General features: G+C 46.2%; 1 protein-coding gene across 1 annotated transcript; it reads right to left on the bottom strand.

Moving 5' to 3' along the window:
• Nucleotides 1-30,548: 30,548 nt before the first annotated feature.
• LOC138369351 (micronuclear linker histone polyprotein-like) lies at nt 30,549-38,939 on the bottom strand. The gene is made up of 2 exons (XM_069332590.1): nt 38,833-38,939; nt 30,549-31,044 (listed from the first exon to the last, which is right to left on the bottom strand). The coding sequence occupies exons 1-2, from the start codon at nt 38,937-38,939 to the stop codon at nt 30,549-30,551; spliced, it is 603 nt and encodes a 200-aa protein (XP_069188691.1).
• Nucleotides 38,940-70,000: the final 31,061 nt, after the last annotated feature.

Raw genomic sequence — 70,000 nt, 5'->3', positions numbered from 1 at the left:
CCGGGCCGCGGGGACACTAAAGCCCCGAAATCATCTCAAGATATTCTCAAGATAACCTCAAGAGGTAAGTCAGGTGAATATGAAGAGGAACATGCCTAGCCAATATGACTACATAACACTTGGAAGGAATATGAGGATACGAATAGGACTTGGGCTGTGAATAAGGATAGAGGGGAAAGGACGTTCTCTGAACACTTGGAGCATCACAAAATTCTCATACTGTTCAAATCACTTGTGTTTTCTAGTCTTCAGCACTGCTCTCTTCCCCCATTACAAATCAGGAGAGTTTTTTGAAACAGAAGGTAAACAGAGAACACATACGGGCACGATAAAGCACCTAAATTATTCAGCCCCCTCCTCCTGTTTTGGTAGTACATATAGTAACGATGAGGATATATATATATATATATATATATATATATATATATATATATATATATATATATATATATATATATATATATATATATATATATATCAATCTTTGGACAACACCCACCAGTCGGACTCGAACCCAGAAAGCACAACTACCTTCCAGTAGCTGCCATAACTAGTATGCTTTAACCCACTACACCATCAGACCCTACAAAAGAAGTAGAGACTTCGAGATATATATATATACATCCCAAATATCTCCACTTCCCGAGGGCACCAGATGAGTGTGGGGTTAGTCTGCATTTTTCGTCAAGCCACTGTCAATGTGAGAGAACTCGTGTCCAGCTTATAAGCCTATACTTGCATAAATATTTGGGATGTATATATATATATCTCGAAGTCTCTATTTCTTTTGTAGGGTCTGATGGTGTAGTGGGTTAAAGCATACTAGTTATGGCAGCTACTGGAAGGTAGTTGTGCTTTCTGGGTTCGAGTCCCACTGGTGGGTGTTGTCCAAAGATTGTTAATCTTCACTTGTGGTTTATGCAAGTATAGGCTTATATATATATATATATATATATATATATATATATATATATATATATATATATATATATATATATATATATATTTATATATATATATATATATATATATATATATATATATATATATATATATATATATATATATATATATATATATATACCGACGTACAACGAAATTAGAACGTAGAAATCTGAACAACTGAGTTGGACAAACCGAAAAACTATTTTTTACATGTGTTGCTTTGACAAATTAACCTATCCTAGGTTAATACACTGTATCTGAGGCCAAATATAGTACATATGTGTGCTATACTAGGCCTAGGAATATTTAAGTATGTGTTATAGCTTTATTTATTGTAAAATAATTCCTTACTAGTCAGCATATTACTATCTAAAATCTAAGAACGTTCGAATTCTGACTATTGACGATCATCACAATAGGCACATCTAAACAGAAGGATGGGTTGAATTATTGGGACGGTCTCAGAGCAATCAGAATGTACTCTTCAGAAAGGAGACGAGAGGGACAGATCACATAATGTATATACGGGAAAGATACTGGAAGACCAGGTTTCTAACATTCGCGGTCAATAACGACACAAAGGCTTGGTAGAGAGTGTACAAAAGACCAATCAGAGAACACTACACGAACACCAGAGGTCCCGGTTCTTTAATATCAAAGATATTTAAGAAATACTTCTAGATCAAAACTGGACATGTTCATAAAACAGCTAAATAAGTTACAGCAGGAAGTGTTGCACTACCGAGGTTGTGTGGATGTTGGCCTGTGGGCCGCTCTAAGCACCAGCCTGTGGGCCGCTCCAAGCACCAGCCTGTGGGCCGCTCCAAGCACCAGCCTGTGGGCCGCTCCAAGCACCAGCCTGTGGGCCGCTCCAAGCACCAGCCTGTGGGCCGCTCCAAGCACCAGCCTGTGGGCCGCTCCAAGCACAAGTCAAGCCTGACACCCCCCCCCCCGTCTCTCTCTCCTCCATGCCTGGCTTGGGTCGTAGAAGAACCCTCAGAACCCACACCAGGTATACTCCAGGTACAGCAAAAGGAACAGATCCCTTGCAGAGGCGGTTGTCAAGCACACAGTCAAGCTGCCGGAGTCTTTTCTGTTAGAGAGAGCAAGTATGCAGGAAATAAGTGGGAAGGGGGAGAGGAAGGTAGGGGGGAGGAGGGAATTTATCTCTGCTCCGTGCTTCAAGTAAACTGCTCAGAGTGAATACTTCTGACTGCTTATTATTCCACTCGAGCGCTGGGCGCCTCACTAAACTGACAGGCAACTGACATCACCACGGCAAGCCCTATGGGTAAGTATTTTAGATGACGAAAATGAGCGCACCTCTTTGTCAGGGTTTTCTCAAGCATAACAGAATACACCCGGGACAGCTTTGTCTCTCCAGAGCATAAAAAAATACACCCAGAACATGACAACCTCTTGAAGACATAAAGAAATACACCCAGAACATCACTCCCTAAAGCATGAAGAAATACACCCAGAACATCACTCCCTAAAGCATGAAGAAATACACCCAGAACATCACTCCCTCCCTAAATACACCCAGAACATCACTCCCTCCCTAAAGCATAAAGAAATACACCCAGAACATCACTCCCTCCCTAAAGCATGAAGAAATACACCCAGAACATCACTCCCTCCCTAAAGCATGAAGAAATACACCCAGAACATCACTCCCTCCCTAAATACACCCAGAACATCACTCCCTCCCTAAAGCATGAAGAAATACACCCAGAACATCACACCCTCTCTAAAGCATGAAGAAATACACCCAGAACATCACACCCTCTCTAAAGCATGAAGAAATACACCCAGAACATCACTCCCACCTTAAAGCATAAAAAAATATAACCAGAACATCACTCCCTCCCTAAAGCATGAAAAAATACACCCAGAACATCACTCCTTCCCTAAAGTATTAAGAAATACACCCAGAACATCACTCCCTCTCTAAAGCATAAAGAAATACACCCAGAACATCACTCCCTCCCTAAAGCATAAGGAAATACACCCAGAACATCACTCCCTCCCTAAAGCATAAGGAAATACACCCAGAACATCACTCCCTCCCTAAAGTATTAAGAAATACACCCAGAACATCACTCCCTCCCTAAAGCATGAAGAAATACACCCAGAACATCACTCCCTCCCTAAAGTATTAAGAAATACACCCAGAACATCACTCCCTCCTTAAAGCATAAGGAAATACACTCAGAACATCACTCCCTCCCTAAAGTATTAAGAAATACACCCAGAACATCACTCCCTCCCTAAAGCATGAAGAAATACACCCAGAACATCACTCCCTCCCTAAAGCATGAAGAAATACACCCAGAACATCACTCCCTCTCCAAAAGCCGCACTCGATCGTGCAGGCATTTACATAATTGGATAATTCGAAATTATATATAAGATCAAATAATATATTTTAATGAGTGTTATCGGTGCTACTGGCCTGTAGCTATTAAAACTAGCAAGGAAATATAGCTATTAAAACTAGTATGAAAGTATATAGCTTCGTATGCGATAGGCACGTTTCCCCAGGAGGCCAATAGATGTAAATCACAGGTATACACTAAACTTGTGTATACTATACAGACATGCTATTAAACCTGTGTATACCATACAGTTATTCTACTAAATTTATATACGTACCACATAGGTACACTAAACTTGGGTACATATTTTAATGAATATTTGAGTATACAAATTTTCGCAGATGAGTATGTTATATTCTACTGTGAAAATACTCAACTGTATAACATACATGTATTTAACATATATTAAGTTGAGTATGTTATACTCAACTACGCTAATCTTTTGTATATACCATACAGGGAATATTTGCACTGAACTTGGGTATACCACGTAGAGAAAATGTATGCTAATCAAGGGAAGGGGGGGGGGATAAACCAGGGAAAAGCGCCAATCCATGACGACTATATAGCACTGGAAAGGGGTCAGGATAAGGGTTTGAGATGGGACGGGAGGGAAGGGAATGGTGTCCAACCACTTGGACGGTCGGGGATTGAACGCCGACCTGCTTGAAGCGAGACCGTCGCTCTACCGTCCATCCCAAGTGGTTGGACGGCTAATCTAGGGAATATCATACTGAGATAGTTTGCAGTAAACTTGGGAATACCACGCATGGCATATACATCAAACAATATAATACTATCAGAGGAGTCCAATTACAGGTTTCTTAATCATCAACAAGTACAAAAGCAGTGGGAACAATATATTTATTTTAATATATTATATTTTTTATTCATTATTCCTAAGCTAAAGATAAAATCGCGAATAATCTATTACACATTTTATTAGGTATTAATCTTCTGACTAAAATAATCCCTTCAAACAATATTGTAAACGAATTTTAAGTGTAAAATAAATTAATTTATTAATAAGGCTTATTTTTATTACAAAATAAATGCAGTTGTGTATAATTGCAAAGTTTAGTTGCAAGGATTTGCGATATAAAAAATTATTTTCTACTTACCTTATAAATGAGTTGAAAAGGATATCATTGAGCAGTCTCCTCCCGCTGGATGATTCGCTTGGAGGACATTAGCATCATTGTGTCACGATGGTCCAAAACAATTTCAATTTTGAATTGTAATCTTTTACGTGTGTGTGTGCGTGCGTGAGTCGGAGAGCGTTTGCGTGTGTGAGTGCAGCAGCTTGTTCATGGTCTATGCAAGTTTCCCCTCACACGTGGTCCAGGTCCGCCAGCCCCACATCCGGAGGGAAGGGAAGGCATCCGCTCAACCCAAGCAGCAGCAGCAGCAGCAGCAGCAGCAGCAGCAGCAGCAGCAGCAGCAGCAGCAGCAGCGACTAAGGCAAGGTAATCCTGTATTGATACTGCTCCCTCGAACCCATTGTTGATGTGACGACTCATATTGAATTTTGTAACTAGCTCATCAAGATTGTAACTTGCTTAGCTAAATGAATTGTGGGGTTCAGTCCCTGAGCCCATTATGTGCCTCTGTAACCCTTTCCACTACCGCCCACAAGATGGGTATGGGGTGCATAATAAATGAACTAAACTAACTAACTAACTCTCTCGATCATAATACCACGGCTTGACGCCCGGCCCCATACACACACACATGAAAATCAGGAAAGTACATATATATGATATTTCACTCATTCCATCTCTCTGTAAACATTACCACAAGGCAGTAAGAGTGATGACAGAGATGCCAGAGTGAAGAGCCGTTGCGAGTGGAGTATCACAAGGGCCGGTTCTAGGGCCCATTCTGTTTCTAATATATATCAATTAACTGACAGAGGAAATTGGCTCCTTCGTAGCAATGCCTGCAGATAATGCAAAACTAACGAGTCAGGATAGGAATAGACTGTATAAAATGCATTGCGACAGGAATTGGATACAATCCAGAAGTGGTCCGAGAAATGGCTGCTAGAATTTAACGCATCCAAATGCAAAGTTATGACGATTGGAAACACGAATGCGAAAACCAGTACAGAGGTATAGGATGCAGGGAAGATCTTCTTGAGGTTTTTTGAGATGATTTCGGGGCTTTTAGTGTCCCCGCGGCCCGGTCCTCGACCAGGCCTCCACCCCCAGGAAGCAGCCCGTGACAGCTGACTAACACCTAGGTACCTATTTTACTGCTAGGTAACAGGGGCATAGGGTGAAAGAAACTCTGCCCATTGTTTCTCGCCGGCGCCTGGGATCGAACCCAGTACCACAGGATCACAAGTCCAGCGTGCTGTGCGCTCGGCCGACCGGCTCCCTTATAGATAGATGATAGATGCAAAAATGCAAAAAGATGCAAAAAAGATAGATGCAAAAATACCAACATTTTCAACACTCGAGAGAGATTTCCCTTCACTACTCAATATTAATACAACTTTCCAAGTGATCGAAAGTAGCATTGAAATACTCGCAGCAACTCAACTTATGAAATTTGGAGAGTTACTTCTTAAACCTCCTTCTCAGGTGAAGAACAACGTAAGACATATAGAGAAAAAATCGTGCTAGAATCCTTATCAATGACAGGAAGACGCGAAACTAACATTTTCTGTTGCATAAAATAATACACACAAAAAAAGGCATTAAATGATATAATTTCTGGTATATCCCTCGAGGGGCTCGTTCTTCACGTCCTGCTATTTCACGAAACAATTATTGACATTTTTATACCTGTCTTTACGAGGAAAATTTAATTACATTAAAAATGATATGTTACTGACATAATACGAATGAAACGAATGATAACGAACAAGTATCATATATAATTACTATTTGCATACTTTTTTTGTCTGAAAGCGAGTTTTTGGGGGAGTAAGTAGGGGGGGGGGGAGTGGGGGGGGGGGGGGGACGGGGTGGGGGCAGAGTCCTTCATCCTGTCAGTGAATATACCAATTCTAACGAAAATGACAACTAATGAAAATAATGTTAATGTTAAAATTTAATATCATACAAGTAATAACAATAATAATGAGTGATGTAATAATAGCAGAAATTGGCCCCAGAGATAATTAATAATTATATATATATTATATATATATATATATATATATATATATATATATATATATATATATATATATATATACATATATATATATATATATATATATATATATATATATATATATATATATATATATATATATATATATGCTCCCAGCACCCCATGCTCGTCTAGGTATACAGCAAGACTAATAGAATTAAAGACGAAAGACTTATTTTAGTTTCCTAAATGTTACTACTGCTCGGCTTAGACTCGGTTACAAGTATGTTTAGGAATTCTCCTTACCTGCTGATGTAGACCTGACCAAATGTAAACTGCGTCAACAAAAATTATTCGCACCACTCCTCCGTCACTATGTGATGGAGTGCGAAATTATACGTGAATTCAGAGATAATTCTATAACCAATGTTCCAACGATGTGTAAATATTTCATTCAAAATCATCTGCTATCAGGGATTTTAGCCAAATATCCCCCAGTTTGCTAACTGTAAATATGGGTGATTGTAACCTATCCACCGCAGTCCTTTTATAAGTTAAGGAACATGTTTTGTGGGGTTGCCATCTTGAAAACTCAAGCTGGTATGTAGTTAAACCTCTCACCGGTAGATAAAATTATCGGCAATTATATTTATCAATATATTATTATTGCATTGTGTGTGTGTGTGTACTCACCTAGTTGTACTCGCCTAGTTGTGCTTGCGGGGGTTGAGCTCTGGCTCTTTGGTCCTGCCTCTCAACCGTCAATCAACTGGTGTACAGGTTCCTGAGCCTACTGAGCTATATCATATCTACACTTGAAACTGTGTATGGAGTCAGCCTCCACCACATTACTGAGTAATGCATTCCGTCTGTCATTCTATCTGTGTGTGCGTGTGTGTGTGTGCGTGTGTGTGTGTGTGTGTGTGTGTGTGTGTGTGTGTGTGTGTGTGTGTGTGTGTGTGTGTGTGTGTGTGTGTGTGTGTGTGTGTGTGTGTGTGTGTGTGAGAGTGTTTGTATGTACTCGCCTATTTGTGCTTGCGGGGTTGGAACTCTGGCTCTTTGGTCCCGCCTCTCATCTGTCAATCAACTGGAGGAACAAGTCTTGTGTGTGTGGGGGGGGGGGGGATAGCTTAGTTCTTGGGCCCGCCTCTTTATTTGCGGAGGCGGTGTCTTTTGCATCACGACTCATCCTCATCTTGTTTGTTTGTCATAAGTAATTATGAAGCGTTGACTGCACGGAACTCCTCCTCCCCCTCCTTCTCTTCCCCCAGTTCGCATCCCGCCTTCATACCCCATATACCCGTACGTGTACCTGCTTTATACTTGACAGCATGTATGGACGTTCGCGCGTATGTAGTTTTATACATATGTATGGATCATCCCCCAAGCTGAAGCATCCATTACTTCGCCCCTACACACACACTCGCCCCCAACCCACCCAAACCTCAGGATAAATATATAGTCCAAATAATGATATCAAAGTCATTTACATAAAACTCTCCCCTCCCCCCCCCCCCCCCGCCCCCTTCCCCACTTCAACCCACAACGCCATAGCTGTCCCATTTCCACCCCCTCCCTCCCTTCCAGCCCTTCCACCCCTACCCCCACCCCTACCCAAAGCAATCCCGTTTCTCAAGACTTACTACAAGCTATCTAGTTCAAACTTAGTACTACAAGCTATCTAGTTCAAACTTAGTACTACAAGCTATCTAGTTCAAACTTAGTACTACAAGCCATCTAGTTCAAACTTTGTACTACAAGCCATCTAGTTCAAACTTAGTACTACAAGCTATCTAGTTCAAACTGTGTACTACAAGCCATCTAATTCAAACTTAGTACTACAAGCCATCTAGTTTAAGCTTAGTACTACAAGCCATCTAGTTCAAACTGTGTACTACAAGCCATCTACTTCAAACTTAGTACTACAAGCCATCTAGTTCAAACTTAGTACTACAAGCCATCTAGTTTAAGCTTAGTACTACAACCCCCTCCAATCCTCTCCTATCTACTCCAAGCTTAGTTCAACATCTAATCCAATCCCAAGATCATAACCAGTCCCCTCTCTCCAATTACAGATTGGAAATGCCATCTATCAAAGCTCACTGTACCTCAAGGACAGTATTGCACCCCCCTTTTCCCCTTGTCTATTTCAGGCTTAATATTGCAACTTCCCAAGCTAGTGCATACTTGCAACCAAACGATATCAACACCTACAGCACCTCCCTCCCCCCACCCTCGTCCTAAACTCCCCTACCCCCCCCCCTCGTCCTAAACTCCCCCTACCCCCCCCCCCTCGTCCTAAACTCCCCTACCCCCACCATACAAAGAGACCGAACACAAATATTACCTGTGACATTTCATATCTCCAATGGCATAAAAAGGTGTAATTACTCTAGCCAATATTGGCATTATTCTTTATTGTACTCCCACCCGCCATTGACTAAAGAGGGGATACTCCTTTTATCATTAAAAAAAAAGGTAACTGAAAATATTGGAAAATGCGATTCGGTTCAGATAAGATTCTTATCATTGTTTCTGCCCAGAGTTAGGGGGGTAGGGGGTGGGGGTAGGAGGGGGTTGTGGCGGAGGGGTGTTGGGGTGAGGAGGGAGGGAATGGGGGAGGGGAGGTGGTTATAACTGGGAGCGTTTTTTTTTTTTCATGATGGTGGAGCAGCTGGTTGGGCTACACTGTGGGTGTGTGGTGGGGGCTACACTGTGGGTATGTGATGGGGCTACACTGTGGGTATGTGGTGGGGGCTACACTGTGGGTGTGTGGTGGGGGCTACACTGTGGGTGTGTGGTGGGGGCTACACTGTGGGTGTGTGGTGGGGGCTACACTGTGGGTGTGTGGTGGGGGCTACACTGTGTGTGGTGGTGGCTACACTGTGGGTGTGTGGTGGGGGCTACACGGTGTGTGGTGGGGCTACACTGTGTGTGGCGGGGGCTACACTGTGGGTGTGTGGTGGGAGCGCTACACTGTGAGTGTGTGGTGGGGGCTACACTGTGGGTGTGTGGTGTTGGGGGCTACACTGTGGGTGTGTGGTGGGGGCTACACTGTGGGTGTGTGGTGGAAGCGCCACACTGTGGGTGTGTGGTGTGGGCTACACTGTGGGTGTGTGGTGGTGGGCTACACTGTGGGTGTGTGGTGGGGGCTACACTGTGGGCATGTGGTGGGGGCTACACTGTGGGTGTGTGGTGGGGGCTACACTGTGGGTGTGTGGTGTGGGGCTACACTGTGGGTGTGTGGTGGGGGCTACACTGTGGATGTGTGGTGGGGGCTACACTGTGGGTGTGTGGTGGGGGCTACACTATGGGAGGCTTCATTAATGATCATATTTTTATATAATAATAAATGTGTGAACCACCTCAGCTCTGAGTCGAGAAAAAAGGACTGGATGCTACAACTCAACCTCCACCCAAAGCTACTTCAACCCTCTCTGGTTGATGAAATTCACGATTGACTGATTGATTGACTTAGGAACATTAAGCCACCCAAGAGGTGGCACGGGCATGAATAGCCCGTATATGAAATTCACGATGTTGTCGTTGTTTCTGATTCAGCAACTCGGGACAAAAAGTTCCAAAGAGCACGGTCTATGGTGAGCCCGTAGTGGACTTACCTGGCACAGGAGCTGTGCTGTAACTTGCAAATTCACGACTTCATACAGAGACATATATAACTCCTTCAAGGTGAGGCGACAGTGTCTTGCCTACCGAAGCACAGCGATGGAGAACACAGACGTTCGCGAAGATTTCTGATATTCTTTTGTATATATATATATATATATATATATATATATATATATATATATATATATATATATATATATACACACACACACACACACACACACACACACACACACACACACACACACACACACACACACACACACACACACACACACACACACAACCAGTTGATTCGTCGAACTGTAGGCTGAAGAACCTGGTTCTTCAGCCTACAGTTCTTCGCTGCTCATTTCTGCAACTTTCCCTTCGATGAAATCGTTGGACGGAAGAATTTCCTCCATTTTTTTAACTGCCTCTGTTGCACCATCCGAACGAACACGAGGCTTCACTATCTTGTCCGGATCAGAAGGCGAAGACTTCTTCCTTTATGTATTGATATGCCACCCCCATAGGAAGCGGTGAGCTGCTGTCGTACTTTGAACCCAAGTCAGGACAATGTACATTTCTGATCATATCGGGCTCTTTTGGCCCTTGAAGGCTTTAAGAGTCCGTTCTTGGTCTGCTGGCGTTCTTGAACTCAAGCAGGCATCGAATTCGAGTTGCAGTTAATGACAGGTGATATATTGGGCCAGATCAAGTCTTCCTCTATAATTCAAGAATGCAGTGAAGCCACTCGTGATATTCGTCGTTCTCTTGGCGTGTCTTTGGCATGTTTACAGTGTGCACAACCTTGCAAACTTGTCAACAGGACAGAAAGTCTGCTAAAAGCAGAATGCACCGCGCAGACTTTAAACAATTGACCATCAACATGCAACTGATTTGATCTTAGGACTCGGGTAATCTTTCCTCAGAAGCGACAATAAGATATTGGTGTTAACAAAGATAAGCATACAAGCAATTGGACTGACAAACAGATATAAACACAATTTACCACCTTCGAAGGTAGAGGATTCAGGAAACAGACGGTTGAGCTGGTCCACTACTGCTGCTGCCTGCAGTGGTGCAGCTGGTCCACTACTGCTGCTGCCTGCAGTGGTGCAGCTGGTCCACCACTACTACCTACAATGGTGCAGCTGCTCCACTACTACTACCTACAGTGTTGCAGCTGGTCCACCACTACTAACCTACAGTGGTGCAGCTGGTCCACCACTACTACCAACAGTGGTGCAGCTGGTCCACTACTACTAACCTACAGTGGTGCAGCTGGTCCACCACTACTAACCTACAGTGGTGCAGCTGCTCCACTGCTACTACCTACAGTGGTGCAGCTGCTCCACCACTACTAACCTACAGTGGTGCAGCTGCTCCACTACTACAGCTCGGACTATTGTACAGGTATAAAAGAGGTCCACAAAGTATGGTGTGACAGACTTGGTACCAAACATGACTGAAGTCAGAAATGTTCACAACCTTTTCGCTCTCCATTTTGGTGTTAAGTGTTGTTTCGCTTTTTTATATGTATAAAAAAAGTAATTGTTTGATTTTTCTACAATTTTGTCTTATTTGTAGAGCATTTACCTAAGAAATTGATTTCAAGACCCCTATAGGGATCTTAGCCCCCCCTTGGGGGTTCTGGCACACTGTGGGGGGTTTCTAGCACCCCTTTGGGAGGTTCTAGTACCCTTTTGGGGGTTCTAGCACCCCTTTGGGGGGTTCTAGCACCCTTTTGGGGGTTCTAGCACCCCTTTGTGGGGTTCTAGCACCCTTTTGGGAGGTTCTAGCATACCTTTGGGGGGTCCTGGCACCCTGTGGGGGTTCTAGTACTTCTTTGAGGGGTTCTAGCACCCTTTTGGGGGGTTCTAGCATCCTTTTGGAGGGCTCTAGCACCCTTTTGGGGGGTTCTAGCACCCTTTTCGGGGGGTTCTAGCATCCTTTTGGAGGGCTTTAGCACCCTTTTGGGGGTTCTAGCATCCCTTGCTGTGCGGGGTGTTCTAGGTTAAGGTCCCACGTTGAGAAACACTGCACTGTTAGTGGTGTTTCCAGTGCAGTGGAACAATGTACACTATGTGCAACACCCGCTCTCTCCCCACCCACCTACATAATTCCCCCACAGCTCTCACGCACCGGCTATAATAAAACCCACTATCGCATGGCTCACCTGAATTAGCTTTTAGATATTCTCGTATGTGCTCCGTATTCCTTTGTTTGTGCGTGTGCCGATTAGTTTAGCTTTGACATCTGGAATGCAAATGACGCCGTGAACCTTCCTGGTTAATTGATGTACCGGGTGCCGCTGCTGCACCCTCGCTGGTAGGGTGGTACTGGGCAAGGATTCTCCGAGCAGTACCGGGTGGTGCTGGTGCTGCACCCTCGCTGGTAGGGTGGTACTGGGCAAGGATTCTCCGAGCAGTACCGGGTGGTGGTGCTGCTGCACCCTCGCTGGTAGGGTGGTACTGGGCAAGGATTCTCCGAGCAGTTATATGACGCTGTTTACGAAGCATGTGCGTCTTTTCTCAATTATGGCGACTTTGTTTACGTGTGTTATTGGTGTGAGCTTCGAAGGATTCCGAGGTTGTTTGGTATCAATAATAACCTTGGTTGTTACTGTTATTAACAGTAATAATGCAATTCGTACTCTGTGCCGGGTGGCCAACAGGTGGGATGTACTTGAAGAAGAAGTTGTGGAAGCCACCTCTATCTACCATTTTAAGGCCTGATTCGATTTCGAAAGATCAAACTACCATATTCAGCCTTACTATTGCACCCAACTCCAACACCTCCCTCACCCCGCCCCCCCCCCATCCTCCCTCACCCCTTCCACCCCTCCCTCTCCCCACCACCACACTCACCCCCCCCCCTAACCACATCCATCAACCCCACCACCTAATTAACACCTCACCCCACCGCCTTTCTCATCCATCCCTCACCTCTACTCTTTCTCCCTCACCCCTCACCCCATCTCTCCTCACCAACCAGCCTAGTTCATACCTCACCTCCTCACCCCTCACCCCTCACCCCTCACCCCTGGAGGACCTCGACATGACATGAGGAAAAACGTATTATAAACAAATCCAGAAACAAATAAAGATCTTGAAAGTGAAGACAAAAAAAAAATGAATAAGAATAAGAAGGAAATGAATAAGACGAAAATGAATAAGACTGAGAAGAAAATGAATGAGAATAAGACGAAAATTAATAAGAATGAGAATAAAATGAATAAGTATAAAAACGAAATTAAGATGATGGAAAGAAATTAGATCTATACCATAAAGAAGAAGGAATATAAGAAGAAATTACAACGATAAAACGAGGAAGAAGAGAGAGAAAGAGAAGATAGTCGTAAAAGTTAGAATTGCTTCAAGACGGTCCGGCGGGAGGCAGGACTTCCGAACACCGTAATCTTAAGGAAAGGAAGACGCAGCCGGACCCCCTCGCCGCGTCAGCATGTAAGGGACCTCGTACGCTTGTAATGGGTAGGAAAGGGGAAGTGGAAGGAGGGGGGTGAGAGAAGGCATAGCAGAGGGGAAAAGGTGTTTCTCCTCCACTTCCTTTTCTTACCTCTTACTCGAGTAAAGAGATGGGGAAGAATGGGGGTGGGGGGGGGGGGGGTAAAGTGGAATAGGGGTATGTAGAGAGAGAGCGAGAAAGAGTTTCAGTCGCTTTTACTCTCTATTTCAATATTTGTCTGTCTGTCTGTCTCTCTCTCTCTCTCTCTCTCTCTCTCTCTCTCTCTAGCACCAAAGCCAACTTCGAAACGCGTACATGACCGGTTTGGGGACTGTCGGACTGAACGCTTTCAATATCGTTTGACTCCCTTTTGTGGGCGACAGGAAGTCACTGAAGGTTACCGAGGTCCCGCTAACTTACGACTGGCCATCCCCCAGTACGCAACCCACGCCAGTTGACTCCCAGTCACCTCACTTACTGTTAGGTGCACAAATGTATTGGGTGTAAGGAAACATGCTTAGATGCCTTACCCTACACGGGAATCAAACCCAGGACCGATTGGTTGGGAGCCAAAAGCCAGACATCAACATATGTTCCAAAGGTGCTTGACAAATGCACGGAAAATAAGGCTGTATTAATGATAATATCATTGCGACACTTCCCAGCTAGTCACCAGAGCAGTACCAGCAGTAACGTAATTCTCGACGGATATAGCGACAATGTTCGATAATTCAGTAGTGCAAACCTTTCTGTTCATGCAACCTTTCCTCAGGCCAGGTTCGTTAAAACTGCGGCCGCCCCTCCAAGACGCACTCATCAATGTCAACGTATTGTGCAATAAAAATAGTTTTGTTCTCATTTATATATTACTATTACAGTATTATTATATACTAAAGCTCTGTATAGTTAGGCGTTGGTTAGGTTAGTTGATTTGGTCTGTTGGCGATTATTGGTATTTGTAGCACGTGGGTGAAGCATTTACAGCGATGTGGTTCGAACAAAAGTCGTCAGTGAAGCACTTGTTCCGGAAGTGTTCGGACTTCATCAGTTGTGAGTCGTGTGTAAACCGTTTTTCATTCATAAAGAAGGGTTTTGAAGGATGGATTAACGAGTATTTAGCCATTGTTGATGAGGACGGTCAGGTTCATGAAAGAACAACGATTTACATTAAGATCAGAAGTCACAACTGATGTTCGAACATTTCTCGAACAGTGCTTCACTAACCACTTCTGCTGGAATCGCAACGCTGTAAATGCTTCACCCACGTATTTCAAATACCAGCCCATCCTCTAAAGAAAGACCCAAAGTCCATTCCATTACCCCGACAAACCCCAGTTGTTTATGAATGAAAAACGGTTTACACACGACTCACAACTGCTGAAGTTCGAACATATCCGGAACAAGTGCTTCACTGACGAATTTTGTTCGAACCACAACGCTATAAATGCTTCACCCACGTACTACAAATACAAATAATCGCCAACAGAACCTAAACACCTAACCTAACCTATGCCTATATATGCACAATATTATAATATATTATAATATTAATATATATTTGAGAAAATTCCCGTTATGAATGAACATCATGTACAAATTTATGAATGCGTCTGTGGGGTCGATCGGTGGATGGAATGGACTGTGATTAAAGTCGAGGACGGGTTGCTTGAGTGTTCACAAATAGACCACGGAATCTCACTCTTTCTCTGTGTATTTACTACTTGTCTGCAGATTCAGCTATTAGCTCTTGGAACCCGCCTTTCTAACCGATCCGTTTTTTCCTATTATGTCTACTACATATATTTCTAACACACACACACACACACACACACACACACACACACACACACACACACACACACACACACACACACACACACACATCCCCAGGAAGCAGCTCGTAGCAGCTGTCCAACTACCAGGTACCTATTTACTGCTAGGTGAACAGCTGAATCAGGTGAAAGAAAACGTGCCCATTTGTTCCTGCCTGGATTGGAAATCGAGCCCTGGCCCATAGGAGTATACGACCTTCGAGCGCTGCCCACTGAGCCGCGAGGCCCTGTGTACAAGTTTAAGTTCAAGTAAGTTCATTGAGACAGGAAAATAAATACATCTCAAAGAGATAGAGTAGCTTAGGCTATTTCTACCCCCCCCCTCCCCCCTCTCCTTAGAGGCCCTGTGCTCGTCTAGTTGTACTCACCTAGTTGTGTTTGCGGGGGGTGAGCTCTGGCTCTTTGGTCCCGCCTCTCAACAGTCAATCAACTGGTGTACAGATTCCTGAGCCTATTGGGCTCTATCAAATATACATTTGAAACTGTGTATGGAGTCAGCCTCCACCACATCACTGCCTAGTGCATTCCACCTGTGGATATGTGTGTGTGTGTGTGTGCGTGCGTACGCACTTAAGAGATTCAACCATCGTTTTTTTCTCGTCATTAACCGTGCAACCTCCCCCTCCCCCCCTCCATCAACACCTTGGATGGACCTCTAATTGCCACGTGGCCTCCTGTGACGTACCTCTACATCAATAAGACGCAACAATGCACACTCCGCCATTCTCTCCCCAGGCCGTCCCAATACTGACTACACCAACTCACGCAGGAAATTCACTTCTTACTACATCCCCCTTCCCACCACCTCTGTCATTCCCCACTCCCCCCCCGTGCGCCCCCTCTCCCTTCATCCCCCTCCCCCCTTCCCCTTCCCCTAGACAGGTGTATCACCTGTCCTCTGTCACCCGGACAATAAAACAATAAAAGGCAATTGATTATGGGAGCATTAATTTATAGACGTGTAATCATTTCGATAATACCAATTATACGGAAACACCAATCAAGTGACAAGGGGGACATTCTTTAACAAGACGGATGAGGGAGGGAGGGGGGTGGTGTTGAGGTTCCCACCGCCGCCTCTAGAGGGCACTATAGAGCCTCTCACCCGATGTAAACAAACTCTTATTGGCCTGTAAGTGACGACCTCTATAGTGTCAACTGGCCCGGGTGATTACCCTCCCATGATCAAAATTGACAGAGTTGTATGGGTTAAAAAAAAAATTACAGACATATTCCATACACACACGCGCACGCACGCACGCACACACACACACACACACACACACACACACACACACACACACACACACACACACACACACACACACACACACACACACACACACACACACACACACACACACACTCTTTCTCTCTCTCTCTCTCTCTCTCTCTCTCTCTCTCTCTCTCTCTCTCTCTCTCTCTCTCTCTCTCTCTCTCCCTCCCCCCAAAGGGTCATAATACCTCGTCAATCCAGCGTGTCCTGACGTCTAAGGGTAGTCTCTCACTAAGTGAACGTGTGAAAGACCCCGTCCACTTCCACTTAACACATGACCACTTCCTCCCTACACACGCCCTCACCCGCTAATGACCATAGTCATGTCAACGAAGACATATCTTCCGTCATCTCTAAACAGGTAATCGTGTCAGCTGTTGGTTATTTACTTGATAAATTGGATCTGCCATACAATTAAACTCTGCTGCTTTGGATCAGTGTAAAGTTTGACCTTTATAATCAAAAAAGAAAAGCCCAAAAAAAAGGCGGGGAAATTGATAATAAAATGCAATTAAGGAGACAGAGGACATTTGAGGCGGGGGAGGAGGGGGGGGGGAGAGGGGAGCCGGATGTGACGGCTGGGGTCCTGTTGTGATGCTTGGGGGTCCAGTTGTGACGGCTGGGGTCCTGTTGTGATGCTTGGGGGTCCAGTTGTGACGGCTGGGGTCCTGTTGTGATGTCTGGGGTCCATTTGTGACGGCTGGGGGTCCTGTTGTGACGTCTGGGGCCCTGTTGTGATGGCTGGGGTCCTGTTGAGACACCTGGGGGTCCTGTTGTGACGCCTGGGGTCCTGTTGTGACGGCTGGGGGTCCTGTTGTGACGCCTGGGATCCTGTTGCGACGCCTGGGGTCTTGTTGTGACGCCTGGGGTCCTGTTGTGACGGCAGGGGTCCAGTTGTGACGCCTGGGGGTCCTGTTTTGATGGCTGGGGTCCTATTGTGACGGCTGGGGGTCCTGTTGTGATGCTTGGGGTCCTGTTGTGACGGCTGGGGTCCTGTTGTGACGCCTGGGGTCCTGTTGTGACGCCTGGGGTCCTGTTGTGACGCCTGGGGTCCCGGAGCCCCACGCTGACAACTTTCACTAATTGGCTTGTTCAGTGTTTTATAGCTGAACGGCCGAGACAATTGCACCCTGAGAAGCGTCAGCTATGTCGGTCACCCTCACCTGCTCCACACGCCGTCTATTTGACGGCGGACGGACGGAAGGACGTCTTAGTTACGCCCTGTCTTGTGACAGGAAGAATGTTAAATTCTGTCTAATGACGGGACCGAAGAATGTTAACTCTTTCTAATGGCCGGACAGAGGAATGTTAACTCTTGTCTAATGACCGGACAGAGGAATGTTAACTCTTGACTAATGACCGGACAGAAGAATGTTAACTAATAGCTATGGTTTACTCTGTACAGTACTACAGAGTAGTACTGCACTCTGTAGTACAGTAGTCTGCGTTCTCGACTCATAGTGGAAAATTCCGGGGTCGATCCCCGGGGCGGTGCAGAAATGGTCAAGTCACGTCTCCTTTCAACTGATGCTTCTGATCACCTACCAGTAAAATAGGTACCCGGGTGCTGTGGTGAGTCAGGAGTTGATCTCGGAGGAGGAGGAGGACCTTGATAGGCCTATGTTAAGGCTTCCTGTACCTAACTATAGGAATTATACGCAGAGGGCCAAAGAGAATATATTGACCTCTTTTAATATGATTGAGGTTATTACAACATCCTGTAATATGCAGGCGATGAGTCACAATAACGTGGCTAAAGTAAGTTGACCATACCACACACTAGAAGGTGAAGGGACGACGACGTTTCGGTCCGTCCTGGACCATTCTCACGTCGATTCGACTTGAGAATGGTCCAGGACGGACCGAAACGTCGTCGTCCCTTCACCTTCTAGTGTGTGGTCTGGTCAACATCCTGTAATATCCCCCCTATTTAAATTGGTTTATGTATTAACCTAGACCTACTTCCAGTGTATAGTGGATGCTTGCAACATGAATGTATTACAAATATATAAATGTGGCAAGGGTGGAGTGAGCTACTAGTATAATGCGTGCAGGTTATACTAGTATAATGCGTGCAGGTTATATGTGTAACAGTTAATGTTAAAAATCTCCTCCGAGGCCTCGCTATAAGACCTTTCCCTGCCCTTTGTAACATCTTTTTTGCGCTACCGCTCACACCATGGGTATGGGGTGCACCATAAACTACCGGAGACAACGATAAAATTCAAAAAGCCAAACACATGAACAGTGATCAATCACGCTGTTCGTACTGCTTTGGATTGGTGTTGAACATACTTGAACAAATCCACAAGGGCCGTGACGAGGATTCGAACCTGCGTCCGAGAGCAACTCAGACGCTGCCTTAATTGACTGAGCTACGACATGGTCAAAAGGAGCTGAAACCGAAGTTCTACTGAACTTACTGGATCCTGCAGCCTCTCCGAGGCACAAACCAGGGTTTTACACAACTCCCCCCTGCACTCGAGCTATGTTCTCGTCACGGCCCTTGTGGATCTGTTCATTTGAGGCATCACGCAATTGTGATTTGTGTGTGTATTTGAGTATACTTGCCCATCAGGAAGTATACTTAAGTTCTAAACACTATCCAGGCCTAAAATATGATCACAGTGTATACTCCATAAAACGGGGCCCATCTCTCCGTGTATAACTCCCTCTAATACAACTTTTTCCTGACGCAGGTGTATAACATCTGTAAATATCTGTAAAGTTGTATGGTATTCTTCATTTTTTGTCCATTAATTTTCGTCATTGGTTGACGTCAAAATAATGACTGACCAACTAAAATAGATTTTGGTATTTGTGTATATTTATTATGTAAAAAATCTTGATCGAGTTAATTATCGCCTCCAATGCTTTCTCCTGGTAGGGTTCTGTTGCACGTGTTCACCACGTGTTCACCACGTGTTCACGACGCGTTCACGACGCGTTCACGACGTGTTCACGACGTGTTCACGACGCGTTCACGACGTGTTCACCACGTGTTCACGACGCATTCACGACGCATTCACGACGTGTTCACGACGTGTTCACGACGCGTTCACGACGAGACTTCGACGGGTTCCGTTGGTTAATAACTCTCTGGTCATGCCCTCATAACACCCTCAGAGGGAAACATTGCCCCTTAAGCAATACTAGGGGGGACCCCCCCTGAAGCACCCCCCTAACTGTTGCTGCCGAGAAGGGAGGGGGGGTTTAAGGTCTTGTTTACCGAATGCTGTTTGACTATCGCCGTACAATCAGACTGTAATGGGAACGGTTTCGCGTGTCACTAATAGTTTTCGTAAAAGTTCCTTCCGTTCCCCGGTTCCTGGCGGAGTCTTGAACACACGCAAGCTTGACTCTGCGAGTCGACATTCCGTTTTTACCATGGGGGTAATCGATTAACCTTTCCACCGCCTGTGTCAGCCAGTGTGTGGGCCGCCTGGAGGGGTATGTGGTGTCGACTATGTACCCCCCCCTCAGTGATGGCACTCAGATGGATATCAGCAAATGCCGAAATGCAAACCCACACACACACACACACACACACACACACACACACACACACACACACACACACACACACAGGCTTCTAAACAAGGGAACACGACAAGACAAAACAAACACCCACCCACACAACACATATTAACAGGACCTGTTGCGCCCCGTTCCTCATGTTGGCTCCATAACCACACTCATTTACCCCTCATAAAACATTCCCTTAAGATTTTATGTTGGTAGCATTAAAGCTGAATAATCTCTCTGTCTCTCTCTCTGTCTGTCTCTCTCTGTCTCTCTCTCTGTCTCTCTCTCTCTCTCTCTCCCTCTCTGTCTCTCTCTCTCTCTCTCTCTCTCTCTCTCTCTCTCTCTCTCTCTCTCTCTCTCTCTCTCTCTCTCTCTCTCTCTCTCTCTCTCTCTCTCTCTCTCTCTCTCTCTCTCTCTCACCTATTTTAATCCTAACTCGCAGCTCTGTGTCCAGGAAGAAAGAGATGTCTCCTACTTGATTATATCTTTTTTAATGTACCTTGGAGACCAGTTTTCTTTTCTTTCTTGTTCTCATTCGTCCATTGTTCCACCTCATTATCCTTCCATCATCATGTGTGTTTCTCTTTTTTTTATAGTTAGATGATTTACACCGATGCAAACGTTGGTTAATACGGATAATGACCGGAAAATGATCTTAAATGTGGGCGTAAACGGGCTAGATCCGGTAGACCGGTTTCTGGTTCTGAGGAGGTGAGGCGAACAGGGAGGGAGGGAGAGAGAGAGAGGGAGAGAGGGAGAGAGAGAGAGAGAGAGAGGGAGAGAGAGAGGGAAAGAGAGAGAGAGAGGGAGGGAGGGAGATAGGAAGGCGTTGGAAGGGAGGGAGAACGAGTGAAGGAGAAGGAGTAGGATGGGGAAATAAATGAGAATGACGAAGAATGAATGTGTGTATATAAGGTGGATGAGAGAGATATATGGTTGAATGTGAGAAAAAAAGTAATTATAACGGGAAAAACGCCAAGCCATTACGACTATCTAGCATTTGGAAGGTGTTGGGGGGGGGGGGCCAGGATAAGGATTTAGGATGGGACGAGGGGAGGGGGGTGGGAAGGAATGAATGCCCAGCTACTTGGATGGTCGGGGATTGAACGCCGACCTGCAAGAAGGGAGACCGCCTCTCTCTACCGTCCAGCCCAAGTGGTTTAGACGTTGAAGTTGAGAATGGCCGCTGTTGACACTACCCGCCGTTCCTGTGGTGCTGTCGTTCCCCTGTCAGTCCTGCCATTGTTCATCCGTCAGACTGTCAGTGCCATTGTTCATCCGTCAGGCTATCAGTGCCATTGTTCATCCATCAGACTATCAGTGCCATTGTTCATCCGTCAGACTGTCAGTGCCATTGTTCATCCGTCAGGCTATCAGTGCCATTGTTCATCCATCAGGCTATCAGTGCCATTGTTCATCCATCAGACTATCAGTGCCATTGTTCATCCGTCAGACTGTCAGTGCCATTGTTCATCCGTCAGGCTATCAGTGCCATTGTTCATCCATCAGGCTATCAGTGCCATTGTTCATCCGTCAGACTGTCAGTGCCATTCTTCATCCGTCAGGCTATCAGTGCCATTGTTCATCCGTCAGTCTATCAGTGCCATTGTTCATCCGTCAGTCTATCAGTGCCATTGTTCATCCATCAGTCTAGCAGTGCCATTGTTCATCCGTCAATGACTATCAGTGCCATTGTTCCTCCATCAATGACTATCAGTGCCATTGTTCCTCCATCAATGACTATCAGTGCCATTGTTCCTCCATCAATGACTATCAGTGCCATTGTTCATCCGTCAGTCTATCAGTGCCATTGTTCATCCATCAGTCTAGCAGTGCCATTGTTCATCCGTCAATGACTATCAGTGCCATTGTTCCTCCATCAATGACTATCAGTGCCATTGTTCATCCGTCAATGACTATCAGTGCCATTGTTCCTCCATCAATGACTATCAGTGCCATTGTTCATCCGTCAATGACTATCAGTGCCATTGTTCATCCGTCAATGACTATCAGTGCCATTGTTCATCCGTCAATGACTATCAGTGCCATTGTTCATCCGTCAATGACTATCAGTGCCATTGTTCATCCGTCAATGACTATCAGTGCCATTGTTCATCCGTCAATGACTATCAGTTCTTTCAATAGACGTCCGTCGACTGGTAGAACAGCATCCAAGTACTGAAGCTCGACCCCAACAGCCACAAATATAGGAGTACACACTCTTGGACTGAATGTAAAACTATATGGTTGCTAGATTTTAACTCTCCAGTAAGTGCAAAGTTATGACACTGGGTGCTGGGAACATAAGGAAAAAGCGCTAAGCCTTAATGACTAGAATAGAGCACTTGGAAGGGATATGAGGATAGGATTTAGACTAAGACGAAGGGAAGCAACAGTGCCCAACCACTTGAACCGTCGCTGCTCGAACGCGGACCATCAAAAAGCAGGGCAGTGAATCGACCAGTACAGGCGGTTGATCACGAGATAGAAATGAAGGGAAAACTTTTTTTTCTCTCTCCTAAAGTCCAATCATTTGGGCTGGACGGTAGAGCGACGGTCTCGCTTCATGCAGGTCGGCGTTCAATCCCCGACCGTCCAAGTGGTTGGGCACCATTCCTTTTCCCCCCGTCCCATCCCAAATCCTTATCCTGACCCCAGTGCCATATAGTCGTAACGGCATGGCGCTTTCCCCCTGATAATTCCTTCCTTCTCTCCTAAAGCACTTATATTCAAGCTTAACCAAAATGAGAACTGAATACTTAGAAACAATAAGTCTTTATAAGGACCTCGAACGCCATACATGTCTTATTCTTGAAGATCTCTCTCTCTCTCTCTCTCTCTCTCTCTCTCTCTCTCTCTCTCTCTCTCTCTCTCTCTCTCTCTCTCTCTCTCTCTCTCTCTCTCTCGTTCATCCAGCACAGAACAGACGTAGGCAGTTCACAGCATACCGACCAGTTAGGAGCTGAGAGGCATGAGCTGCTCATAAGAGTCAGTAGTCGTCCGTTCCTGTACTCACCTGAGTTAACCTGGTCTGGTCGGCCTGGTCGACGACCGGGCCGCGGGGATGCTAAGCCCCGGAAGCACCTCAAGGTACAATAATAAAGAAGTAAGGAACACAATCTCAAGTCAGTAAAAGAGGCCAGAACAATTTTCTGTAACATTATTCCGTTATTTAACACCAGAGATGTCAGCTATCAGAATGACTGGATAAGTACATTTACAAAGAATAATTCAACCTCTCTCTCTCTCTCTCTCTCTCTCTCTCTCTCTCTCTCTCTCTCTCTCTCTCTCTCTCTCTCTCTCTCTCTCTCTCTCTCTCTCTCTCTCTCTCTCTCTCTCTCTCACACACACCTGGCATGTGGTCTCGTTAAGGACGCTGAGTAGTCTGCTCCAGATAATAAAGAATCAATCATACAAGCGGTGCGGCGTAGCACGGCTTCCTTAACTGGTTGTAAACACGGTAGCCAGCCACTGCTAGGGTGACGAAGGGCTGGTGTGGGAGAAGGGGCTGCTGGGGGTGACACCAGGGTGAAGGGGTGACACCAGGGTGAAGGGGGTGACACCAGGGTGAAGGGGGTGACACCAGGGTGAAGGGGGTGACACCAGGGTGAAGGGGGTGACACCAGGGTGAAGGGAAGCTGATATATATGTGATAACATTACCAGTAAACAGCTCAAGAAACTAAATGGTAGGCGGATTTTTGATGCAGAAAGATCTCTTTATGTTGTAATAAAGAATAATTCAGTGCCATTGAATTTTTTTTTCCAGAGGCTTTGCTACTAAATTTGTTTTCAATGCGATGTTGGCACACTATCGTGAGCTATCCTCAAGTACAGTGTACGTCTGTTCAGCCCGTCCACACACACACACACACACACACACACACACACACACACACACACACACACACACACACACACACACACACACACACACACACACACACAATTCAAGGCAACAACAATAGAAGATTACATGTAGCCGAAGCACTAGATATCACACACTCTCCTCCAATAGCGAGCTGACACTTAAGTACGCTATCACAGTACTGAGAGAGGGAGAGAGAGAGAGAGAGAGAGAGAGAGAGAGAGAGAGAGAGAGAGAGAGAGAGAGAGAGAGAGAGAGAGAGAGAGAGAGAGAGAGAGAGAGAGAGAGAGAAAGAGAGAGAGAGAGAGAGTTGCCACCTCACATCATCCCTGCCGACCCGGTTCTCATCGACTATCTAACACCTCATCTCACTTCATCCTAATGGCCTATATAATGTTAAACTCTTTGCTGAATATATGTATATATATATATATATATATATATATATATATATATATATATATATATATATATATATATATATATATATATATATATATATATATATATATATCGGGGGGTACCACCTCTGGTGCAATTATAGGGACCCACAGCCTCAAAGAAGGGAACACAGAGCATTCAGAGAAAAACTTGCCATTTAATTCTGAATATATATGAGTGTTCGCTTCTCCTACCACCCCCCTTTTTTATGGTGTACACTTTATTATGCAAGGTTATACAGTTACATATCTGATTTTATACAAAAAAAATAACATTAAGAGGACAAGAAAAAGTTCGCTTCCTAGAGGCTGTAGATTTCCTCGAACTCCTCCGACGCCGGGCAGGAACCAAGGATGCAGCGAGCATTTCCCCTCTGGATCGCGACACTGAGGCGCTGAAAGAGAAAACTTGCTGCTCTAGGGTCTCTTGAGGTGTCAATGAGCTTGGAACCAAGATCCTTAAGAAACCTTCTTGCACTCTCTCCCCATGGGCCTAGGGTCTCAGACCCTATTGGAACGAAGTTGTACCGATGATCTAATTGCCTGTACTTGGCTGACTTGTCTCTTTCTCTGCGTGTCGCCGCGGCTCCTGCTGTGCCGGCAGAGAGGTTGATGTATGTGGTTGCCAGGGTGGATACACAAGTATAGTCCCATGCCAACTGTCTGCCACCCTTCCACGGTCGCAGTGTGATTCCGTCTGGTCGGCCGGCAAAGCTAACAGAGTCACGGTTAAGTAGGTTGCGGGGCTCTCTCTCCGCTGGACACTAAGCAGAGGCAAGGCTTCTTTTAATGATGCTCTTGACTTCGTCGTGTCAAGTGTGCCAACCACCAGATTTTCCACAGTGCAGGCCATGCAATCCATATTCGTCAGCATCTGCCTCGCTGCAAATACACCTATGAACAGTGTGGATAGGGGCAGCAAGACGGAGAGCGACTGCAATACGGAGCTCCTGCAGATCAAGACGTGTGCCTGTTGCAGACATAGGGACTGCCAAAAGGAAGTCCCCTGCATGGGGAGCCTGCACAGCTGTGAGGCGTGCACGATCACTGGGGGTTGTTGCTGCCTCCAGCAAAGCAGTGGCTTGTTTGTCTATAATGGGGCTGTCCCAACTGGATTGTTTCTTGGCTTTCGGCATTGCTGGTCTGAGTGCTGGGTCTGCCATATATATATATATATATATATATATATATATATATATATATATATATATATATATATATATATATATATATATATATATATATATGCGAACAAGCCTGAATGGTCCCCAGGACTATATGCGAATGAAAACTCACACCCCAGAAGTGACTCGAACCCATACTCCCAGAAGCAACGCAACTGGTAACTACAGGGCGCCTTAATCCGCTTGACCATCACGGCCGTCAAAAGGAAGTGATAGCCGAGGCTATTTGAGCCACTTCCCCGACGGCAACTCGGATGGTAATCTTGGGCATAGCATTTCACCAAATCACCTCATTCTTTGGGGCACACGTGAGGAACACAAATGCGAACAAGCCTGAATGGTCCCCAGGACTATATGCGAATGAAAACTCACACCCCAGAAGTGACTCGAACCCATACTCCCAGAAGCAACGCAACTGGTAACTACAGGGCGCCTTAATCCGCTTGACCATCACGGCCGTCAAAAGGAAGTGATAGCCGAGGCTATTTGAGCCACTTCCCCGACGGCAACTCGGATGGTAATCTTGGGCATAGCATTTCACCAAATCACCTCATTCTTTGGGGCACACGTGAGGAACACAAATGCGAACAAGCCTGAATGGTCCCCAGGACTATATGCGAATGAAAACTCACACCCCAGAAGTGACTCGAACCCATACTCCCAGAAGCAACGCAACTGGTAACTACAGGGCGCCTTAATCCGCTTGACCATCACGGCCGTCAAAAGGAAGTGATAGCCGAGGCTATTTGAGCCACTTCCCCGACGGCAACTCGGATGGTAATCTTGGGCATAGCATTTCACCAAATCACCTCATTCTTTGGGGCACACGTGAGGAACACAAATGCGAACAAGCCTGAATGGTCCCCAGGACTATATGCGAATGAAAACTCACACCCCAGAAGTGACTCGAACCCATACTCCCAGAAGCAACGCAACTGGTAACTACAGGGCGCCTTAATCCGCTTGACCATCACGGCCGTCAAAAGGAAGTGATAGCCGAGGCTATTTGAGCCACTTCCCCGACGGCAACTCGGATGGTAATCTTGGGCATAGCATTTCACCAAATCACCTCATTCTTTGGGGCACACGTGAGGAAAAGAATGAGGTGATTTGGTGAAATGCTATGCCCAAGATTACCATCCGAGTTGCCGTCGGGGAAGTGGCTCAAATAGCCTCGGCTATCACTTCCTTTTGACGGCCGTGATGGTCAAGCGGATTAAGGCGCCCTGTAGTTACCAGTTGCGTTGCTTCTGGGAGTATGGGTTCGAGTCACTTCTGGGGTGTGAGTTTTCATTCGCATATAGTCCTGGGGACCATTCAGGCTTGTTCGCATTTGTGTTCCTCACGTGTGCCCCAAAGAATGAGGTGATTTGGTGAAATGCTATGCCCAAGATTACCATCCGAGTTGCCGTCGGGGAAGTGGCTCAAATAGCCTCGGCTATCACTTCCTTTTGACGGCCGTGATGGTCAAGCGGATTAAGGCGCCCTGTAGTTACCAGTTGCGTTGCTTCTGGGAGTATGGGTTCGAGTCACTTCTGGGGTGTGAGTTTTCATTCGCATATAGTCCTGGGGACCATTCAGGCTTGTTCGCATTTGTGTTCCTCACGTGTGCCCCAAAGAATGAGGTGATTTGGTGAAATGCTATGCCCAAGATTACCATCCGAGTTGCCGTCGGGGAAGTGGCTCAAATAGCCTCGGCTATCACTTCCTTTTGACGGCCGTGATGGTCAAGCGGATTAAGGCGCCCTGTAGTTACCAGTTGCGTTGCTTCTGGGAGTATGGGTTCGAGTCACTTCTGGGGTGTGAGTTTTCATTCATATATATATATATATATATATATATATATATATATATATATATATATATATATATATATATATATATATATAATATGTTGAGCAGTGTCTTCTATGTTGGCATCTTCATGTTCCGGTCTTGTTCTTACTCTCATGGTGGGTAGAGTGAATAGTTCCGTAATTTGGGTATTTATGGTAGGCTGTTCTATTTTTATATGGATTGCTTCAAGAATTTGTAATCTTCTTACATCTTGGGTTTTGTCTATTATGCAAGTGTTTTTATTCAACATTTCTCTTGTTAGGGTGATGTCATGGGCTTGTCTAATGTGATTTTTGGGGCACTGGATTGAAGATGACAGGTCAAACGCCTCGTCAGCTTGGTCGACGTCATACCTATGTACTTAGATTGAAGGTTACATCCTTCGTGGGGGCAAGTGTACATGTATACACCGCTTGACTGCTGATAAGGGTTCTCCGTCAGCTTCGGGCTGTTTTTAATATGGAGGTCGGCAGTATTTGTTTTATAGAAGATGATTGGGTCTATGTTTTGGTTAGGAGTTATGCTTTTTACTCCTTTACGGATTATTTGTTTTCATTATTTGTTCTACTTGTTTTGTGTTCATTATGTGTGGTGGATTTATAATATAATTTTATTGGAGGTGTTGTAGTTCCTGTTCTTGGTTCAGGATTGTACCATCGATCCAGGTCCGTGTTGTTGTATCCATTGTTCACCAACACCTGGGGTATTCTTTCCAACTATATATATATATATATATATATATATATATATATATATATATATATATATATATATATATACACTGTGTAACAAATCTATAGTTGTGATCTGGAGTTAAGAATATCTTTATAGTGACCTGTGATTGGATTATCAATAGCCCATTACACAATATCTAGTGTAACTGGCTCTCTAATCGTGTCCATGCAGAACTGAACAAACTCTATACATGCCAACCAATACCGTAATAAATGGGACACGTCTGTGGTACACAAGTAACTAAATACAAGACTATTGTGTTTTATCGGTGAGAAACTATTGAGACAGCGTAGGCAGCTCCCGGCGGCCGCCAGAAATCCTAGATCGGCTCCATGTCCTCTTGCTTCACTATCTTGTTGTTTCCGAAGTGTTGTGAAATTCTGTTGGCAATGACAGTAGCGAGAGAAGGTCAGGAAATCGATGTTGTCACCACCAGAGCAGAATGTATGTATGTATGCATGTATGTCTGTCTGTCCCTCATTCAAAGACTGACATAAACATACATACATACATTCATACATACATAAGCACCATTATTCCTTCCTGGAGAGATCTGGCGCAGTAATACATTGATGAAGGACTCCACCTCCTCCTCCCCCTCATCGCCCCTAACCAGAGGAGGAGGAAGCCTCGATCACGTACGAGGTATCACAGGCAATATCCGTCCTTAATTGGTCCGTAGCACGGGTAATAGTGGACCTTGTCGTGCAGCAGGCAGGGAAACCGCTTCCTCTCCACATGCGGCAATGGAGCGCCTAGCAGATGTTGATGCAAGTGTGGGTGGAGTGGGGCTGTGCGAGAGTACACCGTCACAAAGGCCACAGCTCCACAGCTGTAGCCTGGGAAGCTGCGGAGCGATGGACTTGGGCCTCTAATGTGGATACATCGACGGGGGATGTGGAGGGATTCGGAGACGGAAGATATTAGGGGGAACCATTTAGTGTGGAGGCGCCGTGGTGGTGCTCCAGTGCAAGTGGAATAAGTACAAGAGCTGTAAGTGCCACCCTAAGTGTGGTTTCCACCTCCACACTTAGGGTGTAAAGTGTGGAGGTGGGAAGCTACACCGAGGTAGTGAACCTCTTCCTGTTCCGTATAGATTGGCTGTGTCTAGTTTGAGATTTTTCAGTGCGTGTTGAAGGAGGGGGTCTGAATAAGTTCTTTGTTGACAGATTCATTTATTCGTGAGCTTGTCTCCCGAATCTTGATGTAATCTTACGTAACAAGTACGTCTCATCATCACACAATTAGATGTGATCGTGCTTCGCAGATGTCAAACACTGATCTTCCAAGCAGCTGGGGTATAAATAAAACCCCGGAAGGCATTTTATCATCTCTAAATGGGGTTTCAACCCCAATTGCAAATCATCGAAAATTAAAAACTTGCCATCTAAAAAAAAAATCATCTAAGAAACTATTTTTCCTTCTGCCATGCCAAAAAAATTATCCAAAATTTTAATATACACCGACTTGAACGTCCAAAAAATATATATATATATATATTCCCACGGGATGCCTGTTGCTGTTGTAGGACTTTATAATATACGCAGACTCTTGTATCATACCAGACAAGATACATTCTACAGGATGTATTACACTTGGGGGGTAGAAATAGCCTAAGCTACTCTATCCCTTTGAGATGTATTTATTGCTTATCTCAATGTACATACTTGAACTTGATGTATTAGTTGTTACAGGGCATTTATGTATTCATTCTCCAGCAATATTTTCCCACCCTCCTATCTTCTGCGGCTCCCTTGATTACTCAGTCTGCAACATTCCGTCACTTTTATTAATTTTCTCCCCGGTCCCAAACTATCGTTATTTCATTCCTGGCGAATTTCTGCGCCACTAACGTCACGGTTAATTATAAAAAATGCAGCAGACGGCAGGGTGCAAAAACAGGTTTGTGAGGGAACTGTTGGGGTGAGAGTGGTGTGACTATCTGGTTCATACACACACTTACACACGCACACACACGCACGCATACACACACACACGTACACACACACGCACACACACACACACACACACACACACACACACACACACACACACACACACACACACACACACACACACACACACACACACACACGTGTCACTGAGTACAAGTTCTGTGTACTCATTAGGTAAGTACATACACACACACACACACACACACACACACACACACACACACACACACACACACACACACACACACACACACACACACACACACTGAGTGATTATTGGTAGACATTGCATTATTATTATTCACGATATTGAGTAATTAATTGATATTAATATATACCAGTAATGCAAATTAGTGAATGGCGCATACGTCCTGTTGCAATACGTCTATTACGTCATGTTGCAATACGTCTATTACGTCCTGTTGCAATACGTCTATTACGTCCTGTTGCAATACGTCTATTACGTCCTGTTGCAATACGTCTATTACGTCCTGTTGCAATACGTCTATTACGTCCTGTTGCAATACGTCTATTACGTTCTGTTGCAATACGTCTATTACGTCCTGTTGCAATACGTCTATTACGTCCTGTTGCATTACGTCTATTACGTTCTGTTGCAATACGTCTATTACGTCCTGTTGCAATACGTCTATTACGTCCTGTTGCAATACGTCTATTACGTCCTGTTGCAATACGTCTATTACGTCCTGTTGCAATACGTCTATTACGTCCTGTTGCAATACGTCTATTACGTTCTGTTGCAATACGTCTATTACGTCCTGTTGCAATACGTCTATTACGTCCTGTTGCATTACGTCTATTACGTTCTGTTGCAATACGTCTATTACGTCCTGTTGCAATACGTCTATTACGTCCTGTTGCAATACGTCTATTACACGTAACACGTCTAATTATTGTTATTAGAATGATATGATAACATTTCAATTATAATTTTATGCATTTATTATATTACCTATATTACATTTATTATTATCTATGTGTTAGTAAATTTATGCTCAGTGTTAAGTAGAACTTTCCCTCCCTGTGTTACTCCAGCCTGGCTAAGATAGCTTGGAGGGTGTTTTATATCAATTTATATCAATTTTATATCAATTGATATCGATATAAAAGTTTTAATATCGATTTATATCAATTTTCTGTAGCAACAGCCTGTTGGATCAAGACCAAGTAAAAGTATAGTAAAATATTGGTATATAGAATGAGTATATATATTCCTGACCTGGCTAGGAATATATATACTCATTCTCTCATTCTAAGATATACTAACTTAGCAGTTAGTATATCTTCTTCAGAGTTACATAACACTTTTCTAATTAAGTAAAGGGATGCTGATTGACCATCTCAAGATAACCTTAAGATAACCTAACCATCTCCTCACTAGCATACGTGACACTATGGGGACATTATTTTCAGTGACTTGATATGGTGTTCCTGTGTTAATTTACATGTGTTTATACATATGTGTGTGTGTATATATATTATGACTACCAGAGTCTCATATGCCAATTATCCAGTTGAAGCAGTCTACGTGAGCAGCCTTAAGATAATTTATGACCCTGAATGATGCTTTATTTAATGATAGAATTCAAAGCATCACTTGGAAGAAAATTGTCATCTCTTACACGGAAGAAAATTGTCATCTCTTACACGGAAGAAAATTGTCATCTCTTACACGGAAGAAAATTGTCATCTCTTACACGGAAGAAAATTGTCATCTCTTACACACTCAGACTTTATATAAGAATGGAGTGCACAAATGTGCGCTATAAATGGAAGGTCTGAAGACAATTAATCAGAAGACATGTGGAACACTTAGAATGAACAATTTTTGTGACAAGCCATGAACAATGGTTCATGGAAGGGAAGTATTATTGCTTGTTTACACAGGTGGGTACAGGAACGGACGACTGCTGACTCCTGTTCCTGTCTGTATACGATATGATGTTAATGATTGATGAAGGTGCCTTTACAAGCTCAGGTTATATAGTTACATCACATACATACATTATATAACTGATACATTACGTGGTTAATCTTGGGTACAAGTCTAATATATCATCAAGTGTTCCAGTACTCATATAGTAATTACACAGTTCAGCATACCTTAGCCCAGGAGGGCGAAAGTCAGTCAATATAGGACATTCTACAATATAATGTTCAAGAGAGTGCATGTTTTCTCTTTCACAAAGTTGACACATTGTGCACTCGACATTTGGGTTTTGAGAAAGCTGCCAGATACGTCTATATCCCAGGCGTATTCTGGCCACTATAACATCACATTGCCGGGTTCTTGTTCTATTAGTCCCATATGTGAATGTCTCCTCACGATATCTATCATAATATTTAATGCTACAACTTTCCGGTCTTTGTGAATTTGTTAGGTCTGTTCAGTGATTAAGTGCTTAATTGGACACTAGTTTCTCTATCAGCTATCTCACCCTGTCAGAGTAAAAAAGACAAATGTATGTGAATGCATGTGTGTGTGTATATATGTATGTATACATGTATGTATATATGTATGTGTACGTATATGTGTGTGTGTGTATGTATGTATATGTATGTGTATAAAGTATATAAGGAAGCTGATCAGAATTATATTTCACCTTTGTAAATACACATTAATGACACTATGTAAAAGACACATCAAACACTTTATGTAGGGCATACGTAAATCTGTGTATCTATGTATTTACGTATGTAGGTTAGCTTAGCATTTTAAAAGCACCGAATCACCTTCTGTGGTTGAGTGTTCAATAAACCCTTGAACTATATGTTTAACACTTCTCTAACTCTGTCCATGGAGGACAGAAGAAAATGTATATATGCTGGTTAGCATTGTAAATGTGTGGCCACGTCTGTGGTAGAAAATAATAATAATAATAATAAAAATGATCACAGAGGGAAGATATGGTTGGGTTGACTTCAGGGAGCCGGTCGGCCGAGCGGACAGCACACTGGACTTGTGATCCTGTGGTCCTGGGTTCGATCCCAGGCGCCGGCGAGAAACAATGGGCAGAGTTTCTTTCACCCTATGCCCCTGTTACCTAGCAGTAAAATAGGTACCTGGATGTTAGTCAGCTGTCACTGGCTGCTTCCTGGGGGTGGAGGCCTGGTCGAGGACCGGGCCGCAGGGACACTAAAGCCCCGAAATCATCTCAAGATAACCTCCTTGGAATGTCGGACAGCCATCAACACTTCCACACTGAAGGCTCCTACACACAAACTGGAGAAACAGCCCAAAGGAACTATAAACGTATTTAACTGGGACGGAGAATGCTTTTCCATCAGCAAGCATAAGGTAGCATTGAGTTAGGAGAGATCACCGTGTTGGGAAGAATGAAGAAGATATTCACGAGTTGACCAGACCACACACTAGAAGTTGAAGGGACGACGACGTTTCAACTTGAGAATGGTCCAGGACGGACCGAAACGTCGTCGTCCCTTCAACTTCTAGTGTGTGGTCTGGTCAACATACTTCAGCCACGTTATTGTGACTCATCGCCTGCATATTCACGAGGATTAATAATTTGCCCACATGGCAAAAATTATGACAGATAACAGACCAGGAGTGAATTGTCGAATGCTTTACTCGTGAACCATAGTAACGAGAGATAGGATTTGAGAAATGCCTTAAACATGATACAGACGTATAAAATACTTAGAGGGATTAACAAGGTGGAAACAGACAGAGGAAATGTTTACAATGAATAACAATAGAACAAAAGGGCAAGGACGGAAGCTTGAGATTCAGATGTGTCATAGAGATGTTAGAAAGGTTTCTTTTAGCGGAAGGGTAGTGAGTAAATGGAATGACCTAAAGGTTGAGTGTTGAGGCTATCTTGAGGTTATCTTGAGATGATTTCGGGGCTTAGCGTCCCCGCGGCCCGGTCCTCGACCAGGCCTCCTTTTTGTTACACACCCCTAGGAAGTAGTCCGTAGCAGCTGTCTAACTCCCAGGTACCTATTTACTGTACCTATACGTAACTGGGGCATCAGCGTGAAAGAAACATTTTGACCATTTGTCTCCGCCTCCACCGGGGATCGAACCCGAAACCTCAGGTCTACGAATCCGAAGTCCTGTCCACTCAGCTGTCAGGCTAACTTCATTCATTACTTCAAAATCAGATATTATAGAAAAATAGGCCAGGTGTCAATGCATTAGGCAACCAAGGGCTAGAAAATCGGGATCCAAGAACTAGAGCTCGATTCTGTAGGCACAAGTAGGTGACAACAAACAGGTGAATACACACACACACACACACACACACACACACACACACACACACACACACACACACACACACACACACACACACACACACACACACATGGATAATCAGTGGGGGCCTGATAGCTGAGTGAACAGCTCTCTGGACTCGTAATCCTAAGGTCCAGATTCGATCCCAGCTAATGGCTGAAACAAAATGAGCAGAGTTTCTTTCACCCTGATGCTTCTGTTACCTAGCAGTAAATTGGTACCTGGGAGTTAGCCAGCTGTTACGGGCTGCTTTCTGAATGAGTGTGTGTGTGTGTGTGGGAAAAAAAATAGTTAGTAGTTAGTAACAGTTGATTGATTGACAGTTGAGAGACGGGCCGAAGAGCAGAGCTACAGAGCTACTACAACTAGATGAACACAACTAGGTGAATACACACACACACACACACACACACACACACACACACACACACACACACACACACACACACACACACACACACACACACACACACACACACTATCCAGTTTTTTACATAACACGTTACAACCTTCTTTTCGCTGACTGTAAAATATTTAAATAATTATTTTTAATTCATGTTTTTATGACCATCGACTTCCTACGGTGCATTCAGAAGTGCGTGATAGTGAGAGGCTCCATTTGTTCCACATTATTTGTGGCTCCCTCTACACGACGCTCACTTCTTATCAGAGAGAGAGACAGAGAGACAGAGAGAGAGAGACAGACAGACAGACACAGACAGACAGACAGAGACATTGAATACGACATATTGATTCCCACTTCTCTGTCGTAGAGGCCGGCAGAGAGCCTACGAGGCATGTTGACTACGCGAATGACCAGTCTGTCAGTCCTGTGATGATTGATTGTCACGACGGGTACTGGTGTTATGATTGGTGTTGGGGGGGAGGGAGTATGGGGCGGATGGGGGGGGGTGATGATAAGGGAGGGGATGGGGGAGGGTGAATGAGGGGGGGGGGGGGTAGGGGAGGGGAATTCAGATATAATATTTGGTGCCTTGGGCCATGCACGTCTGGGGCCATGGACAGAGATGGTGGTGATGGGTGGTGGTGATGGGTGGTGGTGATGGGTGGTGGTGATGGGTAGTGGTGACGGGTTGTGGTGAGAGGTGGTGGTGTACCAAGTACTGGTGCCAAGTACCAGGGGTACCGCGAGACACCTGTACCCAGGGTGTGGTACTCCCGTCACTGGTTACCACTCGCTACTGTAAGGTTGTTAACTAACTAGGTACCAGAGTACCACTAGGCTATTGGTATCTATTAGCGTACCACTAGACATTAGTGTAATAACACCAGTACTCACCTATTTGTGCTTGCGGGGGTTGAGTTCTGGCTCTTTGGTCCCCCCTCTCAACCGTCAATCAACAGGTGAGTCTTTGCTGATGTTTGCTGTGATGGTTTTTTTAAGGGAAATTCCTGCGCTGGCCCTAAGCCTCTGGCTGGCCCACTATGGGATAGTGATGTAATGGGGTAGTAATAGGGAAGGAATGGGTAATGGTTAAGGGCTATGATATCGGTTGTGTGAATGGTATGAGTGTTGATAATAGTGATATGGGATGGGGGGGGTTGGTTGGTGATTGTGGTAAGGGGTGATATTGGAGGTATGGGTGGCATGGGTGAAGGTGTGGGGGTGTGTGGAGGAGGGGGGGGGGGTGATAGGTTTCAGTGTTGCCGGCAGTCAACCCGTCCTCAGACAAAGTCCATTCCATCCGGCGGTCAACCCCACAGACGCATTCATCAAATTTGACATGCTGTTCATTCAAAAATAAGAATTATCTCAAATATCAATTAATATTATTATAAATTAGTTTATTGTGCATATATAGGCATAGATTAGGTTAGGCGTTTAGGTTCTGTTGGCGATTATTTGTATTTGTAGTACGTGGGTGAAGCATTTATAGCGTTGTGGTTCGAACAAAATTCGTCAGTGAAGCACTTGTTCCGGAAGTGTTCGAACGTCATCAGTTGTGAGTCGTGTGTAAACCGTTTTCCATTCATAAACACAGCCCGTCCTCCAAACAAAGACCCAAAAGTGATTCCATGCACCCGCCAACCCCCTGTTTATGAATGAAAAATGGTTTACACACGACTCACAACTGCTGACGTTCGAACACTTCAGGAACAAGTGCTTCACTGACGAATTTTGTTCGAACCACAACGCTGTAAATGCTTCACCCACGTACTACAAATACAAATAATCGCCAACAGAACCTTAACACCTAACCTAACCTATGCCTATATATGCACAATATGCTAATATACTATAATATTAATTTATATTATTATAATATTAACGGAAAATTCCCGTTTTGAATGAACAGCATATAAAAATTTATGAATGCGTCTGTGGGGTCGACCGCTGGATGTAATGGACTTGAGTCGAGGACGAGTTATATAAACAGGGGGGTATGGCGGGTGCATGGAATCACTTTTGGGTCTTTGTTTGGAGGACAGGCTGGCTGTTGTTATCACTCCCTTGTTATCTGTTGAGTTCACTGAAGATCTGGCCAGTAGGTTGACCTCTAACAGCGCTCATCACCAGCTCCTCCTTGTTAACCACCATCGTGTGCTTGTTTTGTGCGTCTACAAGTGAAGCGGAGAACGAGGGGTAATTGAGAGAAAGGGGAAATGTCTCTCTCTTGAGGGGTCATGCAACGCCGCGTTATGGCTAGAGAAGAAAGTAATTGTTTTCTTCATATGAGGAGCAGCGTTCCTTGTGGGTAATGGCGTGACCCCAGGAGGTGAAGGGAAGGCTTCTAATGCTCCAACCTCCTGCTGCCTTGCACCACAACTTCCTCCTGATATATGCTTTATCCTCCTGATGCAACTGTCCTCTGTTGTATGGTGCTGCCTCCTGGTGGCGGTTCCTGACTACCAGGAGGAGTAGACGTGTGTTTGGGTAGCTCCTGATGGGTTTTCTTTAAACGAGAGAGCTGGCGTGTTTGGCTGCCATCTGCTGGCGGCCCACCTCACCTGCTGGTGGCCCACCTCACCTGCTGGTGCTCCACCTCCACCTGCTGCTGGTCCACCTCACCTGCTGGTGGCCCACCTCACCTGCTGGTGGCCCACCTCACCTGCTGGTGCTCCACCTCCACCTGCTGGCGGTCCACCACCACCTGCTAGCGGCCCACCACCACCTGCTGGTGGCCCACCACCACCTGCGACTGATCCTGGCCCCTACACATCTCCATTGAAGGAGTCCTGAGGACTCGTATGTAATGGTCAGGAGGTTGGTGACGAGCTTGTCTGGCCGGCGGTGTGCGTGTGTGTGTGTGTGTGTGTGTGTGTGTGTGTGTGTGTGTGTGTGTGTGTGCGTGTGTGTGTGTGTGTGTGTGTGTGTGTGTGTGTGCGTGTGTGTGTGTGTGTGTGTGTGTGTGTGTGTGTGTGTGTGTGTGCGTGTGTGTGTATGTGTGTGTGTGTGTGTGTGTGTGTGTGTGTGTGTGTGTGTGTGTGTGTGTGTGTGTGTGTGTGTGTGTGTGTGTGTGTGTATTCACCTAGTTGTGTTTGCGGGGGTTGAGCTTTGCTCTTTCGGCCCGCCTCTCAACTGTCAATCAACTGTTTACTAACTACTTTTTTTCCCACACCACACACACCCACACACCCCAGGAAGCAGCCCGTGACAGCTGACTAACTCCCAGGTACCTATTTACTGCTAGGTAACAGGGGCATTCAGGGTGAAAGAAACTTTGCCCATTTGTTTATGCCTGGTGCGGGAATCGAACCCACGCCACAGGATTACGAATCCTGCGCGCTATCCACCAGGCTACCAGACCCCGTTCTCCGTATTGTGTGTGTGTGTGTGTGTTCACCTAGTTGTGCTTCCAGGGTTTGAGCTCTGGCTCTATGGTCCCGCCTCTCAACAGTCAATCAACTGGTGTACAGATTCCTGAGCCTATTGGGCTCTATCATATCTACATTTGAAACTGTGTATGGAGTCAGCCTCCACCACATCACTGCCTAATGCATTCCATCTGTTAACTACTCTGACACTGAAAAAGATCTTTCTAACGTCCCTGTGGCTCATTTGGGTACTCAGTTTCCACCTGTGTCCCCTTGTTCGCGTCCCACCAGTGTTAAACAGTTTATCCTTTTCAACTCTGTCAATTCCTCTGAAAATTTTGTAGGTAGTGATCAAGTCTCCCCTTACTTTTCTGTCTTCCAGTGTCGTGAGGTGCATTTCACGCAGCCTTTCTTCGTAACTTATGCCTCTTAGTTCTAGGACTAGCCTAATGTCTGAACCTCTGAACTTTTTCCAGCTTCGTCTTGTGCATGACAAGGTACGGGCTCCATTCTGGGGCCGCATACTCCAGGATTGGTCTTACATATGTGGTGTACAAGGTTCTAAATGATTCCTTACACTGGTTTCTGAAGGCACTTCTGATGTTAGTCAGCCTCGCGTACGCCGCAGATGTTATTCTTTTTATGTGTGCCTCAGGATAGAGGTTTGGTGTGATATCAATTCCTAGATTTTTCTCTCTGTCCGTTTCATGAAGGACTTCATCTCCCATTCTGTATCCAGTGACTTGCCTCCTGTTTCCACTGCCTAGCTTCATTACCTTACATTTACTCGGGTCAAACTTTAATAGCCCTTTGTTGGACCATTCATTCAGTTTGTCCAGGTCATCTTGTAGCCTCATACTATCTTCCTCCGTCCTACTCCGCCTCATAATTTTTGCATCATCATCAAACAATGAGAGGAACGATTCTATACCCTCTGGGAGATCATTTATATATATCAGAAACAGTATTGGTCGAAGGACTGAACGATGCGGGACTCCACTGGTGACGCCTCGCTAGTCTGGGACCTCACCCCTCACAGTGACTCGCTGTCTTCTGTTGCTTAGGTACTCCCTTATCTAACGAAGTACCTTCCCTTTCACTCCAGCCTGCATCTCCAGCTTTAGCACTAGTCTCTGGAGTGGTACTGTCCCTGAACCCATGCTGATGTTGCGTTACAAAGTTCCTTCGCTCCAGATGTTCCACGAGCTTTTTTCGCACAATCTTCTCCATCAACTTGCATGGTACGCAAGTTAGGGACACTGACCTGTAGTTCAGTGCCTCCTGTCTATCCCCCTTCTTGTATATCTGGACTATATTACTCGTCTTCCAAATCTTTGGCAGTTCCCCTGTTGCCAGTGATTTTTTATACACTATGTAGAGTGGCATTCACAATGCTTCTGCTCCTTCCTTTTAGATCCAAGGGGACAGTCCATCTGGACCACACACACACACACACACACACACACACACACACACACACACACACACACACACACACACACACACACACATCTGGGAACAGCTCTGTGTGTGTGTGTGTGTGTGAATTTTTTCAGTGTCAGAGTAGTTAACAAATGAAATGCATTAGGCAGTGATTGACAGATGAAAGGCGGGACCAAAGAGCCAAAGCCCAACCCCCCGCAAGCGCAACTAGGTGAATACCGTCCTCAACCCCCCCCCCCCCCCCCGTCACATTAAGACGATCTAGTACAACAGTTTTTCTCCCAAGAAAGTAGCTAAGTTTTTGAAGCCACTTGGCGGGCGGCTCTCCCAAGACACTCCTGGAAATATTCAATACGCCCTCAAGTCTCCTCGACTGCAATAAACCGACAATGTTAAAAAAACTGTGTGCGATAGTAAAACACCTTCATGACAGGAAAGCAGATGGCGAGGGATAAAAACTAGAAGGGGGGGGGGAGGGGGTGGGGGGTGAGGGGGGGGGGCGGGGGGTTGGGGGGGTGGGGGGGGGGGGGGGTGGGAACAGCTGTTTGAGACTTGGAGCGTCACCGGTGGTGGTGATGGGTGGTGGTGATGGTGATGGTGGTGGTGATGGTGGTGGTGGTGATGGGTGGTGGTGGTGAGTGGTGGTGGTGATGGGTGATGGTGGTGGGTGGTGGTGGTGATGGTGGTGGTGGGTGGTGATGGTGATGGGTGGTGGTGGTGATGGTGGTAGTGATGGGTGATGGTGGTGGGTGGTGGTGATGGGTGGTGGTGGTGGGTGGTGGTGGTGGTGGTGATGGTGGTGGTGATGGTGGGTGGTGGTGGTGGTGATGGTGATGGTGGTGGTGGTGATGGTGGTGATGGGTGGTGGTGGTGGTGGTGATGGTGGTGGTGATGGTGATGGTGATGGTGGTGGTGGTGGTGGTGGTGGTGGTGATGGTGGTGATGGGTGGTGGTGGTGGGTGGTGGTGGTGGTGGTGATGGTGGTGGTGATGGTGGGTGGTGGTGGTGGTGATGGTAATGGTGATGGTGGTGGTGGTGGTGGTGATGGTGATGGTGGTGATGGGTGGTGGTGATGGGTGGTGGTGGTGGTGGTGATGGTGGTGTGTGGTGGTGATGGGTGATGGTGGTGATGGTGATGGTGGTGATGGGTGGTGGTGGTGATGGTGGTGGTGATGGTGTGTGGTGGTGGTGGTGATGGTGATGGGTGGTGGTGATGGGTGATGGTGGTGGTTATGGTGGTGATGGTGGGGATGGGTGGTGGTGGTGGTGGGTGGTGGTGGTGATGGTGATGCGTGGTGGTGATATTGTCATATATCGCTTTGACAAAGAGTGCAGGGAAGACGGGACACCACGAGCGTAGCTCTCATCCTGGAGCTACACTTAGGTAATTACAGCCAGGAAAATACAGTGCAAATATCTGTCAACAAGTGAAGCTGCCCCAGTGGCCCAGTCTGTGGGAGACTGGCTGAGTCTGCATGCCCCAGTGGCCCAGTCTGTGGGAGACTGGCTGAGTCTGCATGCCCCAGTGGTCCCAGTCTGTGGGAGACTGGCTGAGTCTGCATGCCCCAGTGGTCCCAGTCTGTGGGAGACTGTGGCTGAGTCTGCATGCCCCAGTGGCCCAGTCTGTGGGAGACTGTGGCTGAGTCTGCACGTCACTATTATTCTCACGTCACCTCAACGTCTCTATCTACATTTCCATGTTAGTTACCACGTTAGTTTCCATGTTAGTTAGTTGTTAGTTAGTTAGGGAGCCGGTCGTCCGAGCGGACAGCACGCGGGACTTGTGATCCTGTGGTCCTGGGTTCGATCCCAGTCGATGGCGAGAAACAATGGGCAGAGTTTCTTTCACCCTATGCCCCTGTTACCTAACAGTAAAATAGGTACCTGGGTGTTAGTCAGCTGTCACGGGCTGCTTCCTGGGGGTGGAGGCCTGGTCGAGGACCGGGCCGCGGGGACACTAAAAGCCCCGAAATCATCTCAAGATAACCTCAAGATAACCACTGAGGTCCTAAGTATGGCAAGACTTAAATGGCAACTACACATTCAAGTTGGTCAAATAACTTAAGTGTGCTCAAATGTCTTCCCTACTCCAGATGTATTGAAACTCATGTGGTCTAAATAGGTGTGTGGTATTGATGGCAAATATGCCTGAAACTTTCTCAGTTTCCTTGAGTTGCTGCGAGCTAAGCCTTCATGTAGCAGTGACTTATGCACTCACCTCTACACGGTCTTTAGTGAGGGTATAAAGGTCGAATGGGCTGTTTTCCAGCCCATTCCTTTCCATTCCAGCCAATTTCTTTCCATTCCAGCCCATTCCTTTCCATTCCAGCCCATTCCTTTCCATTCCAGCCCATTCCTTTCCATTCCAGCCCATTCCTTTCCATTCCAGCCCATTCCTTTCCATTCCTTTCCATTCCAGCCCATTCCTTTCCATTCCAGCCCATTCCTTTCCATTCCAGCCCATTCGCATGTTTTTTCCTAACTGAGCTGTTTTCCACGAGCAAATAAATGTTGACCAATTTGGTATGTGGTTAAAGGGCCGCCTCGTGTCATGCTACAGAGCATTTACACGAGATATACAAAGAATTAATTTACAATGTAGGCAATTTTGGGTGGTGGAGCATGGCCGTTCTTGGTTGGTGGAGCATGGCCGTTCTTGGTTGGTGGAGCGATTTGTCTGGTTAATTCCGATAACGAACGAGACTCTGGCCTATTAACTAGTCGACGGATCTCCAGCAATTGGTGTCCAGTTCGCAACTTCTTCTTAGAGGGATTAGCGGCAATTCTAGCCCGCACGTGATTGAGCAATCTCTGATGCCTACTCAGAGGCATCACAGTCGTACTGTGTCAGTATACCATTCTTGGTGTACGATACGATGCCCACCTGTCTTCTTATTACAGGTGCTCAGTAAAAGATATTGGTCACATGGACTGATATAGAATCTTTGTGTTTCCAAACCCCCCCTTACCCACCATGCCCCCCTCCCCCCCCCCTTTTCCCCTCTCTAAAGGGAAAGGGAACTATCGGGGAAAAACGCCAAGCTATTATGACTATATAGCACTGGGAAGGGATCAGGATAAGGATTTGGGATGTGACGGGGGGGGGGGGAAGGAATGGTGCCCAACCACTTGGAGGGTCGGGGATTGAACGCCGACCTGCATGAAGCCAGACCGTCGCTCTACCGTCCAGCCCAAGAAGTTGGACTCCCCTCCCTGAGATAAAGAATGTTTATTCTCCCAATGTCTGCCTCATCCAGGGTGAAGACAAGGTCTGGCCTGGTTAGTCTAATGTCTCCCGTTGCACAAGCTTCTTCCTCCTCCTCCTTCACATGTGTTAGGAAGCTCATTACCGTTATTTTCCCCAACTCCTGTGTCCTTCCTCTATTGTTCTGTGTTCCTGTTCGCGTCCCAGTCTATTTCCTGATGATTACAGTCACTCATGATTCCGAGTGACTGTTTTCTTTCAGTCTCTTCAGTCTCTAAATTCTAAAAGATTCCTTTCAGTCTCTAAAGCCGCTGTTGGTGCCACTTATGTTTATTAAAGAATCGTTATATTTTTTCATGTGCCAGTGAAGGCCTACTGGTGGTGACCAGTAGGCTGCCTTCACGTCCAACTCTGCTTCCTGTATACGACGCTGTGAATCCAATTGGATCTGTAATTTTCTTAAATTTCCACGTGTGTGTGTGTGTGTGTGTGTGTGTGTGTGTGTGTGTGTGTGTGTGTGTGTGTGTGTGTGTGTGTGTGTGTGTGTGTGTGTGTGTGTGTGTGTGCAGGCAGTTTTGCGCGCGTGACTTGTGTTGGGGATACTCTGGAAGCCTTCTGGAGTTGACATATTTTTTTATTGAATACTTGTCTGCCATGTGTGGTCAACTTCCCTCACTCACCACTCAACTCTCCATTGACTGTCCGGGTCTCCACTCGTTCAGCGCCTACCCTACACACACACACACACACACACACACACACACACACACACACACACACACACACACACACACACACACACACACACACACACACACATACATACACACACACACACACACACAGACACACACACACACGCACACACACACACACATACACATAACTGTACCAGCAATTCCTACGAGTAAAATGATGAACCAACACATGCTACCATCTCCACAAATCACTCCTCCCAATGTCAGAAACCTCACATAAATTACATCCAATGAATTACACAAATTCCTTAATAGATTTACACACAAAAAACAGACTCAGCAGCAGTTGATTCACACGAAGGACACATTACACAATAAATTCCTCATTAAGACTCATAAATAAAGACCGAGGAGGGTCGTTGGGGGGGGGGTTAAGGGGTAGTAAAGAAAGGATGGCGGTACTTAATCCGTCAACACCCGGCCTCCTGCCTCCCACACGTGGAAATTATATGCAATTTAATGTTGTATATTATTAAGGAACGGAGCGTCTCCCAGACGAAGATCTCAGATGGATTTTTAGGTAAACATTTCATTTGTGATCCATCTTGTGGGGCGGTCTTACTCCGGGAGGTCTGTACTCATCCTGGTGATGAGGAAATATATATATAGTGGAAAGTTATAACGTAATAATGTTTATATAAACACATTTACTTTGTGTATATATATATATATATATATATATATATATATATATATATATATATATATATATATATATATATATATATATATATATATATATATATATATATATATATATATATATATATATATATATATATATATATATATATATAGATATAGATAATAATCAACAATAAAAACCAGCTTCCCCTGCTAGTGATGACAACACAAACGCACAACAGTCGGAAATATCACTGTACTAAGACACACACACACACACACACACACACACAGATGTAACTAAGACAAACGACTGTCTCGTTCACCCGGCCCAAGACACGTGAGCTGATATTAATGGCTCACTAACCTCCCGTCTTAACAATGGGCGATGATGTGCCTTTTATGACAGATGACGGTAATTAGAGACTTGTTAGGAGCGGGGGGGGCAGAGGGGGAGAGGGGAGAGAGGGGGGGGGGGACATTTAATTATCGGACGAGTCATATCAGTTCATGGGAGGTGATATTAATACCGAGTATATTATATCAGACTCGTTCATTGATTACGAAGGGGGAGTGGGGGAAAGTATGGGTGGAGATGGAAGAGGGAGAGAGAGTGTGGGTGGAGATGGAAGAGATGGTTATAGTGAAGACGAGGAGACACCACATCCTCAGTAAATGAACAAGATACACAACAGAAGATGCAGCATCTTCAAGAAAGATTTCGTCTATACAATTCCTGCCGCTGATAACTAATATGTGTGTGTGTGTGTGTGTGTGTGTGTACTCACCTAGTTGTACTCACCTAGTTGTGCTTGCGGGGGTTGAGCTCTGGCTCTTTGGTCCCGCCTCTCAACCGTCAATCAACAGGTGTACAGGTTCCTGAGCCTATTGGGCTCTATCATATCTACACTTGAAACTGTGTATGGAGTCAGCCTCCACCACATTGCTTCCTAATGCATTCCATTTGTCAACCACTCTCACACTAAAAAAGTTCTTTCTAATATCTCTGTGGCTCATTTGGGCACTCAGTTTCCACCTGTGTCCCCTAGTGCGTGTGCCCCTTGTGTTAAATAGCCTATCTTTATCAACCCTGTCGATTCCCTTGAGAATCTTGAATGTGGTGATCATGTCCCCCCTAACTCTTCTGTCTTCCAACGAAGTGAGGTTCAATTCCCGTAGTCTCTCCTCGTAGCTCATACCTCTCAGCTCGGGTACTAGTCTGGTGGCAAACCTTTGAACCTTTTCCAGTTTAGTCTTATGCTTGACTAGATATGGACTCCATGCTGGAGCCGCATACTCCAGGATTGGTCTGACATATGTGGTATATAATGTTCTGAAAGATTCCTTACACAAGTTTCTAAAGGCCGTTCTTATGTTAGCCAACCTGGCATATGCTGCTGATGTTATCCTCTTGATATGAGCTTCAGGGGACAGGTCTGGCGTGATATCAACCCCCAGGTCTTTCTCTCTCTCTGACTCTTGAAGTATTTCATCTCCCAAGTGATACCTTGTATCTGGTCTCCTGCTTCCTACTCCTATCTTCATTACATTACATTTGCTTGGGTTAAACTCTAACATCCAATTGTTCGACCATTCCTGCAGCTTGTCCAGGTCTTCTTGAAGCCTCAAGCTGTCCTCCTCTGTCTTAATCCTTCTCATAATTTTGGCGTCGTCAGCAAACATTGAGAGGAATGAGTCTATACCCTCTGGGAGATCATTTACGTATATCAGAAACAGGATAGGTCCAAGCACAGAGCCCTGTTGGACTCCACTGGTGACTTCCCGCCATTCTGAGGTCTCACCCCTCACTATAACTCTCTGCTTTCTATTGCTTAGGTACTCCCTTATCCACTGGAGCGCCCTACCAGTTACTCCTGCCTGTTTCTCTAGCTTATGCATCAACCTTTTATGGGGTACTGTGTCAAAGGCTTTCCGACAGTCCAAAAAAATGCAGTCCGCCCATCCTTCTCTTTCTTGCTTAATCTTTGTCACCTGATGTGTGTGTGTGTGTGTGTGTGTGTGTGTGTGTGTGTGTGGGATGGAGAAGATGAGGATAGGAAAGAGGATGCAAGCCAGCCCTTCGGCCTCCAGTTGCCACAACGTCACGGCAATGATGTACTAAATTGGCCGAACCCTAACCTAACCAAACCGAATCGACGACCAGTTTCCTGGCCTCTCCCCAGATGAAGACAGTCAACAGGAAGGAGCACGACTGCAGATCTGACCAGTCACGTCTTGGGGCCAGGATTTATCGTGCATTTACGCGACTATTTACGAAACCTGTACATCTTTCCTCAATAACAGCAGATTTGTTTACCTTCATGAAATAGTTTATGAGCTGCGAAGCCCACTGATGTTGTTTATATCAATGTTTATACCAATGTTTATACCATAGTAGGTATAATATATATAATTCCAATCTCGTCAACTGTTGAATAAATGAGCACAAACGCTGCCGCTTCTTATCCCAATGACAGGAGGAAGGTTACGAGGATAGATCACATCACTGGGTGCTCATGTCCTCAGTACCTAGCCTCCTAGCCCTTCGAGGGTTGCTAATCGTGTACGAACAACAGGTTAACTATGCCAGTAAGTCATTCGTTTCTGGGAGACGAGTAGGTAGGGGGGGGGGGCTTCTTGAGACATGGGAAGGGGGGGCTTCTTGAGACAGGCAGGGGAAGGGGGGGCTTCTTGAGACAGGCAGGGGGAGGGGGGCTTCTTGAGACAGACAGTGGAGGGGGGGCTTCTTGAGACAGGCAGGGGGAGGGGGCTTCTTGAGACAGGCAGGGGGGGCTTCTTGAGACAGGCAGGGGGAGAGGGGGGCTTCTTGAGACAGGCAGGGGGAGAGGGGGGCTTCTTGAGACAGGCAGTGGAGGGGGGCTTCTTGAGACAGGCAGTGGAGGGGGGCTTCTTGAGACAGGCAGTGGAGGGGGGCTTCTTGAGACAGGCAGGGGGAGGGGGGCTTCTTGAGACAGGCAGGGGGGGCTTCTTGAGACAGGCAGGGGGAGAGGGGGGCTTCTTGAGACAGGCAGGGGGAGAGGGGGGCTTCTTGAGACAGGCAGGGGGAGGGGGGCTTCTTGAGACAGGCAGGGGGGGCTTCTTGAGACAGGCAGGGGGAGAGGGGGGCTTCTTGAGACATGGGAGGGGGGGGGCTTCTTGAGACAGACAGTCGAGGGGGGCTTCTTGAGACAGGCAGGGGGAGGGGGGCTTCTTGAGACAGGCAGGGGGAGAGGGGGGGCTTCTTGAGACAGGCAGGGGGAGGGGGGCTTCTTGAGACAGACAGTGGAGGGGGGCTTCTTGAGACAGGCAGGGGGAGGGGGGCTTCTTGAGACAGGCAGGGGGAGAGGGGGGCTTCTTGAGACAGGCAGGGGGAGGGGGGCTTCTTGACCACCGGCGTCTTCCAGATCACAGGCAGCAACACCAACATGACTGGAAGTCCCCCCATGCTGGTCCTGAGGGCCATGAAGGCGCTCTGAGAGTCTACCACAAGAACAATCAATAACATGAAAACTAACTCTCAGAAGAGAACATAAAATACCACAAAACCCCCACAGTAGAAACAAAACAAAAAAAATAGCCTCTTTGGAAAAACAAAATATATATGAAAATAAAAGCTTTGACCAGGAAAATAATAGATGCCTTTTTTCCTTAGCAATTGTTTCAGGGGGGGGGGGAGAGGCATCATCTTGAGGTTATCTTGAGATGATATCGAGGTTATCTTGAGATGATTTGGGGGACTTAGCGTCCCCGCGGCCCTGGTCCTCGACCAGGCCTCCTTTTTTGTTACAAACACCCCAGGAAGCAGCCCGTAGCAGCTGTCTAACTCCCAGGTACCTATTTTATTGCTAGGTGAACAGGGGGCATCAGGGTGAAAGAAACTCTGTCCATTTTGTTTCCGCCTCCGAGAGTGAAGAGAGTGTGAGGAGTGAAGGGATAAAAAAAAAACGAATGAGGAGAAGCAGAAGGTGGATGAGAAGAGAGCAGTGAAGCTAAAGATGATATAACAGCACAAATCTCTCACAGAACGCCTACCTTGAGGCTACCTTGAGGTGCTTCCGGGGCTTAGTGTCCCCGCGGCCCGGTCGTCGACCAGGCCTCCTGGTTGCTGGACTGATCAACCAGGCTGTTGGGATAAAAAAAGGGATAAAAGGGATAAAAAAAAAAACGAATGAGGAGAAGCAGAAGGTGGATGAGAAGAGAGCAGTGAAGCTAAAGATGATATAACAGCACAAATCTCTCACAGAACGCCTATCAAACACCCAAAAGAACTGCTCATACACAAAGAAAACAAATAAAAACCAACCAGCATCCAAACACCTGTGATCCAACACACACAAAAATACCCTCAAACACGGAAAGAAAAGCAAACACCTGAAAAGTAAAAAAAAAAAAGTGGCCAGCGAGCGCTCAAAGAAATACCAGCGCAGTGACATGGCAGGTAGCGAGTGTTTCTCAAAGCAGGTGTCGCCGCCCCAAGCACGCGAGGAACTGAATTAAGAGTGACATAAATGTCTAAGATGATCTGTGAGCCACGTCGCTTTGAGACGCACCCGGAATGCTCACACTCGGGCTAATCAATCCTCACCCAGGTTGCACTTAATGTGGGGGGAGGGGGGGTGGGGGTTGGGTTGAGCTATGGCTCTTGATCCCCGCCATTCGACTCTCTATCGACCGGCGTACGGATGCTAACTCCTAGTTAGTTCTCTATATAAATATATATATATATATATATATATATATATATATATATATATATATATATATATATATATATATATATATATATATATATATATATATATATATATATATATATATATATGTAAGAACTAAACATACCTGGTATATAGGAATAGGTCCATCTTTCCCTTGTTACACTTGTTCTTGGGTATGAGAAGCCATTAATTGGCACCACTATAGAGTCAGGTGTGAAGCGTGTAATAGGTGACTATCTAGACGCGGCGGATATCTTTCCCCCTGCTCAAAATAGGGCCACCAAACAGCTGAATTCTCGATATCAAATATATTTTAGTATCAGTCAATGGGGAGCATGTTCGCGGGCATGAAGATGACTTCAAGTCCTACGACCAATGGGGGCGTGTTTATGAACGCAATTCACTTTTAACCACATTATAACAATTCAGGATGGTGGACGATGAGTCACAATAACGTGGCTGAAGTATGTTGACTAGACCACACACTAGAAGGTGAAGGGACGACGACGTTTCGGTCCGTCCTGGTCTATGGACGGTCCCGGACGGACCGAAACGTCGTCGTCGTCACTTCACCTTCTAGTGTGTGTGGTCTGGTCAACAATTCAGAATGGTGTTGTGGATTAGTGAGTGATGTCACTGTGTTCCTCCTTATATGTAACTGAAGTGTGAGACGTGTACTCTGTGTTACTAGCATGTCTACTGTACCTTATTGAAACACAATCGACTTGAGAATGGTCCAGGACGGACCGAAACGTCGTCGTCCCTTCAATTTCTAGTGTGTGGTCTGGTCAACATACTTCAGCCACGTTATTGTGACTCATCGCCTGCATACTGTACCTTATGTTGTGGAGTGCACAGTTTTCTAGAGTTGTCGTGTACTAATGTAATTATGATATCAACAGAAAGAATTCGCAGCGGCATGATATATCAATGATAAATCATTGAGAAATCATTAGAGGCAATGAGTGGGAATTGAACCATTGTTCTAGCAGGCTGCTTGTAAGACAAGTGTCTGTGGGGCTAGATTCACGAATCAATTACTCAAACACTTACGAACCTGTACATCTTTTCTCAATCTTTGGCGGCTTTGTTTACAATTATTAAACAGTTAATGAACTCCGAAGCACCATTAGGCTGTATATAACAATAACAACAGTTGATTGGCAAGTTTTCATGGCTTGTAAACTGTTTAATAAATGTAACCAAAGTCGTCAAAGATTGAGGAAAGATGTACACGTTCGTAAGTACTTGCGTAACTGCTTCCTGAATCTACCCCCTGGTGATATAACGTGGGATCTATATCTATAGATCTATAGATATATAGATTTATAGATCTATAGATCAATAGATCTATATGTTCTTCGTAGTTACGAGTGTAAAGACTACATTAGACACACTACTAACACTCTAGTAGGCCTCTAACACATTATTTACATAATAGAGGTATAAAATAAAATAACCCACTAGTTGTTTACTCTATTGTTTGTGCATCTGTTAGTCTTCTATTGTTTGGTTTCTTGTATGGGGCTCTCAAGTGAGAGATTCCAGGGGATTTCTCTCATGTTAAAGCTCTCAGGTGAGAGTTTTCGGGTGAGAGCTTTCGGGTGAAAGCTCTTGGGTGAAAGCTCTCAGGTGAAAACACTCAGGTTCGAGCTCTCAGGTGAAAACACTGAGGTGAGAGCCCTCAGGTGAAAACTCTCTCAGGTAAGAGCTCCTGAGAGCGGGAGCGAGTCATTAAGAGCCGTGAGGGTGTGGGTGAGGGAGAGTGAGAGGGCGTTGAACGTCGTACAGTCCATAATAAGCGCCACGAGGCTGAGAAATGCCGCGGATTAGCCGAAATAAGCTTATTATCTGCAAAATTGCCAAACAAATCAGAAACTATAGCCTCGGGGCTGCCTTTTGAAGTGCAAGGGAAGATAGTTTTTTTTTGGGGGTGGCGAGGTTTGGTCCATTTCTTTCCTGTTGGGGAAAATAGTACTGCCGAGTACTTTATGGGGGATGTACGTGTACTTACTGACAGTACTACCCTGTCAGTGTCTACTTGAGTAGGGGGGAGGTGAGGTATAGCTCTTTTATGTCCCTGGCTATTAGTTTGTGTCGACTCTGTTGCGTTAGAATTTAATTATTGTGACGTTTGAATTCTTTGTCGAATCCGGCTGTCAAGGTGTGGGTGGTGGGTGGCTTCTAAGACTTCTTCTGTCAATAGCTTCCACTTGTTGACTACCAGCTACTGGGTGCGGGTGTTTACCATATATTTCTTCGGCTCATATGTGTTTCGAAGCTCCACCTGCGTCCTCTTGTCCTATATTCTCTCAAGTTAAAGTGATTGTGTGTGTGTGTGTGTTTGTGTGTGTGTGTGTGTGTGTGTGTGTGTGTGTGTGTGTGTGTGTGTGTGTGTGTGTGTGTGTGTGTGTGAGTGTGTGTGTGGGTGTGTGTGTGTTTTATGCCCACACACACACACACACACACACACACACACACACACACACACACACACACACACACACACACACACACACACACACACACACACAGGGGGGTATTCATATAAATAAACTGTAAACTATAAGGGAGAATTAAAGGGGTGGAGTAAAGAAGAGACAAGAGGAAAGACAAGGAGAAGAAGCAGGAGGTGTGAGAACGAGAAGAAGGCAGAGAATAAGAAGAAAGAAGTTTATGAGAAGAGAGAGCAGAAGTACAAGAGAGAAACAGAACGAGAACAGGCCAAAGAGAAGCGAATGAAAAAGAGACAACCAGAGGAAGGAGAGAGAGAGAGAGAAGAGACGGAAGAGGAAGAGAAAGGAAGATCAGAAGCTGTGAGAAGGGCGCACAGCATCCAGAGATAATGGTCAGCTGATTGCATTACCATTCCTCTCCCGTTCCTGGCATTCCCGGCCCCACTTTTCACTCCAACAAAACTTTGGAGTTCATTTGCATATCGAATTTACAACAACTTGTCCAGAAGTCCTCGGTGTTGAACGTGAAAAATCCACATTAATTGCCTTCCTGAGTTTCTAACGAAGCGAGAGAGCCGTAATCCTGTAATCACCGTGGGAGGGAGCGATGGAACAGAGGGAGGAAAGAGGGAGGGAGAAAGAGGAAGGTGGGGGTGAGATTGAAGGAGAGGAGGAAGAGAGAAGGGGAGAAAAGGGGAAGGAATGAGGAGGGAGGATCTAGAGATGGGAGAGAGGGAGATGGGGAAATTTCAGTTCCTTACCTTTATATTTCTCCTCTCCCTCTCTCTCTCTCTCTCTCTCTCTCTCTCTCTCTCTCTCTCTCTCTCTCTCTCTCTCTCTCTCTCTCTCTCTCTCTCTCTCTCTCTCTCTCTCTCTCTCTCCCTTCCCTCATTCGCTGTATCTGTCTGTGTTTTGCTGTCTCCTCCTTCCTCCTTCCCTTTTGTCTATAGTCTCCTTCTCTTTCCTTTAATTCCACTCTTTAGCCAATTTTATTTCCCCTCTCTCTTCATTCTTCTCTCTACTCTGCTTTCCTTTCCTTCTCTGTAATATCCCTCACATTCCTTCTTTATCTACCTCTTGTAATTCTAGTATTCCGTCATCCCACTAACAACCAAAGGTAATTAAATGAATTTCAAGGTAATTACTTACATACGAAGAATAGGAAAAAGAAAGAATAATGACAATAAGGGGAATGGGGGGGGGGAGGAGGGAGAGGAGGAGGAGGAGGAGGAGAATCAAAGAGACAATTGACAAGAACCCATAATGCATGGTCAGCTTTATACAGCATGGGGCATGGGGGGGTGAAAAAGTGTTGTGATGACGGTGGAGATGACATGGGATAGGTTTAAGGGACATTGCGAAAGATAGGAAGAGAGAAAAGAGAGAATAATAAAGGTAGTATGAAAGAGCAAGCGAGAGAGAGAGAGAGAGAGAGAGAGAGAGAGAGAGAGAGAGAGAGAGAGAGAGAGAGAGAGAGAGAGAGAGAGAGAGAGAGAGAGAGAGAGAGGAGCAGGAGAGAGGATGGTTAAAGGATAAAGATTGATGACAGAATGCAATTAAAAACGTAATTGGAGAGAGATGATGGGGAGAGTGTGAAGGAGAGTGAATGATGGGGAGAGTGTGAATAAGAGAGTGAGAGAGAGAGAGAGAGAGTGAGAGAGAGAGAGAGAGAGAGAGAGAGAGAGAGAGAGAGAGAGAGAGAGAGAGAGAGAGAGAGAGAGAGAGAAATTGATTTAGAGCATATTACAACCACGTCACGATAACTCTCTCTCTCTCTCTCTCTCTCTCTCTCTCTCTCTCTCTCTCTCTCTCTCTCTCTCTCTCTCTCTCTCTCTCTCTCTCTCTCTCTCTCTCACCCATTCTCCCCCTCTCCCCTCTCCTCCTCTCCCATTTCTCCCCTCTCGCCAGGGGGTCGCTAGGGACTACACCTCCTATCTCATTACATCACACTGAATATATTTTACTGTGTCCTAATATTTTCACTTTTTTTCCTCTGCCTTTAAGGTTGCAAAATTGTACGCTAGCGAAGCCTATCAGGCCCTACCTTGAAGTGATTACCTAGCGGTGATTACTTTGCGGTGATTACCTTGAAGTGATTACCTTGAAATGATTACCTTGCGGTGATTACCTTGTGGTGATTCCGAGGGTCAAGGTCCCAGCGGCCCTGTGGGGATTTTTTGAATAATTAAAAATACAGGCCCATTGAAAATATAAAATATATTTCGGAGATTTAATAATCTAATTTGGAAGTGAAAATGAACCTACGATATATATATATATATATATATATATATATATATATATATATATATATATATATATATATATATATATAGAGAGAGAGAGAGAGAGAGAGAGAGAGAGAGAGAGAGAGAGATTCCTTCTGAAGATGTATTTAATATACGAAAGTAGTTAAGGAAATTCCTGTTTCATTTTCCTCCATGGTCTGACATTGTCACATTCTTAATCACGTGTTTATTTTCGTGATATACACACATATATATATATATCTATATATATATATATATATATATATATATATATATATATATATATATATATATATATATATATATATATATATATATATATATATATATATATGATAAACTGTGAGAGAATGAATGCATGAATGAATGCATGAATGAATGCATGAATAAATGAGTGAATAGCAGATATTTCCTTGGGTTGTCATAGTGAATGTGGGTATTTTCGCACGCACAAGATGCATACCTTGTGTGTACATAATTGAATCAATGAAATGTTTGTGGAACAATTGCCAGCAGTTGTTGACCAAACTCGCCCTAATGACGCTTTTAAATACGGCTTCTTAAACGCCATTTGTCGGTAAGCCCGTGAAGAATGGGACAGTTTGGTTAAAGCGAGAATAGCCTGTTGACGATTAATATCATGTGCACGAGCGCGCATGTACGCGCGCGCACACACACACACACACACACTCACACACACACACACACACACACACACACACACACACACACACACACACACACACACACACACACACACACACACACACACACACACACACACTTTCGGTGACCAAGGCAGGCTTGAGGTCGTATGTAATTACCACCAATTTAGCCATTATCGTAATTTTCCTCTTTTTTTTTTCCTACCTCCAACACAGCCTCGTAAATGCCCACTGAAATATGCAGGTTTTACTCCTGTGTTTTTTTTTTTTTTACGTTGACTGACTGTTGACAAGAGCTTTCATGATGCATCTGTACATTTCTATTTATTTTTGAACCTGAACAAATCACCTCATTCTTTGGGGCACACGTGAGGAACACAAATGCGAACAAGCCTGAATGGTCCCCAGGACTATATGCAACTGAAAACTCACACCCCAGAAGTGACTCGAACCCTGAGGACCATTCAGGCTTGTTCGCATTTGTGTTCCTCACGTGTGCCCCAAAGAATAAGGTGATTTGATAAAATACCATGCCCAAGATTACCAACTGAGTGCCGGCGGGGGGTATGGAAATAGCCTCGGCTACCATCCTCTTTTGTCCGGTCGTGTTGGTCGAGCGGTTAAGGGATCCTGTATGCCAGCTGAGTGCTCCTGGCAGTATGGGTTCCAGTCACTCCTGGGGTGTGAGTTTTCAGTTGCATATAGTCCTGGGGGACCATTCAGGCTTGTTCGCATATATATATATATATATATATATATATATATATATATATATATATATATATATATATATATATATATATATATATATATATATATATATATATATATGCAGGCGATGAGTCACAATAACGTGGCTGAAGTATGTTGACCAGACCACACACTAGAAGTTGAAGGGACGACGACGTTTCGGTCCGTCCTGGACCATTCTCAAGTCGATTGTCCAGACGGTCCAGGACGGACCGAAACGTCGTCGTCCCTTCAACTTCTAGTGTGTGGTCTGGTCAACAATATATATATATATATATATATATATATATATATATATATATATATATATATATATATATATATATATATATATATATATATATACACGGCACTACCACTGAACACTAGACAGCATAAAAAGATCGGTAGCATAAATGCATATTATGAAGTGTGTGTAAAATGCGCAGCGCTTGACTTTAAGTAGAGCGTGCAGCTGCGTCAATACAGAGCATGGTGGGGGTTTCCGGGAACCCCGTCAGGTTGAGGGAGACGGGTCCCAGTAACCCTGAACTGATTTATGACCACTGGGTTAAACTCTCAAGCACATTTCGCGGGGTTGTAAAGGTTGTTGAGCTGCCGGACAGACGGGCGCTAACACAGCGAGGTGTTATATATACACACCTGTTATTGCTAGCACACGGGAGACATCTCCCGTCACGCAGGGTGCAGTCGCACCTCCACAGATCTCCCGTATCATCTATTGATACTGGTAATGGCTCAAATGGGCCACCACTTACGGGCTATTCATGCCCGTGCCACCTTTTGGGTGGCTTAATCTTCATCAATCAATCAATTGCTAGCACTTCAGCTCCTGTCGATCAGTGGCGGTGTCGCGGCTTCTCTAACTGTTGTGACGGTGGGCGTTTAGCCCCTAAGTGTTATTCTCTGGTCTGACCTATCTTCAGGTTATCTTGAGATGATTTCGGGGCATTAGTGTCCCCGCGGCCCGGTCCTTGACCAGGTCTCCACCCCCAGGAAGCAGCCCGTGACAGCTGACTAACACCCAGGTACCTATTTTACTGCTAGGTAACAGGGGCATAGGATGAAAGAAACTCTGCCCATTGTTTCTCGCCGGCGCCTGGGATCGAACCCAGGACCACAGGATCACAAGCCCAGTGTGCTCTCCGCTCGGCCGACCGGCTCCCTTAGAGTGCTGCCGTGATAGACCTCAACGAAAAGGGTGTTTGAGCTTGAGATTACAGGTTGTGGGAGGGTGTTAGGGTGCAGCAGGGTTGTGGGAGGGTGTTAGGGTGAGGCAGGGTTGTGGGAGGGTGTTAGGGTGCGGCAGGCTTGTGGGAGGGTGTTAGGGTGCGGCAGGGTTGTGGGAGGGTGTTAGGGTGAGGCAGGGTTGTGGGAGGGTGTTAGGGTGCGGCAGGCTTGTGGGAGGGTGTTAGGGTGCGGCAGGGTTGTGGGAGGGTGTTAGGGTGCGGCAGGGTTGTGGGAGGGTGTTAGGGTGCGGCAGGGTTGTGGGAGGGTGTTAGGGTGCGGCAGGGTTGTGGGAGGGTGTTAGGGTGAGGCAGGGTTGTGGGAGGGTGTTAGGGTGCGGCAGGCTTGTGGGAGGGTGTTAGGGTGCGGCAGGCTTGTGGGAGGGTGTTAGGGTGCGGCAGGGTAGTGGGAGGGTGTTAGGGTGCGGCAGGGTTGTGGGAGGGTGTTAGGGTGCGGCAGGGTTGTGGGAGGGTGTTAGGGTGAGGCAGGGTTGTGGGAGGGTGTTAGGGTGCGGCAGGCTTGTGGGAGGGTGTTAGGGTGCGGCAGGCTTGTGGGAGGGTGTTAGGGTGCGGCAGGGTTGTGGGAGGGTGTTAGGGTGCGGCAGGGTTGTGGGAGGGTGTTAGGGTGCGGCAGGGTTGTGGGAGGGTGTTAGGGTGCGGCAGGGTTGTGGGAGGGTGTTAGGGTGCGGCAGGGTTGTGGGAGGGTGTTAGGGTGCGGCAGGGTTGTGGGAGGGTGTTAGGGTGAGGCAGGGTTGTGGGAGGGTGTTAGGGTGCGGCAGGCTTGTGGGAGGGTGTTAGGGTGCGGCAGGGTTGTGGGAGGGTGTTAGGGTGCGGCAGGGTTGTGGGAGGGTGTTAGGGTGCGGCAGGGTTGTGGGAGGGTGTTAGGGTGCGGCAGGGTTGTGGGAGGGTGTTAGGGTGAGGCAGGGTTGTGGGAGGGTGTTAGGGTGCGGCAGGCTTGTGGGAGGGTGTTAGGGTGCGGCAGGCTTGTGGGAGGGTGTTAGGGTGCGGCAGGGTAGTGGGAGGGTGTTGGAGTGAGGCAGGGTTGTGGGAGGGTGTTAGGGTGCGGCAGGGTTGTGGGAGGGTGTTAGGGTGCGGCAGGGTTGTGGGAGGGTGTTAGGGTGCGGCAGGGTTGTGGGAGGGTGTTAGGGTGCGGCAGGGTTGTGGGAGGGTGTTAGGGTGAGGCAGGGTTGTGGGAGGGTGTTAGGGTGCGGCAGGCTTGTGGGAGGGTGTTAGGGTGCGGCAGGCTTGTGGGAGGGTGTTAGGGTGCGGCAGGGTAGTGGGAGGGTGTTGGAGTGAGGCAGGGTTGTGGGAGGGTGTTAGGGTGCGGCAGGGTTGTGGGAGGGTGTTAGGGTGCGGCAGGGTTGTGGGAGGGTGTTAGGGTGCGGCAGGGTTGTGGGAGGGTGTTAGGGTGAGGCAGGGTTGTGGGAGGGTGTTAGGGTGCGGCAGGGTTGTGCGAGGGTGTTGGAGTGAGGCAGGGTTGTGGGAGGGTGTTAGGGTGAGGCAGGCTTGTGGGAGGGTGTTAGGGTGCGGCAGGGTAGTGGGAGGGTGTTGGAGTGAGGCAGGGTTGTGGGAGGGTGTTAGGGTGCGGCAGGGTTGTGGGAGGGTGTTAGGGTGAGGCAGGGTTGTGGGAGGGTGTTAGGGTGCGGCAGGGTTGTGGGAGGGTGTTAGGGTGCAGCAGGGTTGTGGGAGGGTGTTAGGGTGCGGCAGGGTTGTGGGAGGGTGTTAGGGTGCGGCAGGGTTGTGGGAGAGTGTTAGGGTGAGGCAGGGTTGTGGGAGAGTGGTGGAGTGAGGCAGGGTTCTGGGAGGGTGTTAGGGTGCGGCAGGCTTGTGGGAGGGTGGTGGAGTGAGGCAGGGTTGTGGGAGGGTGAGGCAGGGTTGTGGGAGGGTGTAAAAGTGAGGGAGGGCTGGTGGAAGGGTGTAAAAGTGAGGCAGGGCTGGTGGGAGGGGTGTAAAAGTGAGGCAGGGCTGGTGGGAGGGTGTAAAAGTGAGGCAGGACTGGTGGGACGGTGTAAAAGTGAGGCAGGGCTGGTGGGAGGGGTGTAAAAGTGAGGCAGGGCTGGTGGGAGGGTGTAAAAGTGAGGCAGGGCTGGTGGGAGGGTGTAAAAGTGAGGCAGGGCTGGTGGGAGGGTGTATAAGTGAGGCAGGGCTGGTGGGAGGGGTGTAAAAGTGAGGCAGGGCTGGTGGGAGGGTGTAAAAGTGAGGCAGGGCTGGTGGGAGAGTGTAAAAGTGAGGTAGGACAGGTGGGAGGGTGTAAAAGTGAGGCAGGGCTGGTGGGAGGGTGTAAAAGTGAGGCAGGGCTGGTGGGAGAGTGTAAAAGTGAGGCAGGACAGGTGGGAGGGTGTAAAAGTGAGGCAGGGCTGGTGGGAGGGTGTATAAGTGAGGCAGGGCTGGTGGAAGGGTGTAAAAGTGAGGCAGGGCTGGTGGGAGGGGTGTAAAAGTGAGGCAGGGCTGGTGGGAGGGGTGTAAAAGTGAGGCAGGGCTGGTGGGAGAGTGTAAAAGTGAGGCAGGGCTGGTGGAAGGGTGTAAAAGTGAGGCAGGGCTGGTTGAAGGGTGTATAAGTGAGGCAGGGCTGGTGGAAGGGTGTAAAAGTGAGGCAGGGCTGGTGGAAGGGTGTATAAGTGAGGCAGGGCTGGTGGAAGGGTGTAAAAGTGAGGCAGGGCTGGTGGGAGAGTGTAAAAGTGAGGCAGGGCTGGTGGAAGGGTGTAAAAGTGAGGCAGGGCTGGTGGAAGGGTGTATAAGTGAGGCAGGGCTGGTGGAAGGGTGTAAAAGTGAGGCAGGGCTGGTGGAAGGGTGTAGAAGTGAGGCAGGGCTGGTGGGAGGGGTGTAAAAGTGAGGCAGGGCTGGTGGAAGGGTGTAAAAGTGAGGCAGAGCTGGTGGGAGGGTGTAAAAGTGAGGCAGGGCTGGTGGGAGGGGTGTAAAAGTGAGGCAGGGCTGGTGGAAGGGTATAAAAGTGAGGCAGAGCTGGTGGGAGGGTGTAAAAGTGAGGCAGGGCTGGTGGGAGGGTGTATAAGTGAGGCAGGACTGGTGGGAGGGTGTAAAAGTGAGGCAGGGCTGGTGGAAGGGTGTAAAAGTGAGGCAGAGCTGGTGGGAGGGTGTAAAAGTGAGGCAGAGCTGGTGGGAGGGTGTATAAGTGAGGCAGGACTGGTGGGAGGGTGTAAAAGTGAGGCAGGGCTGGTGGGAGGGTGTAAAAGTGAGGCAGGGCTGGTGGAAGGGTGTAAAAGTGAGGCAGAGCTGGTGGGAGGGTGTATAAGTGAGGCAGGACTGGTGGGAGGGTGTAAAAGTGAGGCAGGGCTGGTGGGAGAGTGTAAAAGTGAGGCAGGACAGGTGGGAGGGTGTAAAAGTGAGGCAGGGCTGGTGGAAGGGTGTAAAAGTGAGGCAGGGCTGGTGGAAGGGTGTAAAAGTGAGGCAGGGCTGGTGGAAGGGTGTATAAGTGAGGCAGGGCTGGTGGAAGGGTGTAAAAGTGAGGCAGGGCTGCGCACTGTATCCGCGGTTTCTGAGTGTTTTTACACGACATAATGAGGAAGATGAGTGTGAGGTTCACTTATGGCTGCCTGCAGTTACTGTGTGAAGTGTGCTGTGCTATCAGCATTTACCTAACAGTGTCTATGGGGAAGTGAAGTCTAGATATATATACAAGTCTAATGGTGTGTGTGTGTGTGTGTGTGTGTGTGTGTGTGTGTGTGTGTGTGTGTGTGTGTGTGTGTGTGTGTGTGTGTGTGTGTGTGTGTGTGTGTGTGTGTGTGTGTGTGTTACGAACCCGGATCCAGCATCTGAGCAAGGAGCGGTAACAACTACGCCATCTGTGGGTCAGCTCCCGAAACCCCCGCCAAACGAACGACGACACCTAGTGAGGACAGCGTGTACTGGCCTCGAGGACCAGTTTCCAGTCTGGTTCAGCGCTCAACACCGCCGCTCCTGACCTCTGGTGAGGTGGTGCTCCGACGACAGCGCCATCTATGGACTGGATACGTCAGGTGTTAGTATCTGAGCCTGTGAGTGTGGTGTATTAGTGTCCCAGTTATTGATGACGTGTCTGCTTACAGAGCCGACCTGGGACTACTGTGTTGAAGGTGGAGTCAGTCTACCCGAGGCAGCCAGTCTCCATACTGTGAAGTTTGCTGCAGCTGTTGTGACGTCGTCCCCCCGGAAGAACACTGTGGTGTGTTAAGCCTGCCAGTGGAGTGGCAGTGGAAGGATTTACCCGGGACCGACGGTTGGAGACGATAATCCACTGGGGTATTGAGGACAGGAGGGTGATTGGTGATATCACACGAGACTCCTGTCTAGGGCGTACCCCTTTTATCGTTCGTGGAGTGGCCGTACCAGCCTTGTTGGCTCAGTACCTGCCAGCAGACCTGCTGGACGTGTGGTTGACGGCCTCCACGACGGTGCCCCCAGTGGACCTGTGTTGTGGCTGACCTGTGGCCAGGGTAGACTCGGCGTTCTCAGAGGACACGTCTTGAGGCCACGAAGAAAGCACCGCGGACTCAGCATCTAGCTTCAAGGATCCATAGTCTCCAGCAGAAGACTACAGTGATGATCCCCTTGTATAGTGTTAATACCCTCCCCCTGTGCACGTTTGATTTTTATATATTTAATAGGTGATGGTGTTAATTATAATATTAAGTTCTTAACTTTCTTTCCCTACTCCCTTTTAAGTTACTTGCGTCACGGATCTCATCCCTTGATAGCCACTACTGGCTTGGGAACGGATACATATATCTTCCTCTAATAACATCAGAGTGAGAACCCCGTTGCGTCCCGAGAGGGCCGTAACAGTGTGTACTCAACAAGTTGTGTTTGTGGGGTTGAGCTCTGGCTCTTTGGACCTGCCTGTCAACTGTCAATTAACTGGTATGTGTGTGTGTGTGTGTGTGTGTGTGTGTGTGTGTGTGTGTGTGTGTTCGCGTGAGTGTGTGTGCTCGCGTGAGTGTGTGCACATGCATTGCTGTGTATTTCCAGATTCACTTTAAGGAAAACCCTGCACTTTGCATGTAATTTTTAAGAAAAAAAATCCTATTTTGTTAAACAAATATTTGGCAAAAAAAATGTTCTTGAATTTTGCGAAGAATTTATACCCCGTGAATATCAGGCTGGAACACAACGCATCGCCTGGCATTAACTTCCCCGCCAGAGGAAAAATGTCTAATATTATGTGTTATTCTTTTGCTAGTTCAATTTTATCAAATTTTCCTTTTTTTCCTGTTTGATCAAGTCGTGGTTTGGGTTCATCAGGTGTGTAAGCAGTCAGGTGTGTAAGCAGACAGGTGTGCAGGCAGACAAATGAGGGGTAACCCAAGCAGACCAGCAGACAGGTATAGGCAGACAAGGTAGTCAGTTAGTGTTTATCCAAGCCAATCAGTTTCCCAGGTATGACAATCAGGTGATGTGTGAGGAGGAGGCTTAATTGAGCCGGTCAGGGTGGCCCCAGTCAGTGTGCCCATCAGGCAACAGGGAGGTCAGGCGAGGCCCCCGCTACGGTGAACCGTCGTCTATATCTCCAGGCAATGATCCCCTCCGGTGACATCTGTCCGACACACCCCACTGCTGTCACCTACTGTGTCACCTCCGAGCTGGGAAAAGAGACACGCCAGGGTGTCAGACCCATCGTTCACCTACCCCCCACCCACCCCCCTTCCACACGCACACGCACGTGTGGAAGAGAACGCACACACACACACACAAACACGCGCTCCAAATTTTTCGCAAATTCGCCGTCCGTTTCTGGGTTCTGTTTCCTAATCCTCTCATTGATTCCTCAATCTCCATGTCTCCACGTGTTTTTTCTCCTCTTCCCTTCCTCTCTCCTTCTCTCCCACCTGCTACATTTACCCAGTACCCCTCCCACCTCCCCCTCCTGTTCTCCCACCGGGCGTGGACAGACGGGCGGGGGACAGAGGATAGACGGAAGGAAGTGGGACCCAATGTAGCCGCTGACACCTTCCTCTGGATACTGAGACAGTCGTCACGGTGCGCTTAGAACCGCGTCTCTGTTTCCTGGTCTTTGCCACTGTCCGTCTGTCTGTGCCTTCCGGAGTCTCGTCAGTTCCTCCGTCACTGCACCGTCCCACCCCCCCTCCTTGAAGGAGAGACAGGCGACCCCGGCTTCCTCAATCACTACGGAAGAGTTGGGCCTCATTACTCTGAGCAGTCACTGTCTCATGTTCCTCACACTCACTCTACTCTCAGTCTTGCAATCTTTCTTCGTTGTGCCTGGGGTGGGAGGCGGTGCACTGGGGTGGGAGGCGGTGCACTGGGGTGGGAGACGGTGCATTGGGGTGGATAGGGAGGCGTGTGTAGGGGATAGAGGAGGGGGTTGTATGGGTGATGGGTCCATATTGGAAGGGGGGGGGGGAGGGGACGCATGTGTGAAAGAATGCCCCCTCCTTTTCTTCTGTACCACAGACGTGGCCATTCACACATCAGCATTTCTACAATGTGTTAGTATCTCAAGGCAAGGCTCGTTCATCCAGCCGCCTACCCCAAATACGCCTTCATCGACATGTTCCGCATTTTATGTCGTATTTTCTCTTATTTACATTATATATATTTTATACTTTGGTGTACTAATAAACTTATATTAAGTTAGGTTAGGTATTGTAGTTCTGTCGGTGGTGTTTATTTGTTTTGTTTTTGCTATATTAAGTATTAATACAATACAGCACATATTAACGAAGGTTCGATTCGAACAGAGACAACCTGTCCTCACACTAGGCTGGTTAAAGCAGCGGCCATCCTCCCCATACGCATTCATCAATTTTAACACTTAATTTTTTAATTTTTTAATTTGTGTATTAAAAATTGACTTGTTCTCATATATAAATTAATATTATTATACATAAAAATTCTATGTAGAGTTAGGCGTAGGTTAAGTTAGGTTAGGTTAGGTTAGGTTAGGTTAGGTTCTGTTGGCGATTATTTGTATTTGAAGTACGTGGGTGAAGCATTTATAGAATTGTGGTTCGAACAGAGGACGTGAGCGAAGCACTTGCTCCGGAAGTGTTCGGACGTTAGAACTGACGAGAGCGTCTTGGGCCGCTGCTTTAACTAACCTTGGGGCATTAACTAGCCAGAACACTGGTTGCCTAACTATACTCAGACCTAAATAAACGTAAAATTAATTTATATTCTTGAAAATGTCGAGTTGAGTAACACGAAAGGTTAGGATTGGCCAGAGCGTCGTTAAGGGGTTCGGACGGTGCTTAGACGAGCCAATTACGGGTTGAGAAACAGTCCATCCTCCACCACACGAGAAGCAGATACGAGCCTCACAAGTCACCATTAGATAAGCACATCGTTAACAAAACTGACGTTTCCTTGATGGAGGACTTACGAAACTGAGGGTAAAAGTGTTGTACAGTGAGGGAGAGTGAAGACGATTAGGCAACACTGAGCCAGTGACCAGGTGGATGACCTAGAGAGTGACTGTTAGGCAATCATGGGATTAAATGACCAATAGATGGCGTAAATGACCAATAGATGGCGTAATTCTGCGCTGAACCAGCCGGAGTTCTCACTTACTGTGCCTGCCTTAGCTTGTGAAGCTCCAAACTCGCATTCTCAACCAAGGGATAGGAGACAGACTAAGAGTGATTCATCCCCCCCCCCCAGGTATGTGTTTATATGTAGATTCAGATTTTGTTTTATTACTGTATTTTTTTTCTTGCGTTATTGATGTATTTGTTGTTGGTGTTACGTTACTATTGTATTTGCTGGTACTGTTGATGTTGTTACTGCTGGTGTTATGCCACTGTATTTGTTTCTGTTGTTGCAAACCGTTGTTGCTCGAGCTGGAAGTGCTGATGGCGGCCACATTCCCGTTGCTTCCGTTAGTTACGTTGTCCTTACCACTGCGGCGCTCTGCCGTTATCACTCATCACATTCATCGTGAACATCGCCATTCATCACGCCCGAATGTAACCAGCAGGGAGTCGAACACTCTGAGGTAACATCGCTCGACCCCTCGACTCACCCCATAAGTCGAGGATCGACTCACCGACTCACCCATAAGTCGAGGGACGACTCACCGACTCACCCATAAGTCGAGGGACGACTCACCGACTCACCCATAAGTCGAGGGTCGACTCACCGACTCACCCATAAGTCGAGGGTCGACTCACCGACTCACCCATAAGTCGAGGGACGACTCACCGACTCACCCATAAGTCGAGGGACGACTCACCGACTCACCCATAAGTCGAGGGTCGACTCACCGACTCACCCATAGTGCCCGGATAAGCGGTCACAGTGGCCGGGAGTGTCTATAATGTATTGAGTAAACGCCGGCTAGGTGGGACAGCGGCACTGAATTATACAAATGGTCGATATAGCCAGCTTAGGAAAGAACTTTTGTCTTCCATTAACGCTGAGAGTTCATGTCTCTTACTCATAATTTACTCAATAATTTACTCAACTGTAAATTGGTATTCACTTTTCTCTCGTGTGGGGGGGGGGGGGAGGATTAGCATGATAGCCTAATTTTCATCAGAAAATACTATTATTTTTTTTTTTTACCAATGATTTGTCTTGATTGACGTGGCCCCGATATAGCCACAGGATAGCGGATACTTCAGGGCCCCATTGCCATATGATAGCGGGTATTCCAGGAGTCCATATGGCTATATGATAGCGAGCACCTAAATTATTGGTACCATCTGAAATCTTTGAAACTGTAGTCTCTAGAAAGAACACGAGAGAGCTATATCCCATAACATTATATATATGCAAACAAGCCTGAATGGTCCCCAGGACTATATGCGACTGAAAACTCACACCCCAGAAGTGACTCGAACCCATACACCCAGGAGCAACGCAACTGGTAACTACAGGGCGCCTTAATCCGCTTGACCATCACGGCCGGACAAAAGGAAGTGATAGCCGAAGCTATTTGAACCACTTCCCCGCCGGCAACTCGGATGGTAATCTTGGGCATAGCATTTCACCAAATCACCTCATTCTTTGGGGCACACGTGAGGAACACAAATGCAAACAAGCCTGATTATATATATATATATATATATATATATATATATATATATATATATATATATATATATATATATATAATATATAATATATATATAATATATATAGGCACAGAGAACGCTGTCTGGGGTTAGGGAGTAGAACAACTCCTAGAACCCACTCCAGGTATTCTCCTGGTATGCTTCAGGTATACTCCAGTCTACATGACAGGGGGGGGGGGGGCTACTCCAGGAGGGGAGGCTCTCCATGCTCTCTTGGTCATTTAAACACGTTACAGCCTATTGCCGTGTGTGTGTGTGTGTGTGTGTGTGTGTGTGTGTGTGTGTGTGTGTGTTTGTGTGTGTGTGTGTGTGTGCAATAGTAAGGTATAAACCAGAGGTGGTGGGGGTGGGGTGGGGGCAGGGAATGCGGGGTAAAGAGAGAGGGGGGGGAAGGTGACACATAGGCCTACCTCAGTCAGGCCTACCAGGGATCAGGTTGCAGGAAGTGACTGATAAAGACCTGTATGGGGGGGGGTGAGGCTCTCAAGACGTATATTGCACTGTCTCCTCCTCCTCCTCTGTCTTCCCCCCCCCCCCTCCCCCCCATCTCCCCTCTCCCCCCCATCTTTTTCCTCTTCCTGTCTATTTTTTTTTCTCGTGGCTCCCTCTTTGTGCTCTTTATCCCCTCATCTTTTTGCGTCTTATTCATCTTCTTTAGAATCCTATACAGAGTCTTCAGTTCTGTATAGGCCCTATATCGCCCTCGGCTATCGTCGCTATCGTTCTCGATATTGTCGTCCTTTTGTCACTATCGTCGTATAGTCGTCGTCACTCCAGCTATCACTATCACCATCACCACCACCATAACCATCACCATCACCACCATCACCACCATCACCACCACCACCACCATCACCACCATCACCACCACAGTCATCACCATCACCACTACAACCATCACAACCACCATCACCACCACCACCACAGCCATCACCACCCATCACCACCACCACCACCATCACCACCACCACAACCACCACCACCATCACCACCACCACAACCACCACCACCATCACCACCACCACCACACCCATCACCACCACCCACCACCACCACCACCACCACCACCTCCACTCTCAACAAGTTCAAGATGCACCTATGAAGAAAAAAGGGCAAGATGTGTCCAAATTTGGGAGGATTCCGGACCAAACCTAAAGTGTGAGGAGCGTGTTTAATGTTGGTGTGTGGTGGATGATGATTGAGGTGTAGACATCACTCTTCTGTCATCATAAATGACTGATGTTCTGTTAATTAAGCCTCTTGATGTCGCTGGAGGTGGCAGGTAATTGATTAAGATGGAGTTCCTGAAGCTGATCTCTCGGTGCGAGGCCCAGATGGCTTGATACTGGAGGAGTTCGTTATAGCAAATCATTTAACGAACACACAACACAAGACCACAGCGTTCTATTATTTTTCTGCCGGTTATACCGGGCCGCGGGGACCGGGCCGACCGGGGACCGGGCCGACCGGTACGGGCCGACGCGGGGACCGGGCCGACCGGTACGGGCCGACGCGGGGACCGGGCCGCGGGGACACTAAGCCCCGGAAGCACCTCAAGGTAACCTCAAGGTAAGGTATACGTTGCTGCGGTGTTGTACAACGTGACGTTTTAATAAACGTTGAAGTTAGGATTTGCGTCTACGGAGATGTGGGTTTCAGTTGACGCTGATTCCTGCTGACACTTTCCCAGAATTCTGAAAGGAGTTGAATGCCGAAGAAAGCATGGTAATATTTTACGCTAATATGTCACACTACGGTGTAATAAACACCTGCGAATGTTACGGGCTCACCATAGCCCCTGCTACTTGGAACTGCTTGGTCCATGTAGCGAATCTTTAACAACAACTAGAGGGAACGAGTGGTCATGTCCCGTCCTCATTACCTGGTCATAATCATCTCCTTATCCTCCTCCTCCTGCGCCAAAGGGCCCCACGTCGGCCGGGGTGACGCTGCGTCGTCGCCTAAGTCTGGCGTAATTATTGTCTTAATATGACCCCCCTCGAGTGTCTCTGGCACCCCCCCGTGGCATCTTCTGACGCCTTGAGGTACTCCTCCTCCTCCTTCGGCGATCTCCTAATTATTTACTGGTGTCAGCTCCCGGATGAACACAGCCTCAAGCGTACGAAGTCTTCTACGATCGTCGGTGCGTGCGATAATTGTCGTATCTTTCACTGTGTTTTGGCGATCCACGATGGTGAATGATTCAGGATGGATGGTGAAAAGGAGGAACAAAAAGATACAATGAAGAGGAATTAATTACCCATAAGTGAAAGAAAACGATCTTAGAGAAGATACAAGTTTGTGCTTGTCGCTGGAGCCGAACATTAATATAATCACGTCAGTATTGTATGAAAACTGACGAACATTAAAGACACTGCAGACCGAACACCAAGGCCACGACAAGTCCAACCAACACCCCCCCTACAAGGACGCAGCCAATACGACACACTGTAACACAAGTCCGAGGAACTAAGGTGATCGGACCCCTTACATCCGGCCCTTCTAATCACGGCAGCTAGAGAGACTCAGACTGTGTCGGGTTTACCATCTCGACAGGAAGTACATACAGGCAGGTACCCGGCTATGGGTGAGAGGGTTTTTATTATTTTTGTGTCATTTCTTGCTCTTGAATTCTTCCCCCAGAGGGGATAATAGGTCGTCCATTCAATGGGTGATGAATGGTGCATAGAGGAAGGGAGTGCTTGGTAGGGTTGAGGCTATAATGGGTGGATGTAGACTCACCCTGGAGGAGTAACTCATCATTATGGGTGATGTAGACTCATCCTGGAGGAGTAACTCATCATAATGGGTGGATGTAGACTCATCCTGGAGGAGTAACTCATCATTATGGGTGATGTAGACTCACCCTGGAGGAGTAACTCATCATTATGGGTGATGTAGACTCATCCTGGAGGAGTAACTCATCATAATGGGTGGATGTAGACTCATCCTGGAGGAGTAACTCATCATTATGGGTGATGTAGACTCACCCTGGAGGAGTAACTCATCATTATGGGTGATGTAGACTCATCCTGGAGGGTGTAACTCATCATTATGGGTGATGTAGAGTCTTCCTGGAGGAGTAACTCATCATAATGGGTGGATGTAGACTCACCCTGGAGGAGTAACTCATCATTATGGGTGGATATAGACTCACCCTGCATGAGCACTCATCATTATGGATGATGTAGACTCACCCTACAGGAATACTCATCATTATGGGTGAATATAGACTCACCCTATAGGAACACTCATCATTATGGGTGAATATAGACTCACCCTATAGGAACACTCATCATTATGGGTGGATGTAGACTCACCCTGGATGAGCACTCATCCACGTTACTGGTGGCTGTTTTTCGCTTGATATCTTCTCTTACTCATTATCATGGGTGTACTCATCATTCGCCTTCATTGTTCAGGAAGATCCTTTATTGACAAAAAAAAGATTCTTCTCACCAAAGGAACTTTGAAAGAATGTCTCAGAAAGTTGCTTTAAGCCGATGTCTCACTGTTACATGTCATCCCTCATAGATACAAAGATACAGGAGCCAGATAATACAATCTCATTATACACCATGATACAACAGACATAATACAGTGTCATTCTGCACCAAGATACAGCAGCAAGATAATAGAATATTATTCGCCAAGATACAAGAACCAGATAATACAATATGTCATTATACACCAAGATAAAGAACTAGATAATACAATATGTCATTATACACCAAGATACAAGAACCAGATAATACAATATGTCATTATACACCAAGATACAAGAACCAGATAATACAATATGTCATTATACACCAAGATAAAGAACTAGATAATACAATATGTCATTATACACCAAGATACAAGAACCAGATAATACAATATGTCATTATACACCAAGATACAAGAACTAGATAATACAATATGTCATTATACACTAAGATACAAGCACCAGATAATACAATATGTCATTATACACTAAGATACAAGAACCAGATAATACATTATGTCATTATACACCAAGATACAAGAACCAGATAATACAATATGTCATTATACACCAAGATACAGGAACCAGATAATACAATATGTCATTATACACTAAGATACAAGCACCAGATAATACATTATGTCATTATACACCAAGATACAGGAACCAGATAATACAATATGTATAGTCATTATACACCAAGATACAGGAACCAGATAATACAATATGTCATTATACACCAAGATACAAGAACCAGATAATACAATATGTCATTATACACCAAGATACAGGAACCAGATAATACAATATGTCATTATACACCAAGATACAAGAACCAGATAATACAATATGTCATTATACACCAAGATACAGGAACCAGATAATACAATATGTCATTATACACCAAGTTACAAGAACCAGATAATACAATATGTCATTATACACCAAGATAAAGGAACCAGATAATACAATATGTCATTATACACCAAGATACAAGAACCAGATAATACAATATGTCATTATACACCAAGATACAAGAACCAGATAATACAATATGTCATTATACACCAAGATACAAGAGCCAGATAATACAATGTCATTATACACCAAGATACATTATACACCAAGATACACCCATTTAACTTACACATTTAAATTAACATC

Source organism: Procambarus clarkii, chromosome 28 (genome assembly GCF_040958095.1).
Source record: "Procambarus clarkii isolate CNS0578487 chromosome 28, FALCON_Pclarkii_2.0, whole genome shotgun sequence".
NCBI lineage: Eukaryota > Metazoa > Arthropoda > Malacostraca > Decapoda > Cambaridae > Procambarus > Procambarus clarkii.
The sequence above is the reverse complement of the archived record's forward strand: the minus strand, read 5'-3'. Positions and strand labels throughout refer to the sequence as shown.

What these genes read in the sequence shown, in the direction of transcription:
- LOC138369351 (XM_069332590.1), bottom strand. Translation starts at nt 38,939, where the DNA reads ATGGGAGATGAAGTCCTTCATGAAACGGACAGAGAGAAAAATCTAGGA. An exon ending in AAAAGAATAACATCTGCGGC is followed by an intron (nt 31,045 to 38,832) that starts GTACGCGAGGCT and finishes TACGTGTAATAG; the next exon opens with ACGTATTGCAACAGGACGTA.